The sequence below is a fragment of the Taudactylus pleione genome, unplaced genomic scaffold (assembly GCF_031769625.1).
Source record: "Taudactylus pleione unplaced genomic scaffold, aTauple2 ptg000114l, whole genome shotgun sequence".
Classification (NCBI taxonomy): Eukaryota; Metazoa; Chordata; class Amphibia; order Anura; family Myobatrachidae; genus Taudactylus; species Taudactylus pleione.
In genome coordinates this window covers 15,259,543-15,331,631 of record NW_028284516.1, presented here as the reverse complement: position 1 = coordinate 15,331,631, position 72,089 = coordinate 15,259,543, and the positions used below count along the sequence as shown (strand labels likewise).

At 46.6% G+C, this 72,089-nt stretch overlaps 1 protein-coding gene across 1 annotated transcript; it reads right to left on the bottom strand.

Annotated features, from left to right (window-relative positions):
- Positions 1–40,667: 40,667 nt before the first annotated feature.
- Positions 40,668–71,688, bottom strand: LY96 (lymphocyte antigen 96). The gene is made up of 5 exons (XM_088471555.1): positions 71,580–71,688; positions 58,227–58,313; positions 54,461–54,589; positions 45,295–45,350; positions 40,668–41,572 (listed from the first exon to the last, which is right to left on the bottom strand). The coding sequence occupies exons 1-5, from the start codon at positions 71,686–71,688 to the stop codon at positions 41,477–41,479; spliced, it is 477 nt and encodes a 158-aa protein (XP_088327681.1). The 3' UTR covers positions 40,668–41,476.
- Between the last annotated feature and the right edge of the window lie 401 nt (positions 71,689–72,089).

Genomic DNA, 72,089 nt, shown 5'->3' with positions numbered 1-72,089 from the left:
TCATCAAGAAGGTAAAACAGAAGATAGCACAGATATCTCTTACTTACCTTCCTCTTGCGGACTGGCCCGCTGTCCCCATACACTAGAATGGGGACAGAATTCATCAAGCTCCGAGCAACTCGTTCCACCCCTGTCCGGCTCCTTCCGCCGGACGTCCGGGCTCTTGTGCGCATGCGTGACCTGTTGGTCACACATGCGCACTAGTGTAACTGCTCCTTAAAGGAGCAGTGAAAAGTTCCATGGAGACAGATGATTTTCGGATCAGCTGTCTCTAAGCCAGGAATGATGAATCGCTCCGGCACTCGTGGTGAGATGAAATGTTAATTATCGGGGTCCGTTCGGACCCCGATAATTAACATAATGAATAGACCCCTATGTCTTTCAGGTATTGCTAGTGAACTTATGTTATACAACCGGGCACCTGAAATCAGATACTTTTTCAAAACAGCTGGGTATGTAAGGTTTACTGTGGCCCAGGGGACACTATGTCTACCCGTCTAAGAAGAACGTAATAGATTTAGCAGTTATTACTAAAGAGAAAAATTGCACACGATAATAAACATTTGGCAACATGCAAGAAGAGGCCAATGGAAATATTCCTTTACTGTCCACTGTAATGAATAGAATAGCAGAAGGTTTGGATGAGCCTGGAGTGGCTTAAATCAGAAGGCTGGTGGGCTGTCTTGAGTGGTGATCACATGCACTTTGTTGAACCTATTAGACATCAGGGGGTGTGGTCTGTTTAGAATCTATTAATGCCCTGGCTTGCAGGCTTTGGGCCGCTTTCCTGAAGAAAATTTCCCGTTCTCCCTTCCCTATTGCCTTGTTTGTTATTAGCTATTGCGTTTGGCGTGAAAGTATGGCTTATCATCAGCCCGGGTACAGTCGGTGTGTTGGGTGCACTCACCTTCTAGAAATGGTGGGGAAATACTGTACCACATTTATAGGGGCAGTATGTCCATCTTTGGATTGGATAGTGATAGTCGAAGGTTTGAGTTTAGTACCCTAGTGATTTGGTTTGGCATTCACTGGGCAGATAACACCCACAATGCAGTTTTTTTGTTGCTTAAAGATGCCTACACACATAGCGATGTGCTCACGATCCGGCCTGAGGCACGATTTCCCCTGAACTCTCCCCAGGCAGCTCGCCGGCAGTCGTGGTCACGATTTGGAGTAAAAAATGTCAAATCTGACTTAAGATCTATCGTTCATCCAATGCATTGTGTCCCAGATTGGCAAATCTGCCCTACAGCACGGCAGATCTGAGGATGCGATGTACGACGAGCGGGGACGCGCATCGGCATCGTGAGTAGAAACTCACGATTTGGGCATATTTTACACTATTTGTCGTCATGATTCGTCGAAATCGGGCAAATCGTGTGAAAAATCGCCATGTGTGTAGGCACCTTAAGTTTGCATTGTTGGGCTGCACTGTTTAGAAGCTGTCCATTCTTGCCACAATACAGTTTTTAAAATACAATTTTTTACATAAATAGCCAACCTTTTTGAATTCCAATTACTGTCTCCATGTGTAGATAAGTTTGTTATATATGATGGTCACACACTAAAGGCACATCTCAGCCGTTACTAGGTTTATACAGTACCACTACCTTCAGAAATCAGGACTATTGATGCTTAATCCGTATTTCTGAAAATATCTTTGATGTTTTATTCCTGAGGAAATAATTTTTGTTCTACTTTTCTCCACTATAATAAAATGTTAGATTTATGGTCCAATTTTTTTATTTTCTTAAGATTTATCAAACGAAAACCCTATGTCAGGCCAGTGTTGTAATACTTTTATATCCCCTGGCCCACCAGATACCTCAACATACCTATGACTGCCCCATGGTGAAGCAAAGATTTCACTTGCTGTCTGAAGTACAGTATTAAGTACAGAGGGGTGCAGGGGGACCCCTCGCTGAAGAACCAGTCCCTATTTGGGTCCTGACAGATGCATCTATTCTGTCTTTTTTTTTCTTTAAAGGCACCTTCTGTAATGGCTTAGAGCCAACATTAACTTTTCAGGAGGTTGCTATGCACCGGGCTCGTTCTGAGCCAGGACACTGTCTGATTGCTTGTGCTGTGGCAGTCTATGATTGGCTGCACAGTGGCAATGTGTTTCTGTCTGATTGGCTGCCTCCTACAAATAGTACAAAATAACAAAAGGTTAAGTACAAAAAAAGCTTGTCTGGTTTTATATTGACACGCTACAATAAAAATATGTTTGTTTGTTTTTCAAAAGTACACAATAATTAAAAAACAAATAACTATACCAAACTAAGCAACTACATCTGTATTATCTACAACACTTGTGGCCTATTTTTTCATGTTTATCTGTCAAAAAGCTGGCTACGCTACTGATTAAGTGGGTTACTCACTTGCTGTGGACACTGACCAACTCGGGAGACTTGGCGGGCACGTAAAGCAGTGGTGAAAATCATTAATGTTTCTCCCCACTTGGCCACATAGTAGAAGTAGCAAATACAGGTTCCTAGAGCAACTGGAATAAATAAGGGCAACCTGCAGACAACTGGGGCAGATATGATTGGAAGCTCCTGTTAGAGGAGGGCTGCATTGTACAATAATGTCCAATGAATTGGGGAGATGTTCTTGGTGAATATGCGGTAAGAGGATTTATCATGGGGCGAGTTGGCTTGGAGTGACTTGTGTATTCTCATCCATAAGTAAACTAAAACAATATGACAATATTTGTGGTGTAAAAGTTAATAGGGTCATTAAGACGATTATCTTCTGACCACACTAATGGAGATACGTTCAGTATCCCGGCAGAGGGGATGCCGGCGCTTAGAATACTGGCGCCTAAATTCCGGGCGCCAGCATCTCAACCGACGGCATCCTGAAGTAAGTAGCGGGGTTGGGAGGAGAGTTAGGTTTAGGTGTCGGTATCCTAACCCTGTCGGGATGCCGGCATCAGGGTTTTGACTGCTGGGATCCCGAGAACCAGCATACCATACCCATCCCCACTAATCAGTGTTAGCTAAAGCATTATGACTGCTGGGATCCAGAGTAAATGACTTCATCCATGTGCATTGCCATATTGGGCAGTGATCCTATTGCACGAATCCCCGGACACAGTGGCACGATTACCGATGGGATGACCAGCTTCACTTCAAAGTTACATGAAGGTATGTATGTAATAACCGCGTGTATTTACTTACTGATAATATTCCTGGGTTGATCATTAAATAGGTTTATTAAGAGTGTATATACTTTGACAGGTGTGGCACTGTCCTGATCCAGGGACTGACTTCCCTTTTTAAACATAAGACATGTTACAATGTTGTAATTTTCCAGCTCGTTACAAATGACATATTATAGCTGACAAAATGTACTCTTCAAGTAAACATATAGTATAGTGTGAGAAAGGGGGACTATGTTCCTGCCTTACCCTTCATCAAAAACGTATTTGACTTTAACAAAGTCATCCTTAATTATTTAATCACAGCCAGCCAAGTAAAAATGTATAAAGCATTTCGTATGATTAAGCAAATGACGAGTCCAAACTCCAAAGATATTATCTGTAATTACTGTTAATAAATGTCTACTCAGTGTATAGATAATCCAGTACAGTGGAAGGATAACCTGAAGCTACATATCCTACACTGGGAATAGGTTAAAAATTAGTGGACTTAGGGCCTGATTCAGCAAGGATCGCATCTGCAATTACGCACGCAATCGGCCAAATGTTGCATCCTGCGTAAGCAGTGCGCGTGTGCGAACCAGCCACTGCGATCACAGTGACTACGCAGACCCATCGCAGAGTGATTGATAGGAAGTACCGTTTGGGGGTGGTGACAGGGGGGGTTGGCGAAATGCAGGCGTGCCAGTGCGTTTGAACGCCATTGCAGGAGCGTGCATTAATTAGCCACTGTGATGCCATATGCAGCTTGGCCTTTCACTGCGTGTAATGAGGCTAGCTATTCCTGAGTAAGATCAGACCTTGTGTATGTGTCCGCGAGGCTCCGACTGTACTCGATGTTACCAGTGGTTTCGCAGACTTGCAAAGTATTATGGATGTGTGTAAGGTAAGGTGGCGTCCTTATGTTGTGTTGCGACGGCATAGCGATCATAGAGGATTAGCATATCTTCGCAGTGAGACTGCGTGCGTAATCGCTATTGCAATCACAGTTGCGATCCGTACTGAATCAGGCCCTTACTGAAGAAAATTAGATAGGGTCCATGGAATTCTACTGTTAAGATATCAGTAATAGAACTCCAGAAATAATAATGTTTTGAAGATAAGCCCCTCTCATTCCAGGTTAAGGTTTCCTTTACACACTCCACTCCAGACGCAGCAGCCTGGAATACAGTGGAGTTGGAACTGCAGTTGTACTATTTGGGTGGAACATCTCTTAACTTTCAATTGTAGAATTGATTAGAAAATTAGAGTTAAGTTATCTAAAAATACAGAGGATTGACTGAAACTAGAGACAAGTGAGCAGAGAGGCAGAACAGGCCATTTTACAGAGCTGCACACTTCCTGCTTTATGCCTTTTGTGTTCTGCTTTACTTCACTAGTTCAAAGAATGGCAGTCAGTACTGTATTTCACACTTTACAGCATCTCTAGTCTGTAAATAGAGCTGGGACGTCACCTGAGTCCCTATATACCGCTGTATCGATCAATTGGGGTTAAGGTAGAGGTTTGAGTGGAAAAAAATTATAGGAAAATTCCAGGTGGAACATCTATTCTGCAGTATAAACATGCGTATAAAGGGCCTGATTCAGATACAGACGCAATGGCGGTTATGGCACCACATCGAGTGATTGTTTGCCATTGCGCATGCGTATAAGCTGCACTGCGTGAGAGCAGCGATCGCATTGCGATTACGGACGCACAGAGGATTTCATCGCAAAGTGAGTGACAGGCAGACAGAGTTTGGGGGAGGTTACTGGGGTGGTCAGAAAAAAAACAGCAGGCGTGTCTGACCATTTAAATGCCGTTACATGGGCGTTCATAAATTAGCCCTTGCAATCTCCTACGCAGCATGAGAGCTTTCTGCGTGTCAGGAGAGCCGCCAAGTTTGCAGCTGATCAGACCAGCCGCGAGGGTAAGATGGCGGCTCGATGTGCGTTGATGTTACCAATATTTATGCAGCTAAGTGACGTCGTACGCATATGAGAAGGCAGCGGTGGGCGTTCTTATGCTCGGGTGATCTTCGGAAGTATTAGCATATTTTCGCAGCTGCGATCACATTAGCGTCCATCTAAGAATCAGGCCCTGAGCTTTTAAATATGTCCATTTAAATATCCACACAATTCACCATGTCCAGGATCTGCCTCATGTCTCTCTCCCATGTTACTTAATGCAGACCTTACTATAAATCACAAGTAGTTGACAGATTGTTGAGGTCAGCACTTTAGTGCAGTGGTTCCCAAACTGGGTACCGTGGAACATTTGCAGGGGTGCCACGGATTGGTGTTTCAGAACCAAATCAAATTATTTGTGGTCAATGTGATAGGCAAGACCAGTGATAGTGGCTGCCAAACAATAAAATATGTGGGCAAACAGAAGCGCAAACCTGTCCACCACCACATGACTGACCCTAATGATGACATATAAGCACAATTTACTTACTTTATAGTTTTGCTGAATTTCTGAATAAAAACCTTTTGGCCCAGGGACACGTGAAAAAAATGCTGATACACAGGGCGCTGTGATTCAAGGGGATGCAGTCAAGAAGCCAGCGGTCGAAATGCTGACTGCCGGCTTCCTGACTGTCAAATCCCAGCAGGGGACTAATGACAGGCATCGAAATCTCGACGCCTGTCATTATACCTACACTCCGGGAGCCTGACGACCGGCATACCGAATGAAGGTAAACCGGGCACCGGGTGCGGACAGCCGCAGGGGGGGAAGGTTAGGTTAGAGGCCCCTGGGGGGGACTTAGGGATAGGCACCCCCCAGGAGGGTTAGGCTAAGGGAAGGGAGGGTTAGAGCTAGGCACCCCCAGGGGGAGGTTAGGGTTAGGCACCCCCCCCTGAGGGTTAGGTGTAGGCTGCGGGACGGGGGGTGTAGATTTAGGCACCTACGGGGGAAGGTTAGGGTTAGGCACTAGGGGGGGAGGTTAGGGTTAGGCACCCCTAAGGGAGGGTTAGGGGGGGGAAGGGTTAGGGATAGTTAGAAACTTACCTTAGTCGGGATCCTGCTGTTCTGCTTTCCGGCGTCGGTATAACATCTGCCGGGCTAACATCCTGCGGTACTTCATACCGATTCTGATTCAAGATAGTTTGAGAATTTGCAAAGGCATAACATCAGGAAATACTATAGTGTGTGCCAGTGTGGAGCAAGTCACACAGACTCTGCAATGTCACTTTTCTTTTTTAGTAAATTGATAGAAAGAGATATTGGTACAGGTGACAAAATGGCCATAGTCTGTAGGCGATATGTACTTTTTAGGCTGTAAAGTGTTCATTTCCAACATATCTATTTTGCATTTGAATTATACAGTATTAATAAATGATTTATCATTGCTTCCACCCATGCTTCTTTTGTAAAACATACTGTAAGAGTGAGAGAGGGGGCGAAGGATAGAGATTGTCACATTAATTCTATATACAAGTCTCACAATCACCTCTTTTAGAGCAGTTACACAGGTCTGCAATTTCCATCAGTGTATCGTACTGTGTAGCGCATGGTTTCAAGTTTAGATTCACAAAATGGAAAAAGGGAGATTTAAACAATTTGTCTGAGCGACCGTTTTTGTCCATTTTCCACTGTTTGGAAACAAATGGCTGATTGTCATTTGCTCCATTACAGTACTGGATTTACTTTCAGATAAGGTGTATGGCCAGCTTTACTAAAGGTCCCTATCTGATCAGACTGTGGCTACTCTCCTAGGGGTAAATTTACTAAGCTTCGTGTTATGCCTGTGTTTGTCCGAGATTAAACATGGGTAGGAACGATCAGACATGGGGGTTTTTTGCTAAAAGAAATTCGGGAATACACTAAGCTCCCGTGTTTGTCCAATGGTGTATCTGATCGTTCCTACGTGTGTGTAATCCCCATTTTTCCCTAGCCTAACACTCCCGAACAAGAAGGCAGCACAGTAAAGAAAGGATTAAAAAAAATCCCTAAAGCAGAACCAGCCCCGGGCTCCTGAGCCAGTCCTGTTTCTATAAATACATGGGAGAAAACATGTAGGTTTCCCAGTATTTCATGAACCAGCACTGGGCTCCCGTGATTGCAATCGCTGACAAACACGGAACTTAGTAAATTTACCCTCTAGTAACCAAAAGTACTATAAAATAAAAAGGATTATTATTGATACATAATGACCAAAAATGTATTTTAATATTAGAGGGCCTATTCATCATCACTTTTTACAAAAGCAGGTGAAAACTAACATTTTCTTCTTCCGGGTCCATAAGGCTCCACAGGGAGACAATGGAGTGTAGGTGGTACTTGGAGAACTAGACACCAATAGCAAAGCTCTTTCTGTCCCAGGATGCTCAGGTCCTTCCCCCTATACCCTGCCCACAGCCTGAGAACAACTCAGTTTCGTTGGTGTTCGTCAGGAGCTGGATCACCGTTAGAACAGTATGGCTGCTATTAAGCAGCCCAAGCTTTATTTTTATGATTTACTTTTATTTTCATTTTTACTACAGTGCAGCAGCGCTAGACAGTCCTCTGGATGTCTGCACTGCTGCTCCAACACCCCTCCGCGGCACTGTGACACCAGCCCTCAGATAAGCTACTCACAGCGGTACTCCGGGGGTACCTAGCTAGCAGGGCTAAATCTACGTGGACCGTACTAGTTCCATCAGGAAATCTGACTCCCTCTTCATCCTATATGGATTCCACAAGAAGGGATGGCCAGCTAACAAACAGACTCTGGCCAGATGGCTTCGCATGACTATCTCCCAGGCTTACACGCAGACTGGCCTTCCTGTGCCGGCTACAGTATCTGCTCATTCTACTCGCACTGTGGGTCCCTCGTGGGCAGCCTGCCGTGGCGCTTCTGCCGAACAACTATGCAAGACAGCCACGTGGTCTTCTGTCCACACCTTTCTTAGGTTCTATGCCTTTGATACATTTGCCTCTCAGAATGCTTCCTTCGAGCACCGGGTTCTCCTCTCAGTTCAGGAGTGTCCCCACCCTTGAACAACTGCTTTGGGACATCCCCATTGTCTCCCTTTTGGAGCTCTATGGACCCTGAAGAAGAAAAGGAGAGTTATGGTTAAACTTACCCTTGTTAGCGCTCTTTCGTCAAAGTCCATAGGGTCCACAGGGCACCCGCCCTGAAGCACATGGCTTATATGGGTTTCTTCTCCTGGTCACTTGTTTCCTTCTCTGTGTGAGAGTGTGATTCCTCAGTGTATCAGTCTTCCTTCTCTCCTATCCTGCTCCTGACTTTTGTTAACAAAACTGAGTTGCCCTCAGGCTGTGGGTGGGGTATAGGGGAAGGACCGGAGCATCCTGGGACAGGAAAAAGCTGGACCCTATGGACTTCAAAGAAAGAGAGTTCACAAGGGTAAGTTTTACCATAACTCTCCTCTTCACATACTTTCGTAAACAAGCATTTTTTTCGGAACTTGATGGTGTTACTGAATGCCATCCTGAGAAGGCGTTCAGCCCCTGATAATCTTTACAGGCTGCCATGTAAACAGAGAGAGAATATTTACATGCCAGCCACAGCAGAGGGATCTATTAATATCCCTCGCTGCTGTGTCTGCACTGCAGAGCCCCAGAGCTCCACTAACATGTTCTCTTGATCAGGGCCGGATTAAATCTCACATGGGCCTGGAGCTGAAAATGTTCAAGGGCCTATACTGAGAAGGGAAGGAGCTGGTATCGGTGCTGTGTGGGTGTGGTCAGAATCACCTTGGTGGGTACAACCCCTACACTATGAACACAATGTCTCCCCAACTACATAGAAATAGAAAAATGTAATTTTGGTTTTTTTGGGGGGGAACTAGAAAAACTATTTAAATACTTAAAATTTATGGACAGTTAGGCACCTGGTAATCATGCTGTCATGTTGATGGGCCTATTTTTATGTGGAGGCCTGGAGCTGGAGCTCCATCCGCCCCATTGTTAATCTGGCCCTGCCCTTGATTCACTGACAGCAGAAGACAGGTGACCTGGGAGTAGAGGTGGGGGTGGGGGGGTTACCCGCGATGCAGTGGGAAGGATAGGATGTTCGCGGGGTGGATGGGGGAATTGGACGCTCTGAAAAGCTGACTCCGCAAAAAGAGCAGCTTTTCGGAAGTGATACTTTTGTTAGTGAGGCATGATGAATGAGGCATGATGCCTCCAAAACATTTTTCAAACTTGCAGTGAGTTTAATTATGATAAAAATTATGTGATAATGAATAGGCCCCTAAATGTGCTATGTGAAAGTTGGTACGTATGGATTTTCAGAGTCGTCTGCAGGATGCCCTCTCCCCCAGTTGCTATTACTCTCGCTCACTCACAGCCAGCCTCCAGGACCATTAGAGGCTGAGCGGTGGGAGCAGCAATCTGACGTTACAACCAATCACTGGACAGTGAAATGAGGGAGGCGGGGCACCAGTGACAGGGCACAGATCATAATGTTTATGTAAAGGAGATAAGATGATAAGATGACTAAAGTGGGGGCAGGGTTAGTGCACACTCCAGAACTAGTGTGCAGCCTGGCTCCCGCAGCCACCTCCGCATGATGCCGCCTTCTCCGTATCTCTCTCATTGCTCCCTCCCTCCACAACTGTCACTGCCCTCCATAGCTCTCACTGCTGCCTTCCTCTATATCTCTCACTGCCATGCCATATCTTTTGACACCCCAAAATAGTTATCTCATTGCCCCCTCCCTCCATAGCTCTCACTGCCCCTCTATGGGGTCTATTTACTAAGCCTTGTATGGAGATAAAGTGAATGGCGATAAAGTACCAGCCAATCAACTCCTAACTGCCAATGTCACAGGCTGTGTTTGAAAAATGACAGTAGCTGGTTGGCTGGTACTTTATCTCCTTCCACTTTATCGCCATCCAAGGTTTAGTAAATAGACCCCTATATCTCTTACTGCCCCTATAGCTCTCTCATTGCCAAATTCCTCCAGATCTCTCTGCCCATTCCCTCCATAACTAATTGCACCCTCCAACGCTGTTTCATTGCCGCCTCCCTGCATATATCCTTGATTGCCCCTACATAGATCTTTCATTACCCCATAAATAGCTTTTTCATTAGCAGTTCCCTCTATATCTCACTGCCACACCACAGCTCACACTGCCCCCATCACAAGTGACTCTTCCCCCCTGCAGCTCGCTGCCTCCTACTACTACTCACACTGCCCCACAGCTCACTGCAACCCACACCGCTCCCATTACACCTCACACCGCTCCCCACACTGCTCCCCTTATTTCTCACAGTGCTCCCCTCACACATCAAACTACTCCCCTCATACCTCACACTGCTCCCCTCAAACCTCACACTGCTCCCTTCACACCTCACACTTCTCCCCCCCACTTCTCACAGTGTACCCCTCATGCCCCACACTGCACCCCTTACATGTCAATCCTTGGACTCTGCCTGGCCTCGCTGAAAGTGCATGTATCTGCTCTGTCTATTAAGTTCCAGAGCAGAATTGCTCCAATGCTGGATGTTCACACCTTCCTTCAGGGTGTCCTCTGTATTCAACCTCCCTTCATCCCTCCAGTGGCGCCGTGGGATTTGTCAGTGGTTCTCCAGGCCTTTCAGGGCCCTCCGTTTGAGCACCTGGAATCTGTGAACTGAAGTGGCTAACAGCAAAGACTTTCTTCTGGCTCTTGTGTCCGCCTGTAGGGTGTCAGATTTAGGGACAATTTCCTGCCGCTCCCTATTTCTGATCTTTCACCAGGACAGGGCTGTTCTTCAAACCGGTCCTGACTTCCTTCCTAAGGTTGTTTCTCATTTCCATATTAATGAGGAAATCGTAGTCCCAGCCTTCCAATCACCAGACCTCTCGGCAGATGAGGCCTCCATGGATGTGGTCCGTGCTCTCAGGATCTATGTGGACCATACAAGTTCTCTTCCTAAATCAGATTCCCTATTTGTCCTCTATGGATTCCACAAGAAGGGCTGGCAAGCTAACAAACAGACTCTGGCCAGATGGCTTCGCATAACTATCTCACAGGCTTACACACAAAATGGTGGAGCTGCTAATTCACAGGCCTTCCTGTGCTGGCTACCGTCTCTGCTCATTCCACTCGCTCTGTGGGACCCTCGTGGGCAACTGGCCGTGGCACCTCAGCTGAACAGATTTGTAAGGCGGCTACGTGGTCTTCTGTCCATATCTTTCTTAGGTTTTATGCCTCTGATACATTTACCTCTCAGGATGCAGGATACTCCTTTCAGCTCAGGAGTGTCCCCACCCATGAATACTGCTATGGGACATCCCCATGGTATCCCTGTGGATCCCTATTGACCCTGAAGAAGAAAGTGAGAGTTATGGTAAAACTTACCTTTGTTAACTCTCTTCTAAGTCCATAGGCTCCACAGGGAGCCCGCCCTGACGCCTCTGGCTTCTCTGGGTTGGATTTCCTGGTCACCAGTTTCCCGTCTCTTTGATGTGAGAGTGTGATTCTTCTGTGTACCAGTCTTCCTTCTCTCCTCTCCTCCTCTTGCCTTGGGCTTGTTAACAAACTGATTTGCCTCCGGGGCGGGGTTTAGGTGGGAGGGACCATTGCATCCTGACAGTTGAAAGCTTAACTATTTGGTGTCCGGTCCTTATCCACCACCCACACCCCTAGCAGGGTTTGGGGAGTATATAGCAGCATGAAGGCGTATAGGGGGAAAAAAGTGTATATGCATACAGAGTATGATAGTTTTAGCAATTAGGGAGCTGAATGTATATTTTGAATAAGATGGATGTACTGAGAGAGAAGGATGTTGGAACCCAATGGGATTGTTGCGATGACTGAATGGGAAAATTGCAGGCACTGAGGGGGATGTGTATGCCACATAACTGCTCAGACCTCAGTTGCATAGACTGCATGTGTGTATTCCAATGAGCACACAATTCTGCGAATTAGCAGCTCCACCATTTTGTGAGTGACAACAATCCACTCTGTGAGAGTTCTGAATCTGCAGTTAACCACAGGGAGTGATGGCATACCATATCTGTACTGCGCAAGGAACGCATCCTTAATGATCGGAATTTCATTGCTTTTTTGAGTTTGAGTGGACGAAATTTAGTAGGTTTTGTGAAATTTCAGCTCATGTCTAATGAAGCCTAAAGCTGCATACACACGGTGCGATCTGTTCCACCAGCGACTTGAAAGATATCTTTCAAAGATATCTTTCAGTGAAGTCATCCTGCCAAATCTCTGAACAGGCAAAGTTGACAATATCGTGCAAGTTGGTCTGCATGTACGGACGATCATAGATATCGTCATCGTTCATGCTGGAATGCGCATTGTTGGTCGTTCACTGCATAAAAATGAACAATATATCGTTGAACATTATCGTAATCGTTCATAGATATCATACCGTGTGTACGCACCTTTAATGGGACATGTGAAACTGTAAGGTTATTTGTCTATGGAATAAATAAATGGATGAACAGAACGTGGTTGTAGAGTATTCTGCCATCAGGAACTGAGAAACAGATATTCTGAATTTATCCTTTTCTGGTTAGAGCTATAATAGGTACAGTGCAGGAATAATAAATTATAGTAGTACATTACAGTAGTAATGTGCAAATCCCAAAAACATAGCAGCTCTACTTTGTAACTTACTTGGCAGACATGCACTTCACTGTTCTAGAGATGACAACTGCCATCTGGTGGTCAAATAGTAAAATGGCATGAATACACACAAGGAACAGGTAAATACAACTTCCTTTTATCGTTGACATTCAAACAATGTGTGTGTAAAGAATTATATAAGTGTGTGTGTGTGTGTTATAAATTGTATAAAACAGAAACCGTCTTCATCAATATCCTCATCAAATAACTGTTACTAATTCTGTTTATTCTGTCTTTTTGGTTGCCATATTATTAGTATTAGGTCTCTTGTTGGATTATTGCTCATGTTCACCCTAATTTTTCTGATAATGTAATAGTGATGCTAATTGCTTCAATATATTAAAATATTAAAAGATTTTCTCAAGTAATGATACATTACATAACCTTTTGATCAAATGTAAACAAGGGAGAGTCTGCCATGAAGCGGTAAATACTTTGGACTAAACTTTCTATGCAGAGCTTTTCAACGCTGCTGTATCTTCAGCGGAGGCCAGCCGCTGGATTTAAATGGGCAATCGTATTCAATACAAAACTAGGTGTGTTTTTGTTTTGCATATAGTTGCCTCTTTAAATCCAGCAGCCGAAACAGCTGTAGACACTGTGGTTTTGAAAAGTGCCACATAGTAAATTTATCCCTTTGCCTCAGGTGGGACAATGACTGATGGGGGCATTTAGCTGTATTTAATGTATTACCAGCAAATAATACATATGGAAATGTTCTGACAATGTCACCCTCATAATGAATCCATGCTAACATCCACCTGTGTTCCAACCGACCGCATCTATGCGACCGCACTGCCCCCAGCCCTCCACTTACGATAGAAGCCGTAATCACCTGGAGATCCAACTGAGATCAAACAAATCTCTGCATACGGACAACTCTGTAACGCTGTCTACACGCCCATGGGTCGCTTCTGTGTGAGAATGCCCATTGCCACCCAGTAACACTCATTCAGGCCTATGTGAGAAGCAACCGAGATGCAGCTGACTTGGAACCACTTCCGTATACTGAAATGCGTGCGAGGGAGCTGTCGGGTTTTCTCGGCGGGGGGTGAGTCGCGGTAAAAAAGGGTCGTTGCACGGAGATGATGTGTATTTGGGGTCGGAGCATGGAAGTGTGACATTGCGATCGCGGCTCCGCCCCCTCTTCACAATGCCATTATTAATGGCATTGTGCGGCAAGGGGTGGGGCCACGATGATGCAATTCAGCGCGAATCGCGTCACCAGCCCCTCCACTGTCGGGATTTATACTGTGAGTGCAGTGGGGGGCGGAAGGGTCGCTGGGGCCCAGGAGGCTTGCCTGCCTTTCCGGGGGGCCCGGAGCGGCACCTGATTTTCTGTAGGCTCCAGGCTGAATCGGGAGGGTAGGCAAGTATGAATTTAGGCCAATAATATCTAGCACCCTCCTATCCAACAGTTGGGTAGACATATTTCAATTAGTCAAGCAAGATATATAATTTGGCATTTGAATGATCTTTTATTGACTAAAAAAAAATATAATAAAATAATAATAATAATAATTTGTAGATTTATTTTTTGCACAAATACGATTGACAGGCTAGAACCAAATTTAATATTGAGAGCGGGATGTACTAAGCATCGCATCGTGGATGTGGTATATCCCGCCATTTATCGGATACACACCTTTGAGAAGAGAGGATTTCTGGGTTTTTAACCCAGAAGTCCCTCTGCGCATGCATCATATAATGCTCGTGCCGAAGAGGGTGATGGGAGGGATCTGGTTGTATCCCTCTCCCAGCACAATGCAAAAAGAAGCCCATAGGCTTCTATTGGGCAGCACCATCTGCAGAGGGCGTTGCCCACCAGGTCCAAGCTCCGGAATGTATCGCATTGCCAGATTGGTACATATGGAAAATGCAGACAAAACTCTGAAAACTGTTTTTTTTCTGTGTTTTGACCACATTTCAGTCTTTATTGATCATATTTTAACTTTTAAGTGTTTATATTACATTGGTATTTTCCCATATAAAGTGCACATGTAGATGGTACAGGAGATACTCCATTGAAAGTGCTTCTTTTTTTTTAGGAGGTATAAAAGCTTGTGCCCCCCTTGCTAATAGGAGAAAACCCCCTAAAATGTACAATCTGCACCTGCTGAACTGCAATGTATATTCCAATCCTAGAGTTTGCATGTGGGTGTAATATTGTCAGTACCAGCAGTCATACACTCTGGGGTCTATTTATAAAGAATGAGAAATAGAATTGTTACTTTTCACTATATATCGCATCAGTTTGATATATAGCTCTGGTCAGTAACAATTCATGCGTCATTGAGCTGGACTTGTTGAGCTGGACCTGTGTGCGCGCCGGTGAAGCAGGAAGCGGCTACAGGGGGGAGGCGGGGAGACTGAGACGGCGAATGCGATGCAGCAGAAGTGGTTCTTTCATGAATCGCACTCAGGGCCAGATTAATAATGGGGCGGGTGGAGCTCCAGCTCCAGGCCTTCCCATCAAAATAGGCCCACAGGATCCGTTGTGCTGCTGTAGACAGGACATTTTTATTCGGTTGGCTGTATTTCCCCTTCGCGCTAGGGACCTGGAAGTGACGTGCAGTGAGGGTGGAAGTGCAGTTCCTGCCCATGACAGCCAGCTAAAGAAGTACTTTGTCCCCACTTGCACAACTTTGTTGTCCCCTCGCGGGCTCGTTGCGCTCGCCACGCTTCGGGCACGGTGACTCGCTACGCTCACCACATGGTTATATTCCCCCTCTATGCCCACTTGGATGGCAGGGAATGACGCTGGACACTGGCTGATGACGTCCTCTCGGTGAAGGGGGTTCAGACATTACCATTTTTATTCCCTGTTACAGCAACACATCCTGCCTACCAGCGCTGTCCAAAACCCTGCCCACTTAAACCCCACTGGACATCCACCTTCCTCCCTCGACGATTCAAATAGATAGCGGGATACTAGCCTTCCCTGTGCACTGTGCAGCCATCTCCGCGTCATGTGATGTCACACCATGTGACATCACATAGGTACCGCCGGCTGCCGCCCGTTGCGACCATTACCGAAAGCTGGCTATGCGGGGATATGCTCTCAGTAATGACAGCCCAGCCCGGTGATGTGAAGTGTACTGCAGCTGATCATCGGGGACGGGATGTCCTCCAACCTGAGCTTGAGTGGCTCTGAAAAAGGTGTGCTTTATCTGCAAGTGGCAGAGAATTTTTTGAATGTTATGTTCCAGGAGATATATACTACACTGCAGACTGTATCTAATGTCTATACATATATACACTTTCTCTGTAGAGTGTGTGTGTGTATATATATATATATATATATATATAAAATGTATGCATATATAATGTATGCATGTATATATAATATATATATATATATATATATATATATATATAGATATATATCTATAACATATACACAAACACACATATATATATATATAGTATATCACCCGTGTGAGTTCATGGCCGAGCATCTCCGGTTCCCGGCACCGACATGCTTAGATGGTGGCTTGCCATGAGGCCACATGTACTCATACAAATATTCATAGATTTATTATAATGATATTGGAGCCTGACAATATGCATGTCACACCTAACGCCAGGAATGAAGAGGACCAGGAACGAGGGGGGTAAGTATAATGGGATGGAGGGAATGGGAGGCAGGTCACCTTTGGGGGCGGAACGGCTTAGGTGACCTAGGTTTATATGTACTATATATATATATATATATACCAATCCAAACTGGTCCGGCACTACTCCAAACAAAGTTTTCTTTGCCTCCGTGCCCTCCGCAAAAATTCGTAGCAGACCCAATATTCAGCGGCACTGGAGGTCTTAACAGATCAAACTCTTTATTGTGTCACCAACGTTTCAGGGCTACTATGCCCTTTTGTCAAGGTATCAAAAGTAAAAAAGACAACAGTCTTAACTTTATAGCACCCGAGTGTGTCATTACTTCCCCGGAGTCGCCCGCGTCTGCACGCTGCAGGGCACGTCTCCCTCTGATGACGTGTTACCAGTCGACTGGCTGCTGCTCCCATGGTAACGGGATGCAGCCCGACTGTACCGCATCACTGGGGCATGCAAAAAACAATAATAAGTGCATAAAACCACCACCTTTAAAACACAGACTATTGCAACAATGTCTACATTAAATAATTACATTGCAATTAGAACTTCAATTTTGACAATGCTGCACACACTGTTAATCCATGCTGCCAAATAACTCCCAATAATGGGAATCCCATGATAGTCAGCATAAATTGAGAATGTGACTAGTTAAAAACAGAATATCTAGAAAATATCCTAAACCGAGACAAATAGACATATTGAGAGAACCAAGAACCCATTATACCATAAATAAGGGATACTCCCTATTGTTGCACTCTCTACAGGAATCATAGCGCATTCCAGCAAATTTTGTCATTGAGACCTCTAGGGATAATAGTGTTCAATTTCATGATCCATTTCGCTTCCATACATAATAGATGTCCAGCTCTGTCTCCTCTTCTCAATGTAAGTGGGATGTGGTCAATTATTTTATGTTGAAATTGTGCCAAGCTGTGGTGTCTTTCCGCATAATGCCTTGATACAGGTTGGTCCGTTGGATTGCCTGCCAATGCTGATCTTATGGCTGAGCGGTGCAGGGCCATTCTTTCCCGCATCATCCTCACTGTTTTCCCCACATAATAAAATCCGCATGGGCAGATTATAATATATATAATAAATGTGGAAGTACACATAAGAATTAGGGATGTGCGCCGGACCATTTTTGCCGGATTTGGATTCGGATTTGGTTCTAATTCGTCGTCCGGCTTTGGATTTGGATTTGGATTTGCCAAACTGCGGTGACTGGCTTTGGATTTGGATTTGGATTTTTTTACAAAAATTGACAAAAAAAGCTAAAATCACATAAATTGGTCTTTTTTTTCTTCCTAGAGTATTATTAACCTCAATAACATTAATTTCCAGTCAATTTAGACCATATCACAGCTTATAATATTGTTTTCAACATTATTGGCCAAAGGTTGCAGTGAGCTGACTGGTTACTAAGCGACAAAGCAGCGGCACAACGACACAGACACCACAGTATAAAGCACATCTATGACACATTGCCACACAGCAGTGGCAGAAATGAAAAGTAGTGCACCCACCCAGTGGGGTACGGCCAGCAGAGTCACAGTACTTGTTTACAAAGTGGGCTACGGCCCTAGGAGTCACAGTGCACAATCTTATTAGCATTACACCGCACATAGGGCCTGATTCACATTACACCATAAAGTAGTGTCTCTTATTTATGTTACGACACACAGTAGTGCCCCTTTTACACAATGCCCACAGTAGTGACCCTTTTACACAATGCCCACAGTAGCGGTGTCCCTTACACAATGTCCCCCAGCAGTGGTGCCCTCTATGCAGTCCCCTTAGTAGTAGGGTCCACTATGCAGTGCCCCCAGTAGAATGCCCCCCAGTAGTATGCCCCCCATTAGCAGGCCCCCCCAGTAGTATGCCCCCCATTAGCATGCCACCCAGCAGTATGCCCCCCATTAGCAGGCCCCCCCAGTAGTAGGCTGCCCCAGTAGTAGCCCCCCCTGTAGTATGGGCCCCCCCTGTAGTATGGCCCCCCCTGTAGTAGGCTGCCCCAGTAGCAGCCCCCCCCCAGTAGTAGTAAGCCCCCCAGTAGTATGGCCCCCCCCCAGTAGCAGGCCCCTCAGTAGTATGGTCCCCCCAGAAGCAGACCCCCCCCAGTAGTATAGCCCCCCCCAGTAGCAGGCCCCTCTGTAGTATGGCCCCCCCAGTAGTATAGCCCCCCCCAGTAGCAGACCCCCCCCAGTAGTATAGCCCCCCCCAGTAGCAGGCCCCTCTGTAGTATGGCCCCCCCAGTAGTATAGCCCCCCCAGTAGTGCAGATCCCCCCCAGTAGTATGGCCCCCCCAGTAGCAGACCCCCCCCCGTAGTATAGCCCCCCAGTAGCAGGCCCCTCTGTAGTATGGCCCCCCCAGTAGTATAGCCCCCCCCCAGTAGCAGACCCCCCCAGTAGTGCAGACCCCCCCCAGTAGTATAGCCCCCCCCAGTAGCAGGCCCCTCTGTAGTATGGCCCCCCCAGTAGTATAGCCCCCCCAGTAGCAGACCCCCCCCAGTAGTGCAGACCCCCCCCAGTAGTGCCCCCGGCCCTTGCACAAATAAAAAAATAAAAAATAAAAACTTACCTGTATCCCCGCTCCCGCGCAGTCCGCTCTGTCACACGCTGAGGAGGGAGCCGGAAGACAGAGCTCATGTGTGAGCTCCAGCCGGCTCCCTCCGTACAGCAGCCAATGAGAGTCTGTGTGACTCTCATTGGCTGCTGTGACAAACACACAGCTGCTGCTGGCGGCTGTGTGTCTGTGTCTGTGTAGGGCAGAGCGCTATCACTGCGCTCTGCCCTACACGCGAGGAGATCTGATGTCGGATTCTCTAGTGAGAATCCGACATCAGGCGGCCAACGTTCGGCCCCGAACGGGGATCCGAGTCAGGCGGTGAACACCCAAACAGGGTTCGGGTGGACTCGGATCCCCAATGTTCGGAGCGGTTCGGATTCCACAGAATCCGAACCGCTCATCTCTAAAACAAATAGAACAATTGTTTAATTGGGGCTAACATGTATCTTGCCCAATAAAAGCGAATGTTTAAGCCGTACGTATTCTGCGGGTAAACACAAACACGGACAAGACTAAAGTTTATTGCATTGTGTTGGAAAAAAAAAACAATTAAGCTAATTGATACATTGATTGGCATGATACGATTGAGGGAGGTAGGCAGAATAAACGAGCAGGTAATCGGAATCTGACAGGCCCACTTCCGGTTTGTACTTGTGCGTGCGTTCCCTTCAAGCCATTTCGGGGATGTACGCTCTCTATTTGGCACGCTCGTTAGTTAGAGGAGGGGTCTGTTGAGTTTGGGGCGGATTTTTAGCTGCGTACGAAAATACGAGCGAGTGCTTGAATTTAAATATTTTTTTACGTACGCCGAACGTACGTACGCCCACTTGCGTCCGTGTCTGAATCAGGGCCTTTATCTCCCCCACTATATAATGTAGAGAGATGGGGTTACCCGCCTAAACGCTAATGTCTGCTGATCACACTGGGGATCATTAATAAGCACCAGACAATGTTACCCCATGATATGGAAGGGCACGACGTGGGGGGCCCGGGCAAAATCTGCATAGCCTCCTAATGCCCAGAGGGATGGGCAGTCCTTCAGCCATGGGTCCCCAGAGGTTTCCTCCACAGGGAGTTTATCCTCTCCTGAGTGCTGAAGGATGATTCTTTGTTAGTCATGAGGCTTCCACCATCTTGTTTCTCTTATAGGACAAGTTTGTAAGAATTCCCTATTTTAAAATACAGAGAAAAAAAGTTGCATTTTACTTGTGATAATTACTATAAATAATTGTATTTTGTTTCAAATATATTTTGTTGTTGCCTTTTTTTTATACAATTCCCTGTAAAGGTGAGGAGACAGGAGGAGTAAGTGGGGAGGCTGATAGGGTGAAAGTTCAGCTTAGATAAAGCATAAGAGAAGCTGAGAGTTCTGTAACCTGAGAACCTAGAGATGCAGATAATAATACAAATGAGGAGGGATTATGGAGAAATTACGAGTATAGCCATACCTCGTTTTTCTGGGACTGTCCTACTGCGGGCCACAGTGTCACGCGGTAGGGGGGGAGTTGGGGAGAGCACACCAGCATAGCAGAGCAGTGGGTGTGCAGAAGGTGAATAGATGCCGTGCGATGCGCACAGCATCTATTCACTAGTGTAAGGAGAGCCTGGGGGCTGCCCAGCATCTCGGAGAGTGCTGGGCACGCCCCCCTATAGTGACATAAACAGGGTTTCAGCGAGGCTCCACCCTGTTTTCTAGATGCCCCGTCCCCTTTTTTTGAAGCCCTGCCCCCTTTTTGGACGCGCCCACCTACGGCTAGAAGGGTCCCTCTTCCCGACCTTCAAAAGTTGGGAGGTATGAAATAGATGGATGCCTCTAATGCAGGGCTCAACAAATCCCCAGGGCCAGGTCGCCATGGCAACCAGATTTAGCTGCCTGGCGACAAGATTTTGCAGGAAGGGAGGAAACAGTTCCTTGTCAGGCCCAGCAGAGATTTGTGGACGTGCCAGCCTGTTGTATTACGGCGGCCATTTAATGCACAGGAGTGCATGTGCTGAGTGTCCCCTGTGCTGACTACTCCTCCTCTCCATTAGTGGTGTGGCTGTGGGGGTTGGTTGCCCGGGGTTGGGGGGGCTCAGTTATGCTGTCCCGGGGTAAGGGGAGGGGGGGTCTGGGTCCTACATTTTAATCCTGTCTCCTAGATTTTAGAAAAATTTGTTAGCCCAGCTCTAATGTATTTGATCAAGAATTTGTAGGGAAACATTATATTTGTATCATAGGCGTCTTTATAATGGGTGCAAGGTGTGCGGGGCACACTGGCCCCTGGGTCCACAGGGCCCACACCACACACCCTGCACCCATAGGTAATTATACTTACCTTTCCACAGACTCCAGTGTGCTGCTCCACAGCATCATAGCGGCGCTACAGAGCAGCAAAAAATCACTGGGAAACAGTGGTCTGCACGTGAAGCCAGAATCTACTGTACTCAGTGCGCTGACATAGAGGAAGGGGCCCAAATGGAGGCTGCACAAGGGCCCCCTCCTCTCCTAAAATGCCCCTGAATTGTATGTGTGATACCCCATAAGGATCTAATTTATGTGGACTTTTATGTGCTGCCCTGTGCTGGGGAAAGTTCTGGATCCGCAGTGAGGAGGGACTCTAGGACCCAGGAGTAGCCAACTGTGAGCAGCACTACACAGCACAGGACTGAAAGTAAAACCAAGGAAGAGAGAGAGGAGCATGACAGGAGCTGTGGTGTGTGCTGGAGAGTGCTGTGACTGAGGGCACAGAGAGCAGGGATCAGCAACTGATTGGGGTAACTGTGAGGAGGAGACCCCTTCCATGTAAGGCAGCAGGACTAGAGAAGCTGATAGGACACAGATCTGTTGAAGCTGCTGCAGCCCAAAGGAGAGGAGAGAGTGTGCATGCTGCAAAGACAAGTGCTGGCATCTGCACAGGTACCCCAAGCATTACAGCACATGTCACGTGAGAAGCACCACAGTAAAGACTGAGGCCCTGATTCAGAGCCGGATGATCTGACAGAGCGCTCGCTCTGAATCAGGGTTGGTCTTTTTTTTTTTTTAGAACGGCCTCCTGGCCGCTTGCATAGCTGTGGGTGACCACCCACAGCTATAGCGAGCGGCCAGGAAGATGGTCGCGATGGTCAAGACCATCGCGAACAATCGGGCTTGCGACGAGACCCTTGTGGTAGGGTCTCGTTGCCGCAAGCCCCAGAGAGATTTCTGCTCTAACAGCCGAAATCTCTCCCACTGACATCACTCCTGATTCACATGGGAACGCCTCCGTTAGGGCAGCCACTCCCCCGGCCCGCCCACCAAAGGGGACGTGCTGTCACTAAACAACGACAGCAAGCCCCCTTTGGTACGAGACCCGGAGCGACGGAGTGCCCGTCGCTATCGGGGTCTCGTCCATGCGCACGATGGAGCCGGCTCCGTCGTGCGCATGCGCTCTGGGCCACCAGCGACCCGGTTGCGAGCGCTCATCGCTCGCGAGCGCTCATCGCTCGCGAGCGGGTCTGAATCAGGCCCTGAGATCAGTCAGCACATAGAAGTCTGTGATCTCAGGGCAGCCAGCATACTGCTGTACAGTGAGAGAAGCCTGCAGCAGGATATACAGCAGTAGTGTATAAGACAGAACTGTGCAGTGGCCCCACAGGCAGTGACGCCATGTTGGATACCAGTAATACAGTTCAGTGTCATCTATAAAGTTTGTGCACAAACGAAAGGCTGTACAGTGAATTCTGTGTACTCCCAGGGACATTGTGCTCTCTATTGAATTTATAGTTGAACCATTAGAGATTCTGCTAACTACAACTGCAACTTGGTATATTTAGTTTAATTACATCTAACACATAGAGGGAGCAGGTTGGCATTCATATTTTTAGCATGAGGTTTTATTAGAAGTATACAGTATGTATAGAGTGAACCTAAGCTTATTAATGTGATATCCTGTATGTGTACCTTTTACATTGCAACAATATTGCATGTTCTAATGTTCATTTAGAATTGTTCTAGTAGAATAGTGATCCAGAGGAATAAACCCCCATTTCTTTATATTGGTCTGGTTTCTGTGCTGGGTTCTGGGGGGTCTGCTGTCTCTCTGCTGTGATAGGAGGAGCCTGAAAGAGGAACGCACTGATCCACGCCCCAACCAGGTTCCAGAAGAAAAGCAGGTACGATCCACTAAGTGACATCCAACCAAATTGGGGATGTTACATATGTATGTAAGAGAGAATTGCAAGTGAATAATAACATCATATACAGGTGATAAACTCCTGATAAGTAGATCTGCTGCTACAGATTCAGGAATATGATCTAAAGGGCCCCATACATCAGCGATGGATTGGGCTAATACCCTGATCCCAGAGGCTGGGGTCGGGGCATCGGTGAAATCCAACATGTAGGATTTCCCTTATATGCCGATCATTAAATGCTGAATTACATATAATATGTGTATGAAGCCCACATAGATTACTGACACCTCAGGGGGATGTGATAACGTTGGGATGTGGTAAGGGCTCCAATCCTGTAACTAGGGTCAAGATTTTATAGGGACCTCAACAATGTATTTTTTTCCTTTTGTATTTATCTAATATAACTATTAAGGTATAAATGCATTCATAGATTCTTGTTACATTACTTTATGCAATTCCTATGACGGTGATACTAAGGCTGCTTGCCGAGCTCACTATTACTACACTTCCATTGTTCTGCTTCTCTCCCCCAGAATCTGTAATGCCTCCCAGTACTCTCCTGTCAGTATAACTGAGTATTGATAATCTCACTATACAGAAGTCTATGGGTGTGGGCTGATGGCAATGTGTGGGATATAAAGGTAGAAATGATGTCACTGAGGGGTGTGGCCAAGTCCAAAATAGACACAAAAAATATGACAGAGAGCAGGTAAAGGACTAGCAGACACAGCACCTTACGTTTTCTTACAGCCTGTGTCAGGGCCGTAGCATGGCAGAATTCTGCCTTGTGCTGTCCCCGTACCCGAACTTGTGCTGCCCGCTGGTACCAGATAGTGTCCTAATGACCCTCCTATTGGCTCCCATGCTGGACAAAATTAAGTGAGGAAAATCGGAAATGTTACAATCCCTTTAAATTGAAAATATTTAAGCTGTTTTTTAAGGTTTTAAAGGCTATCACATCCAAGTTGTATTATTTAATGCCATCACCCATAAAGCTGGCAGCATTGGAGTGTACCCACAGAAGAGTGAGACGCATGAGTGTATTACATGTCATATAACTGGCCAATATCCACTCACAAGACGCCTCATTACTCTTCTAAGCCTCACAGACAATTGCCTGATGCTATGATCCTGCTGTGAAGAACCTTTATATCACCTGTCTGTACTGGTGCATACCCACCAATGAGATCATTCCCTGTATATTAAGTCTGTGTTTAGTGACATTAATAAACATCTGTCTGATAAGGTCGGTAGGTACTTCATGTATACAGATGATATAGTTACGTTCCTAAATAAACCACTGCTGCTCAAGAGAGCAGACTTCTGGGAAATGCAACTTACACATAGTTGCCGACTTTCTGGCTGCTCCTTCCGGGAGGGAGCAGCCAGATCGGCAGGGTAGCGGGGGGCATGGCCGGAAAAGGGGGTGTGTCCGGACGGGTGCCTGACGTTTGGAGGCATCACGGGGGCGGGGTCATGCGATCGCGTCATTTTGGGCCCGCCCCCGCTACCACAATGCCAATAATGCAGTCAGTTGGCCCCGCCCCTATTTAAATATGCGCTTTTCGCAGCAGTTTACCGTACTTAATTACGCAAAACATCAGGCCTCGCTCCCCCATTGCCGCCCATCTGCTTCTCCTCCCCGGGCTTCTCAAGTATGTGATGTTTACATCTTGTGATAGTGGAGACCATAGAATTAATATATAAGATATATCTTTCATATATATTTCATCTTCCGTGTAGTATGGCCAATGTAGTATATCTGTGACAGACGTCTTTCACAGACATATTGTGTGTACACACTGCCAGAAGAATTATATATCTTTCATCAGCTGTATGAAAACTATATCGCCTAGTGTGTACCCAGCACAAAACATTTATTAAAAATACGTAAAGTATTAACTGGCCACACTGCAGCAGAGGGAATACATAATATTTACTCTCTATAATAGGGCTTGTGCCTCTCACACTCACACACTGTGCCTCTCACACTCACACACTATGCCTCTCACACTCACACACTATGCCACTCACACTTACACACTATGCCTCTCTCACACACATTGTGCCTCTCACAGTTACACTGTACCTCTCACACAGCACCTCTCACACTCACACACTGTGCCTCTCACAGTCACACTGTACCTCTCACACTCACACACTGTGCCTCTCACACTCACACACAGTGCCTCTCACAGTCACACTGTACCTCTCACACTCACACACAGCACCTCTCACACTCACAAACTGTGCCTTTCACAGTCACACTGTACCTCTCACACTCACACACAGCACCTCTCACACACTGTGCCTCTCACATTCACACACAGTGCCGCTCTCACACATACTGTGCCTCTCACAGTCACACTAACTCTCACACTCACACACAGCACCTCTCACACTCACACACTGTGTCTAGTAATGGCAGATGTTGCAGCCTTATATACAAATGTACTGCACAAAAAAGGAAATTAAGCAATAAAGTGGCATCTTGACAAGACGGATTATATAAGTGAAAAGAAAGATTTTATCATTAAAAGTATCGATTTTATTCTTAGTAACAATTATTTTTACTTTAATGGTGACTACTACATACAAATAAATGGAACCGCGTTGGGCATGAAATTCGCTCCCAGTTCCGCCAATTTGTTCATGGCGTATTGGGAGGAGGAACACATCGAAGAGAGGAAGAACAAAGGTTTGAAACGTTGGTATAGATACATAGACGATGTGATTTTTATTTGGGAGGACACCAGAGAGAATTTAGAGACATTTTTTACAGATATTAATAGAAACAATTTTAATGTCCATTTGCCTTTCCAAACAAGTCAAAGTGAGATCAACTTTTTGGATCTAACAATCTATGTAGAGAATAATAGATTAGAAACAAGAAGCTACAGTAAACCGACTGATGCCAACAACTTTATTTTGAATACTAGTGAACATCATAGGCAGGCCCGTCGAGAGCCAAGCCGGGCCCCAGTAAAAAGGGGGCGTGGCCTAATTGCGGGAGGCGTGGCCATGCCCCCTTAGGTTAAAAAAAAAGATTTGCCGCGCTGCGAAGCACCACTGTGCACTGGCGAGGGGGGCGCAGTGAGCCCCTTCAACCTGGCACATAGCCAGTGGGGGGACGCGATCAGCTTGATCGCTCCCCCCACAGGCATAGGAGACTGCTGTGGCTGCTTCTTAGCAGCCGCGAGCAGTCTCCCAGTGCAGCCCAGCACACAGCAGCATGTGCTGGGCTGCTGTGATGTAAGAGGTGGTGGTGAGTGGTGCCAGACCCGGGCCCCCGTCGGGCCCCTCCAGCAAGCCCGGGCCAGGGTAATTTGCACCCGCTCCCCCCCTCCCCCTCCTAGACGCCCCTGATCATAGGAGCTGGCTTAGAAGTGTTCCCAAGAGCCAGTTCCTAAGATTAAGACAGAATTGTAGTAAGAACGATATATGTGCCAAACAAATTTCGAATATGCAGAAAAGATTTCATGACAAAGGATACAATCAGGAAATATTGGAAAAATACAAACACGAAGTCTAAGTCTTGGAAAAAGACAGAGAAATCCTAATTCAAAAGAAAAAAGAAAATACAAAAAAAGATGAAGAGATACAATATGCTTTCATTGCCGAGTATACAGGATAAAAATATACAATCTATATTTCAAAAACATTGGCATCTCCTTTCGAAACATCCGACTCTTAAAAAAATTCATGCCTATGCCACCACGTTTCATTACAGAAAGGCGCCCAATTTAAAAAGATACTAACTCAAAGTGCCTTAGCATCAGAACCAGCACATCCAGTGAGAAACAAAGGCTTTCTTAGATGCGGAAAGCTTGTAAAGAAGTAAAAACAGGGAATTATATTATATGGAGTGCAGTTACCATTTAGTTTACATTGGAAGGATGAGCCGAGTATTAAAAACCAGGCTAGGAGAGCACCGATGCAACATTAAAAAAGGTGTCACTACACATTCCTTTTCAAATAATTTCAAAGAGGTGCATAATTGTTCCACTAAAGACATCATGTGCTTTATGGCCATAGAAAAGGTAAGGAACACGTGTAAAAATAGAGATTTGGAAACACGTTTAGCAAAAAGAGAGATTAACTGGATCTTCACGTTAAAAACGGTAGCACCTAGAGGTTTAAATTTAGACTTCAAGCTAAAATGGTTCCTCTAAGAGTCTAAAGTTCAAGAAAAATACTCAGGATCTTTTTACTTGTATATTTAAATTATATACATTTTTTTTAGTGTACTTTTATGGCTTCCATTAAGTCACCATTGTATGTTTATGTAAATTATCTAAACCTATATGCTTTTTTGAACATTGCATTTTATATCCATATTTAATAACATATTTAATACATGTCTTAATAAGATGAATCACCCCGTTTTAAAGGGGTTTCATTTATTGATTTTTAGGACCTTTTAGTAATTATTTATATATATTTCTGATGTGCATTTCCCTTTTTGTTTTGTTTTTTAAATATACCTGAAGGAAAATACAATATAATGGCTTATATAATCTGTAGGTTGATTGACACCTATCCATATAAAAAAGGATGTTTAAGACCTCATCGTTTGAATTGCTCTTATTTAAGATAGCCGCTAGACCGGAAGTGAATGCGTTCCAGGTTGCGGTGCATAGGAGGGAAGTGTGAGGACGTCCCGTGGTGGGTCCCCAATACTCTGACTGCAGGAGGTAATGGTGGAGTGCCGATTTGAGAACAGATGGATATGTGTGTGCACCAGGATTTATCTCTGTGGAGATCCGCACTAAACACCGACTGGAAGTACGGTTGACGCACTTCTGATGGCTGCCAAACCGGGAGTGAATGCGTTCCAGGATGCGGTGCACAGGGGGAAGTGTGAGGACATTCCAATGTGGGTCCCCGGCACTCTGGACTGCAGGAAGAAGGAGTGGTGGAGTGCCAATTTGAGGACAGGTGGATATGCATGTGCATCAGGATTTGCCTCCGAGGAGTTCTGCACTAACGCCGACCAGAAGTAGTGATGACGCACTTCTGGTGCGGCAAAAATTTTATATAAACTTTTAAAGAATGTTTGTGCCACTTTTTAAGTTAGCACCGAGTATGATCGAATAATGGGAAGATGGATTAATTGTATGTACACAATTGAGAGAGGTTTTCACAGTTATTCGTATATATTATGAAACCAATTACCTTTTTGACCCGGATGGAATACACAGGCAAGGTACAAAAGCCTTGCCAGAAGAACAGAGTCACACTGTGAACCTCCCGAAATGCGTTGGTTGGAGTGTGACTATATTAAGGGATTGAAAAAAGGACTCCAGACTTTCTCTTCAGACAGAAGGTGTCCCCATGAGGTTTCCAGAGACCTCCATCTTATAACGTCCACGGGCCCCTTTTATGAGGAAGATCTGGCCATTTCCCATCACATAACCTGTTATAGCATCAGGCTGAATTCTATGCATTACAGAAAAATTTGCACATTGAGGTTTTATTATTGAAATTTTATATTTTAGAAGAAATAAATTGTGTTAACTTTTATTACACTATGGTTTTATGTTTGATTTTATGTCTTACATGATTCATACGTACGGAAAGAAACAGACCAAAATTGTGATATAAAGATAAAGAATTAAGGGAAGTGTTCTTTATCTTCTTGTTTAAAGTTCATGACACTAGCACCGACTGGTTATTACATTGCTTTTCTCACACTCACACAATGTGCCTCTCACACTCACACACTGTGCCTCACACACAACGTGCCAATCACACTCACACACTGTGCCTCGCACACAATGTGCCTCTCACACACTGTGCCTCACAATGTGCCTCTCACACTCACACACTGTGCCTCTTTCGCACACGCTTATGATTTTTGAGTATAATGCATGCGTGCCAGTATTCTGCAGTGTGTATGTAAAGTGCAGTGTGTGTGTGTGTGAGGCACAGTGTGTGAGAGAGGCACGATGTGTGTGTGTGCGTGTTTAAGAGATGCACAGTATGTGTGAGAGGCACAATGTGTGAGGCATGGGTGTAACTATTTTTACCATGGGGTGGGACATAGGGGCCCTTACAAACTTTTGCTATGGGATCTTCAAATACCTAGTTACTCTCCTGCCTCCAGTGCCTGAGTATCAGTCGTGTTCTACATCAGGGGCAGAACTATGGGAGACAATGGAAGCGCCTGCCACCGGGCTCCAGCTCTGAAGGGGCACCTCCTCCATTGTCCACAACATATTCACCCCACTTAGGGCTGTAACTATGTACCCAGAGTGTACCGTCATGGCCGCCCAATACATGGCACCCCTTCCCGGCACCTGAGAAGCCACCATACACTAGTGGAGAGCTCCGTATCAGACCATCAGCTGCTGCCTTCGTCTATCTATAGCCTGTCTGCGTGCAGATTGCTACATTACAGTGTCAGCGGCTGCGACCGGGGGGGGGGGGGGGTTTGGGGGGGGACACACCAAACTATAAATTGCCTCCAGGCTTCTGGGGTGAATTTACACCACTGTTCTACATAGGTGCTCCCGCACCACAATTATTCTCTCCAGTATGGTTTTCTTCCAGTTTTGTTTAAATCTTGTTGTCTGGTTTGTCTCGATAGCAGCACATCCTTACCCACATTTCCATCCGCCGGGTTTCCAGGCAGAGCCCTCATACCGGCTAAGTACTGCTGTCACAGTGGGAACCAACAACACTATGCCGCACCCTGGGCTTTCACTGAGTAAAGTCCATATCCACTTGCGAGGCTTCCTGATGAAGTCTGGTCTTAGGCTCCACGCCAGGGTATTTGGTTGTGCCAATTCCACCTGTTGCAATTAGCTGCTGTGTGTGTGTTTGTGTACTGTGTTACACTTGCTGTCTGTTTTGAGCTCCAGGGTTATAGCAATATACTCGATGTATCTCACTGCATGCTACACACTGCTCCTACAGTGCCAACACTTCCGCACCTCTCATTGCACTCTACATGCTGATCCCACAGTGCCAACACATCCGTGACTCTCATTGCACTCTACATGCTGATCCCACAGTGTCAACACATCCGTGACTCTCATTGTACTCTACATGCTGATCCCACAGTGCCAACACATCCGTGACTCTCATTGTACTCTACATGCTGATCCCACAGTGCCAACACATCCGTGACTCTCATTGTACTCTACATGCTGATCCCACAGTGCCAACACATCCGTGACTCTCATTGTACTCTACATGCTGATCCCACAGTGCCAACACATCCGTGACTCTCATTGTACTCTACATGCTGATCCCACAGTGCCAACACATCCGTGACTCTCATTGTACTCTACATGCTGATCCCACAGTGCCAACACATCCGTGACTCTCATTGCACTCTACATGCTGATCCCACAGTGCCAACACATCCGTGACTCTCATTGTACTCTACATGCTGATCCCACAGTGCCAACACATCCGTGACTCTCATTGCACTCTACATGCTGATCCCACAGTGCCAACACATCCGTGACTCTCATAGTACTCTACACGTTGATCCCACAGTGCCAACACATCCGCGACTCTCATTGTACTCTACACGCTGATCCCACAGTGCCAACACATCCGTGACTCTCATTGCACTCTACATGCTGATCCCACAGTGCCAACACATCCGTGACTCTCATTGTACTCTACACGCTGATCCCACAGTGCCAACACATCCGTGACTCTCATTGCACTCTACATGCTGATCCCACAGTGCCAACACATCCGTGACTCTCATTGCACTCTACATGCTGATCCCACAGTGCCAACACATCCGTGACTCTCATTGTACTCTACACGCTGATCCCACAGTGCCAACACATCCGTGACTCTCATTGCACTCTACATGCTGATCCCACAGTGCCAACACATCCGTGACTCTCATTGCACTCTACACGTTGATCCCACAGTGCCAACACATCCGCGACTCTCATTGCACTCTATGGACCTCATTCAGAGGCAGTCGCCCGGGAGCGATCGGTCGCACCGAAAGTGATCACAAATATGCAAAACGAGCGTTCAATCACAATGCACATCGTAAGCGCGGAAACACCCACAACAATGAAAGCACACCTCCTATCTCTAAGGGCTAATTCAAAGTCGGTCGCAGGCGGCAACCTACGTCAGCGCGATTAACACCTGTTACATTGTTAATTGCCTACAGACATCGGTTGAGGCCGAAACCATCGCCTGCACTCGCAATGCTTAAGGTAGACCCTGGGCTACCCTTAGCTCTGCGAGCAGTAGCATCATTATTGCATCGAGATTATGTGTGTGATGACTCGCTCAGTAATATATGCACGACCTTAAAACGCCCTTTTTAAGGTCAACCATGCCTGTGTTTGCACCACCACACCCCCGTTCACAAGCACCTTCCCCTGTAACCATCCACAAATGGCACGAAATGTCAATCAGAGCTACGACCTCGTAGTAACTAGCGAGCAAGAGGATTGCGGTCGGAAAGACAGGGTTGCGCACTGCCATGTGTATGCATGCGCAGTTGATAAAAACATTGCTCGCTACGTCCAATCGCTCCGTGCGACCGCCTCTGAATGAGGTCCTATGTGCTGTTCCCACAGCGCCAGAACATATGTGTATCTCGTTACAAACAGTGCTAACACTGCCGTATACCCTATTGCACTCTACACGTTGTTCCAACAGTGCCAACACATCCAATAAAAATATGCATGACATAGCCTTTCTATTTCTTTTTATCATGATATTATGCTATTGTACACGTCTTGTTCCCTCTTGACTGCCATTCTATTTCACTCATCTAAGCTAGCTTTGTGTTACATTTTATAATTGCTAATTGTAGCACCTTATACAACTAACATTTCTAAATAAAGATTTGTATATATGAAAAAAAACACACAACACACAAATTCATGATACTATTGGTCATTTATTTTGGCATATATATAAATATATATATATATATATATATATATAGTACTGTGCAAAAGTCTTAGGCAGGTGTGGAAAAAATGCTGCAAAGTGAGAATGCTTTCAAAAGTAGAAGTGTTAGTATTTTGTTAATTGCTAAAAATAAACTATTAAGTGAATGAACAGAAGAGAAATCTAAATCAAATCAATATTTGGTGTGACCACCCTTTGCCTTCAAAACAGCATCAATTCTTCTAGGTACACTTGCACAAAGTCAGGGATTTTATAGGATTATAGTCAGGTGTATGATTAACCAATCCTACCAAACAGGTGATAATGATCATCATTTTCATATGTAGGTTGAAACACAGTCATTAACTGAAACAGAAACAGCTGTGTAGGAGGCTTAAAACTGGGTGAGGAACAGCCAAACTCTGCTACTTAGGTGAGGTTGTGGAAGACAGTTTCATGTCACAGTACATACACCATGGCAAGACTGAGTACAGGATCAAGACACAAGGTAGTTACAAGGTCTCTCCCAGGCAAAGATTTCAAAGCAGACTGGCATTTCAAGATGTGCTGTTCAAGCTCTTTTGAAGAAGCACAAAGAAACGGGCAATGTTGAGAACAGTAGACGCAATGGTCGGCCAAGGAAACTTAGTGAATCAGATGAAAGACACTTCATGCTTACTTCCCTTCAAAATCGGAAGATGTCCAGCAGTGCCATCAGCTCAGAACTGGCAGAAACCAGTGGGACCCAGGTACACCGATTTACTGTTCAGAGAAGTCTGGACAGAAGTGGTCTTCATGGAAGAATTGCGGCCAAAAAGCCATACCTTCAACGTGGAAACAAGGGCAAGCAACTGAACTATGCACAAAAACATAGGAACTGTGGTGCCGAAAAATGTCAGCAGGTGCTCTGGACTGATTAGTAACATTTTTAAATATTTGGCTGTAACAAAAGGCAATTTGTTCGCCCAAGGACTGGTACAATAATGAGTGTCTGCAGACAACAGTGAAGCATGGTGGAGGTTCTTTGCAAGTGTGAGGCTGCATTTCAGCAAATGGAGTGGTACTTACTCATCATGCAATACCATCAGGGAGGCATCTGATTGGCTCCAAATTTATTATGCAGCAGGAGAACGACCCCAAACATACAGCCAATGTCATTAAAGAACTATCTTCAGCATATAGAAGAGCAAGCAGTCCTGGAAGTGATGATATGGCCCCCACAGTGCCCTGATCTCATCATAATCAAGTCTGTCTGGGATTACATGAAGAGACAGAAGGATTTGAGCAAGCCTACACCCACAGAAGATCTGTGGTTAGTTCTCCAAGATGTTTGTAACAATCTCCCTACCGAATTCCTTCAAAAACTGTGTGCAAGTGTACCTAGAAGAATTGATGCTGTTTTGAAGACAAAGGGTGATCACACCAAATATTGATTTGATTTAGATTTCTCTTCTGTTCATTCACTTTGCATTTTGTTAATTGATAAAACTTAAACACTTCTATTTATATATATATATATATATATATATGTCAGGTGCATAAATATTGGGACATTGACAGAATTTTCATATTTTGGCCTCTATTCACCACCACAATGGCTTTGAAATGAAACAAACAAGATGTGCTTTAACTGCAGACTTTCAGATTTAATTTGAGGGTAATTACATCCAAATCACTTTTTAATACTTTGTTGCAAATCCTTTGCAGGCAATTACAGCCTGAAGTCTGGAACGCATAGACATCACCAGACGCTGGGTTTCATCCCTGGTGATGCTCTGCCAGGCCTCTACTGCAAATGTCTTCAGTTCCTGCTTGTTCTTGGGGCATTTTCCCTTCAGTTTTGTCTTCATCAAGTGAAATGCATGCTCAATCGGATTCAGGTCAGGGGATTGACTTGGCCATTGCATAACATTCCACTTTTTAGCCTTAAAAAACTCTTTGGTTGCTTTTGCAGTATGCTTCGGGTCATTGTCCATCTGCACTGTGAAGCGCCGTCCAATGAGTTCTGAAGCATTTAATTGAATATGAGCATATAATTTTGCCCGAAACACTTCAGAATTCATTCTGCAGCTTTTGTCAGCAGTCACATCATCAATAAATACAAGGGAACCAGTTCCATTGGCAGCCAAACATGCCCACACCATGCTTCACTGATGAGGTGGTATGTTTTGGATCATGACCAGTTCCTTTCCTTCTCCATACTCTTCTCTTCCCATCACTCTGGTACAAGTTGATCTTTGTCTCATCTGTCCATAAGATGTTCTTCCAGAACTGTAATGGCTTTTTAGATGTTGTTTGGCAAACTCTAATCTGGTCTTCCTGTTTTTGTGGCTCATCAATGGTTTACATCTTGTGGTGATCCCTCTATACTCACTCTTGTGAAGTCTTCTCTTGATTGTTGACTTTGACACATATACACCTACCTCCTGGAGAGTGTTCTTGATTTGGCCAACTGTTGTGAAGGGGTTTTTCTTCACCAGGGAAATAATTCTTCTGTCATCCACCACAGTTGTTTTCCGTGGTCTTCAGGGTCTTTTGGTGTTGCTGAGCTTTCTGGTGCGTTCTTTCTTTTTAAGAATGTTCCAAACAGTTGATTTGGCCACACCTAATGTTTTTGCTATCTCTCTGATGGGTTTGTTTTGATTTTTCAGCCTAATGATGGCTTGCTTCACTGATAGTGACAGCTCTTTGGATCTCATATTGAGAGTCGACAGCAACTGATTCCAAATGCAAATGTCACACCTAGAATCAACTCCAGACCTTTTACCTGCTTAATTGATAATGAAATAACGAGGGAATAGCCCACACCTGTCCATGAAATAGCTTTTGAGTTGATAGTCCCATTACTTTTGGGCCCTTAAAAAGTGAGAGGCACATATAGAAACCGTTGTAATTCCTACACCGTTCACCTGATTTGGATGTAATTACCCCCAAATTAAATCTGAAAGTCTGCAGCTAAAGCACATCTTGTTTGTTTCATTTCAAAGCCATTGCGGTGGTGAATAGAGGCCAAAATATGAAAATGATGTCAATGTCCCAATATTTATGCACCTGACTGTATATATATATATATATATATTAGGGGTGAGCGGGTTCGGATTTCTGAAATCCGAACCCCCCCCGAGCCCCCCCGATCCGAGTCCGATCCGAGTCAGGCTCGACTTTTCCCGCCTGACTCGGATCTGAAATCGAGGCAAAACGTCATCATCCCGCCTTCCGAGTCTCGCAGGTTTTGGATCCTATATAAGGTACCCGCGTCGGCGCCATTTTCTCACTCGGCTGTGGACAGTGAAGAGGGAGGGTGGGAGTTAGGGCTGTGTAGTGTAGTGTAGTGTAGTGTAGTGCTGCTGTTGTCCACTACTTCAAAGTCCATAGGGGCTGGCTGTGTTGTGCTGTGCTGCTGTTGTTAATAGGGGCTGTGTCCACTACTTCAAAGTCCATAGGGGCTGGCTGGACTGTGTTGTGCAGTCAGTTCTCCATAGGGGCTGTGTCCACTCCAAAGTCCTGTGCAGTGTCCCAGTCCTAAAGGAGTGCTGTAGTGTTGTCCAGGGGGTGCTCTGTCCATCAGGGGTGCTCCCCCCAAGTGCTAAAAAAATAATATATTTTCTGTGTTTGTGAATTGTGTGCACAGTAGCCGCACGTGCATCAACAAAGTAGTGCCAAGCGTGCGCCTGTGTCATAAGTAAAGGGCCGGCTGGCTTGACCGTTAAAGGGTGCTGTAACCCCCGAAAGTACACTCCAGTCCAAACCAAAAAAAAATTATTTTCTGTGTTTGTGAATTGTGTGCGCAGTAGCCGCACGTGCATCAACAAAGTAGTGCCAAGCGTGCGCCTGTGTCATAAGTAAAGGGCCGGCTGGCTTGACCGTTAAGGGTGCTGTAACCCCCGAAAGTACACTCCAGTCCAAACCAAAAAAAAAATTATTTTCTGTGTTTGTGAATTGTGTGCGCAGTAGCCGCACGTGCATCAACAAAGTAGTGCCAAGCGTGCGCCTGTGTCATAAGTAAAGGGCCGGCTGGCTTGACCGTTAAGGGTGCTGTAACCCCCGAAAGTACACTCCAGTCCAAACCAAAAAAAAAATTATTTTCTGTGTTTGTGAATTGTGTGCGCAGTAGCCGCACGTGCATCAACAAAGTAGTGCCAAGCGTGCACCTGTGTCATAAGTAAAGGGCCGGCTGGCTTGACCGTTAAGGGTGCTGTAACCCCCGAAAGTACACTCCAGTCCAAACCAAAAAAAAAATTATTTTCTGTGTTTGTGAATTGTGTGCGCAGTAGCCGCACGTGCATCAACAAAGTAGTGCCAAGCGTGCGCCTGTGTCATAAGTAAAGGGCCGGCTGGCTTGACCGTTAAGGGTGCTGTAACCCCCGAGAGTACACTCCAGTCCAAACCAAAAAAAAAATTATTTTCTGTGTTTGTGAATTGTGTGCGCAGTAGCCGCACGTGCATCAACAAAGTAGTGCCAAGCGTGCGCCTGTGTCATAAGTAAAGGGCCGGCTGGCTTGACCGTTAAGGGTGCTGTAACCCCCGAAAGTACACTCCAGTCCAAACCAAAAAAAAAATTATTTTCTGTGTTTGTGAATTGTGTGCGCAGTAGCCGCACGTGCATCAACAAAGTAGTGCCAAGCGTGCGCCTGTGTCATAAGTAAAGGGCCGGCTGGCTTGACCGTTAAGGGTGCTGTAACCCCCGAGAGTACACTCCAGTCCAAACCAAAAAAAAAATTATTTTCTGTGTTTGTGAATTGTGTGCGCAGTAGCCGCACGTGCATCAACAAAGTAGTGCCAAGCGTGCGCCTGTGTCATAAGTAAAGGGCCGGCTGGCTTGACCGTTAAAGGGTGCTGTAACCCCCAAAGTACACTCCAGTCCAAACCAAAAAAAAAATTATTTTCTGTGTTTAGCCGCACGTATATATCAAATCGATATAACATAAATGGAGGACCAAACTTTCTCCGATAAAAATAAAATAGAGAAAGATCAAGAACCACTTCCTCCTAGTGCTGAAGCTGCTGCCACTAGTCATGACATAGACGATAACATGCCATCAACGTCGTCTGCCAAGGCCGATGCCCAATGTCATAGTAGAGGGCACATACAATCCCAAATGGCAAAGTTCAGGAAAATGACCTTGAAAAAGACATTTAAATCAGCTGAAGAGAAACGTAAACTTGCCAATATGCCATTTACGACACGGAGTGGCAAGGAACGGCTAAGGTCGATCCCTAGTATGTTCATGACTAGTGGTTCAGCTTCACATGACGATGGAAGCCCTCCTCCCACTAAAAAAATCAAAAGAGTTAAGCTGGCAAAAGCACAGCGAAGAACTGTGCTTTCTAAGAAGATATCACAAATCCCAAGGAGAGTCCAAGTGTGGTGGTGGTTGCGATGCCTGACCTTCCCAGCACTGGACGGGAAGAGGTGGCTCTTTCCACCATTTGCACGCCCCCTGCAAGTGCTGAAAGGAGCACCCACAGTCCACTTGCTGATATGCAAATTGAAGATGTCACTGTTGAAGTACAACAGGATGAGGATACTGGTGTAGCTGGCGCTGAGGAGGAAGTTGGCGAGGAGGATTCTGATGGTGATGTGGTTTGTTTAAATCAGGCTCCGGGGGAGACAGTTGTTGTCCGTGGGATGAAAAAGCCCATCACGGTCATGCCTGGGCAGAAGACCAAACATTCCACCTCTTTGGTCTGGCAATATTTCTATCCAAATCCGGACAACAACTGTCTTGCCATATGTACCATATGTAAAGGTGAAATAAGTAGGGGTAGGGACGTCAACCACCTAGGAACATCCTCCCTTATACGGCACCTGCAGCGCGTTCATAAAAAGTTACTGTCAAGTTCAGAAACTTTGGCTAAGACCGTAAGCAGTCCAGGGACACCTAAATCCCGTTGTCCTGTTGTATCCAAGCGCCTGCAAACCACACCGTCAACTCCCTCCTCGTCAATTTCCTCCTTAGTCAGGATCGGAAGTAGTCCTGCAGGCCATGTCACTGGCATGACTGACTCTCCTATCCGGGATTCCTCTGGAGGATCCTGCATTGCTACGCCTACTGCTGCCGCTGCTGCTGTTGCTGCTGCTGGGAGTCGTTCATCATCCCAGAGAGGAAGTAGGAACACCACTACTTTTACTAAACAATTGACCCTCCAACAGTCCTTAGCGAGGAGGATGAAGTACGACAGCAGTCATCCTGAAGCAAAACGTATAACTGAGGCCTTGACTGCTATGTTGGTGTTAGACGTGCGTCCGGTATCCGCCATTAGTGCAGTGGGATTTAGACAATTGATGGAGGTAGTGTGTCCCCGGTTCCAAATCCCGTCTAGATTCCACTTCACTAGGCAGGCGATACCGAGACTGTACAGAAACGTCAGAAAAAGTGTCCTCAGTGTCCTGAAAAATGCCGTTGTACACAATGTCCACTTAACCACGGACATGTGGACAAGTGGAACAGGGCAGACTAAGGACTATATGACTGTGACAGCCCACTGGGTAGATGTATCACCTTACGCAGCAACAGCAGCAGCGTCACCAGTAGCAGCATCTCAGAAACGCCAGCTCGTTACAAGGCAGGCTACGCTGTGTATCACCGGTTTCAGTAAGAGGCACACCGCCGACAACCTCTTAGAGAAACTGAGGGAAATCATCGCCCAGTGGCTTACCCCACTTAGACTCTCCTGGGGATTTGTGATATCTGACAACGCCACCAATATTGTGCGGGCATTACATCTGGGCAAATTCCAGCACGTCCCATGTTTTGCTCACACAATAAACTTGGTGGTGCAGAATTTTCTGAAAAGCGACAGGGGCGTGCAGGAGACGCTTTGGGTGGCCCGAAAAATTTCTGGCCACTTTCGCCATTCAGCGACTGCGTGCCGAAGACTGGAGCGCCAGCAAACACTCTTGAACCTGCCCCGCCATCACCTGAAGCAAGAGGTTGTGACGCGGTGGAACTCAACCCTCTATATGCTTCAGAGGATGGAGGAGCAGCAAAAGGCCATACAAGCCTATACATCCACCTATGACATAGGCAAAGGAGGGGGTATGCACCTGACTCAAGCGCAGTGGAGAATGATTTCCGTGTTGTGCAAGGTTCTCCAGCCCTTCGAACTTGCCACACGTGAAGTCAGTTCAGACACAGCCAGCTTGAGTCAGGTCATTCCCCTCATCAGGCTTTTGCAGAAGCAGCTGGAGAAAAGTGAAGGAGGAGCTAAGACGGAGCGATTCCGCTCGGCATGTGGGACTTGTGGATGAAGCCCTTCATTCGCTTTGCCAGGATTCCAGGGTGGTCAATCTGTTGAAATCAGACCACTACATTTTGGCCACCGTGCTTGATCCTAGGTTTAAAGCCTATGTGGTGTCTCTCTTTCCGGCCGACACAAGCCTGCAGAGGTGCAAAGACCTGCTGGTGAACACACTGTCAGCTGAAGCGGAACGTGACACGTCAACGGCTCCTTCTTCATTTTCTCCCGCAACTGGGGCTGCCAGGAAAAAACTTAGGTATCCTAAGCAACCCGCTGGCGGTGATGCAGGGCAGGCAGGACCAAGTTTGGACATCTGGTCCGGACTGAAGGACCTGGCAACAATTTCTGACATGTCTACTGTCACTGCATATGATACTGTCACCATTGACAGAATGGTGGAGGATTACATCGGTGACAGCATCCAAGTAGGCATGTCAGACAGTCCATACCTGTACTGGCAGGAAAAAGAGGCAATTTGGAGGCCCCTGTACAAGCTGGCTCTATTTTACCTGAGTTGCCCCCCCTCCAGTGTGTACTCCGAAAGAGTGTTTAGTGCAGCCGGGAACCTTGTCAGCGAAAGGCGTAGGAGGTTGCTTCCACAGAATGTGGAGAAGATGATGTTCATCAAAATGAATTATCAGCTCTTCCAGGGAGACCAGCCTCCAGAAGGTACAGAGGGACCTGTGGTGGTGGATTCAAGTGGGGACGAGTTAATACTTTGTGAGGATGAGGATGTACACACTGAAGAGGGTGAGGAATCGGTGGATGAGGAGGATGAGGATGACATCTTGCCTCCGTAGAGCCAGTTTGTGCAGGGACACATTAATTGCCAGCTTGTTTTGTGGGGGCCCAAACGAACCAATCATTTCAGCCACAGTTGTGTGGCAGACCCTGGCGCTGAAATGATTGATTTGTTAAAGTGTGCATGTCCTGTTTATACAACATAAGGGTGGGTGGGAGGGCCCAAGGACAATTCTATCTTGCACTTCTTTTTTTTCTTTGCATTATGTACAGTTTGGGGCCTAGTTTTTCTAACTGCCATCCTGTCTGCCTCTGCAGTGTCACTCCTAGATGGGTCACGTGTTTGTGCCGCCCACTCGTGTCGCTTAGCATAGTCATCCAGCTACCTCGGTGCAACCTTTTGGACATGAAAACACTATTGTGAGGTGTGAGGTGTTCAGAATAGACTGGAAATGAGTGGAAATTAAGGTTATTGAGGTTAATAATAGCATAGGAGCAGAGAAACCAACAAATTCTGTGATTTTAGCTGTTTTTATGCTTTTTAAAAAAAAAATACAGATCCAAAACACAAAACCCAGAACCCAAAACACGGAAGGGTGGTTTTGGCAAAACCAATCCAGATCCAAAACACGAAGAAAGATCCAGATCCAAAACCAAAACACAAAACACGAAAAGTGGCCGGTGCACACCCCTAATATATATATATATATATATATATATATATACACTATGTAGACAAAAGTGATTAGACAATGACAGCAAATAGATCAACAAGATTTTATTGATGCCAGCACTTTGTAGGTCCACCATGTGCAGTGATTACTGTTGACATCCTTCTTGGCAAACTGTCCACAAGTTCCAGGAGAACAGCAGGTGGTATGTTTTGCCATTCCGCCTTAAGTACAGTGACCAACTGTGACACTGAAGAAGGTTGAGTCAACATAGAATGCACTCATCGCTCCAATTCATCCCAGATTTTCTCAATGGGGTTAAGATGTGAACTATGAGTTGGCCAGTCCACCCGGGTTACCGAATTTTCTGTATACCAGCCCAGCATTGCCCTGTAAACATGACAGATTACATTGTCGTCCTGATCAAAACATTTGTTGTTTCCGTAGACCTGCAAGTGCATGGGCCTCCCTACCAAGTGTTCTTGTAGAAATGTAGCGGCCATTTGGAACTTGTCTGCAATGATATGTATATTATGCATTTCGCTTGCGCAAAATTAATACCATACATATCATTGCAGACTACATAGTGTGTGTATATATATATATATATATATATATATATATGTTTTGCTGTTGATGGGGTCGTCTACTTGTATATGTCTTACTGTGGATGGGATCCATGTATCAAGGAAAAAAATTGAGGGGAAACCGTCACATTTCCTGTCTCCGAGCCCAAAAAAACCTGAATACTAGCGGCCAAATGTAATAGCCGGAGCCAGCATAATTCCGGAGAGAGAGTCATTAGATTTAAAGGGGCAATTAGTTTACAGGCAAAACCAGATTATTATTCAGAATTTTCTCCTTGGGTTAATGTACATATTAAGGGTTACTCTTAATATTCAAGGTGAAGTCCATACAAAAGAATATCTCTTCTTGCTGGCCCACCAATAAGTGCACCTTTATAACATATGTGCCCTGGAAAACAGAAAAGGATATAAAATAATTAATAAAGACAAGTAATATATGCTGAGTTACAAACACAATTAGTGCATTATACATTTTCTTGTTTATCATCCAGTTTCCACCGATATACACGGATGGTACCGACATACAGTAGGAATTACTTTGCAAGTTGGCGGAGCTACAGTGTGTGCAGGGTGCGCTATAATATGGAGCACAGAGGTGAGAGAAGCCTAGAACCAGTCAGGGCCGTAAAGAGGGTAGTGCAACCAGTGACATGGCACAGGGCACCGCAGGGCAGGGGGCGCTGTTTGGGCCTGTCAATTTTCCTGTTTATTATCATTCTCACTTGTAGCTTCCTCTTCTTTTATCCCCAGCATCTCCTAGCCTCCCCTATCTCTTCCCTGGCCCTTCTCCATGAGGCCATGGCCCTTTTTCAGATGCACTATCCCTATTTAAAAAAATGTGTGTGTGGGGGGGGGGGCACCAATGCTTTCTCTGGCACAGGGCACCAAAAAGTCTAGTTACAGCTCTGGAACCAGTAGAGTTGTACCCCCTTCAGATACTATTGTTCTTCTTACAACAGCATAGAGCAGTGACCTCCTCTTGCATCGCACAGTAACAGCACTGACTTGCCCTTTTGCCAGGCAAAACATTGTTCTGCCCAAAACCAGACATTTTTCCTAAGATGTACAGCATGTGCCAACATGGCAAAATGAACTCCTGATGTATCACAAATGTGGGATCTTTATCATTTCCTGTTATGCAGCACCGGTGTTTTTAACTGATCCCGTTACATGAATCCTCGTCAGTGGAAAAATGCTGTGATTGGCTGTGTCTGGGCTTTGCCAGCTGTACAGGTTAAAAATAAACTTTTGATTCTACAGGTTAGAGATTGGATGCTCATGAGGGAAAATGTAAAGGGCACTTTTTCTTCTAAGCAGAGCTATCAAAAAATAATAGTATTACAAACACTGCACTGAACAACAGAATCTCAAAGTAATCTCTCAACCTACCTAAGTCATTTTGTTGGAAATCCCAGTGCAGTATCTATTCGCGCTGCTAATATGAAACATAAGTACTATGGCCCAACTCCACGGATCATGTCCTATGCTGCAGGGGAATGATTTCATCAGGTGCAAAAGAAAGGTAGTTCATGGGTAGGACGGGGGAAGTGGGTATGGGTGTGGGGGGTAAAGAGAAATAACTGGAAGCCTTTCAGTATTCATTATTTCCAAATGATCTAGTTTATGGGGGGATACATAGGGCCTGATACAGAGTTGAAAGCTATCCACACACAATGCCAATGTTCAGGTGGTGGAGAAGTGATGGGCGTTACTGGGCAGTGTTAAGAGGTGGTTACAAGTGCACGCAGAAATGGGCCAGTCAGTGGGCGTACTATGGGAGCGTCTCAGGCTGCAAGTGGCTGCATTCACAGGCGCACAGCCGCAGGCATAGGAGGAGAAGCTGTGCCTGCCATAGGGCTGGTGCGATTTTCAATCATACAACCGATGGCGACGTATAAGGATGCACCGATTAATATTACAGCGTAAAATCCACAGAAACTGGACGGCAACACGCAAAAGAATTGTCTCGTGGGGGCTTATCTATAACTCTGTGCACTTATGAATTGTGCATAGGGAGAATGGAAGCCTGTTTCTGGCGAGTCTCTTGCTCTCAGGTTTTGGCTGATGTACGTGCGCTTGAAGACGCACAGATTCTCATCTGTCTGTTTCGAGTCTCACATTAGCAGAAGGTTCTGTGGCTTCATGCAAAAACAGTCAATTAGAGTCTGAAAATCTTCAATACGCACATTTGCGAATACATGATAAGCTACCCCCACTTCACAGCATTACTGCCTCTGGTAGTCCTAACTTTAAACAGCAAGAGGCCCTATAATGGGACAAATATTCATCTGATGGAAATCGAGAGCTAATTCACCAGGAAATATCCCAAAACCTTCAGCACTACAACAACACTGCAAAGACCAGGGGTTATGTTTACTAAATTGCGGGTTTTTAGAAGTGGAGATGTTGCCCATAGCAACCAATCAGATTCTACTTATCATTCATCTAGCACCTTCTAGAATATAATAGGTAGAATCTAATTGGTTGCTATGGGCAACATCTCCACTTCTAAAAACCCACACTTTAGTATATATACACCCACAGGACTCCCTGTGGTGGAGAGCGCATCATATATTTGCAAAGGTATACGTTCAGGTTCCCAACAGCGGGTATTCCGGCGTTCACAATGCCCATGCCGGAATCCGACACTTATCGGAATACCGGCGCCTGGATCCCATACCTCCCAACATGACCCTCTCCAGGAGGGACACAATGCTCTGGTCCTGGACTTCCCTGGTTAGAGGCGGGGCTGCAGCACAGTTCAAAATTCAAATAGGGGAGTCACACCAACTGTCATTTCACACACTGCCAAACATCACTGGCTGGTACTCACTGGCAGTTGGTGTGACTCCCCTATTTGAATTTTGGGCTGTACTGCAGCCCCGCCTCTGGAGCCTCCACCAATCATAAATTGCCAGGGAAGTCCCGGACCAGAGCATTGTGTCCCTCCTGGAGAGGGTCATGTTGGGAGGTATGGGATCCCGATCACTGGGATCCCGAAGGTAAGTACCGGTGTTAGGGAGAGAGTTAGAGTTTGGCACTAGGGGGAGGGTTAGGGGTAGGCACTAAGGGGGGAGGGATAGGTTTAGGGTGCGGGGAGGGGGAAGTTAGGTTTAGGCACTAAGGGAGAGGTTAGGTTTAGGCACCAGGGAGAGAGAGTTAGGGTTAGTATACTTACAGCCATCAAGATTATAACTTGGTCGGGATGCCGGTGTCGGGATTTGGACCACCAAGAACCCGACCCCCGGCATCCCGTACCCTACCCATTTGCAAATGTGTGTAACTAGGTTTCCTGTATTTCATGTAAAAATAACATCAGCTTTTATACTGGTTTACAGAAGTGTGGTTGGGGGAGATTTCTGTGTGTTTTTCTAGTACCCCGCGTACTGTCACTTATAAATTGTTTGAGCAATTTATCACATCTCCATTTTATGTCATTATTTGTCATTTGTCATTATTTGAAATATGTTACATAGACAATGGGCCTGATTCACTACAGTTCGCAACTGCGATTACACACGCAATCGGCCAATTGTTGTGATCTGCACATGCATATGCATCGCAGTGCTCGAACCAGTCACTGTGATTGGGACTGCAATCGCAGTTACTATGCAGACCCATTGCAGAGTGATTGACAGGAAGTGCCATTTGTGGGTGATGACGGGGGGGTGGTAGGCGGACGCAGGCGTGCCAGTGGGTTTGAATGCTGTTGCATGGGCGTGCATAAATTATCCACTGTGATGCCTTATGCAGCTTGTGTATTCATAACGTGCAATGAAGTTAGAAAATTCAGAGTAAGGTCTGACCTTGTGCAAGTGTGCGTGAGGCTGCGATTGTACTCGATGTTACCGATGGTTTTGCAGTCTTGCTAAGGATTACGGATGTGTGTATTAAGGTAAAGTGGGCGTCCTTGTGTAGTTCTGTGACGGCATAGCGATCGCAATGAATTAGCATACTATCGCAGTTGAACTGCGTGCGTAATAACTATTGCAATCGCAGTTGCGATCCGTAGTGAATCAGGCCCTAGACTCAGCTATAGGACGGTCCATAAATCACAATGCACAAACAAATACACTTCTACAATAAATAAACATAAAAAACACACAGTACCTTCACAAATGGCAGTTTAGAAAGACGTCTTTGATATGTACTAAAAACCAGTCTTTCTGTAGAAAAATAAATATGTAGTTAGTGAAAATGTTCAGTAACACAAAGGGTTAAATTCAGTATACAATTTACTGGAATAACATTTGCTGACCATCATTCATGAACATGGCAAATATACACTGATGTGCCGAAAGTCATGGTATAGATGCCTAGTATTGTGTAGGACCCTCTGTAGCTTGGTGTGGCACTGATTCCATAAGTGGACAGAAGACCTCTAGAGAAATGTTGACCCATGCCGTCTGGATAGTTTCCCACTGCTCCCTGGTATTTGCAGGTGCAGGATCTTAGGTGCAAATGAACCTTTTCACCATGTCCCACAAATGCTCAATTGTGTTCATATCGGGTGAACGTGGGGGCCGCACCATTCATCAGAACTTTCCAGAATACTCCTTAATATAATTTTGTATAACCTGGGACCGATGACACAATTATTCTGCTGGAATATTCTATCGTTGTGGAGGTACATGAAGGGCTGCAAATGGTCATCAAGCAATGCAATGTAGCAGTTACCAGTCAATGACGTGTTCAGGCGGACCAGTGAACCCAATCCATGCCACTTGAATACATCCCACACCATTATGAATGTGGATGTGATTTGAGCCAGTGTTGCTTGTGCTACCATGAACAATTCTGGTGAGACGTTACTGGTCACGATCGTTAAACACCTTTGATCAGTTGATGTGCTGCCCACGGTGGGTGGTCAGGGGCGTAGAGAGGCCGGCCGGGCCCGGATGAAGGCATAGCGGCGCTGCGCGCTGGTAAGCCCCTCAGCCTGTCGCAAAGCTGAGGGGGATGCGATCAGTGTGAGCCCCTCAGCCTGGCGCAAAGTCATGGGGTGGCACGAACAGCGTGATCGCTACCCCCCACAGGCATAGGAGACCGCTAGAGCAGTCTTCCACAGCAGCCCAGCACACAGCAGCGTGAGTTAGGCTGCTGTGATTTAAAAGGGAGGGGAAGCGGCGCCGGGCCCCTCCAGCAGCCCAGTTCCCAGGTAATTAATACCACCCCTCAGCATCCCAGTGGGTGGTAACGCCTTCCATGGGGTATTCCCGGTACACCCAGGACATGGTATATTGAGGAATGTTGCATGTCCTCCCAACTTCGGAAATAAATGTCCGATCCGTCGGGCACCGACTATTATGCCACATTTGAACTCTGATAATTCACATCGCCTTGCCATGAGCAGCCTAGCCGATGTAAAAACTGACTGCTGAGAAGTCAGATTACAACTGATGCAGGTTTCCAAAACGTCACAGTACGGTGATGCCACCTAGCATTACCTCTACATACTGTTATCCCATGACTTTTGGCATTTCAGTGTATATCCATATCTCTCATTAATCTTTAATAACAAAGCATCTCTTATTTATCTGTGATTGGCTATCTTTTGGTAGCTCATTAATAAAACTGTGCTAGACCATGAATCACCCAGTTTGTAACAAACATATACATTTGTTTTATACACTAGATTTATGGATTTTTTCTAGTCTTGTTTATGAAAAGGAGAGTTATGGTAAAACTTACCCTTGATAACTCTCTTTCTTCGAAGTCCATAGGGTCCACTGGGAGACAATGGGGTGTAGGTGGTACTTGGAGGACTGGACACCAACAGCAAAGCTTTTTCATATCCCAGGATGCTCTGGTCCTTGCCCCTATACCCCGCCCACAGCCTGAAGGCAAATCAGTTTTGTTAACAAGCCCAAGGCAGGAGCAGGATAGGAGAGAAGGAAGACTGGTACACTGAAGAATCACACTCTCACACAGAGAAGGAAACAAGTGACCAAGAGAAGAAACCCATAGAAGCCAGGTGCGTCAGGGCGGGTGCCCTGTGGACCCTATGGACTTCGAAGAAAGAGCGTTAACAAGGGTAAGTTTAACGATAACTCTCCTTTTCTTCTACAGGGTCCATAGGGCTCCACAGGGAGACAATGGGGATGTCCCAAAGCAGTTGTTCAAGGACGGGGAAACTGTAGCCAGCACAGGAAGGCCAGTCTGCGTGTAAGCCTGTGAGATAGCCATGCAAAGCCATGTGGCCGGAGTGTGTTTGTGGAATCCATATAAGACAAAGAGGAAGTCCGATTTCCTGATGGAACTAGTATGGTCCATGCAAATCTTCATAGCACGGTTCACATCCAAAGAGGCCTCACCTGCTGAGAGGTCTGGTGATTGAAAGGCCGGAACCACAATTTCTTCATTAAGGTGGAAATGGGAAACCACCTTGGGAAGGAAGCCAGGGCGTGTTGAGAGAACAGCCCTGTCTGGATGAAAGATTAGGAATGGGCATAGACAGGAAAGTGCCCCAAATTCCGATAGCATATGGGCAGATGCTATAGCCAGAAGAAACAGAGTCTTCGCAGTGAGCCATTTGACATCTACTGATTCCAGGGGTTCAAATGGAGATACTTGAAGTGCATGGAGAACCACTGACAAATCCCACGGAGCCACAGGGAGGACAATGGGAGGTTGCATATGGATAACACCTTGCAGGAAGGTGTGACCATCCGGTAGAGGAGAAATTCTGCACTGAAAACAGATTGATAGAGCAGAGACGTGTACTTTCAGAGAGGCTAGGCAGAGTCCAAGATCCAATTCAGCTCGAAGAAAGGCAAGGCCTCTAGAAACCCTAAAAACCTGAGGGTCATAGTTTCTAGTAGCACACCACTGGAAATATGTATGCCACACCCGGTGATAATCCTGGCAGAGGCTGGTTTACCTGCTCTGAGCATGGTCTGTACCATAGAGTTAGAGAACCCTTTAGACCTTAGGAGAGATTTCTCATGAGCCGAGGTTCGGATGTAGACAGGGACCGTGAGACAACAGCTCTGATCAAAGAAGAAGTTGGAGAGGAACGTCTATGGAGAGACTTTGCTGGACAGAGTACCAATGGCTTCTGGGCCAAGCCGGAGCCACCAAGAGGACAGTTCCCCCCTCTTACTTGAACTTCTGAAGAACCCGGGGCAGACTATAGGAGCAGACTGGAGGAAAGAGGTATGCCAAATGGAAGGTCCACCTCACAGATAATGCATCCGCATTGAAGGTGGACACCATGGATCCCAAGGTCTGCATTGCAGAGTGAATTGACACTCGGCGACGCTGGAGTAGCCTGCGCACTCGGTGCTGTAGTGCAGTGATTTTGTCTGCTGTCAGGAAGATTCTCTGAGTCTGAGAGTCCAGGAGGGCTCCCAGATGCACCATTCTTTGAGAAGGAGTCAGGGAAGACTTTTTCCAGTTGATCAGCCAACTGTGCATTTGTAGAAAGGCAATGGTTATTTGTAGATGGTGGTGAAGACTTTCTGGGGAGCTTGCTAAGAGCAAGAGATCGTCCAGGTATGGGAGCAACCTGATCCCTTGACAACGAAGATAGGCCGCCATAACTGCTACGATATTGGTAAAGGCCCGAGCTACCACGGAAGTAGCAGATGCCTTGGAAGCTAGGAGAGCAGTATCCAAAGCTGCTTCACCTAAATAGGAGGCTGCATCTCTAATGTGAGATATGTAGGACAGCTGTTCCCTCAAAAAATCAGAAGGATATGTATCTTCTAGGGTCTCTGCCCAACTCTCAATGGCTTTTGCCACCCAGGCTATAGCCTTGGCAGGATGAGTAATAGCTCCTGTGAGAGAATATATAGATTTCAGGCAAGCTTTAATCCTTCTATCCATGGTCTTCTTTAAGGAGGATGCAGTATGGATAGGTAAGGTAGCATTTTTAACTAAGCGTGTCATGTGGGAATCCACTGCAGGGGGATCTTCCCATTTAGTGCAATCAGTAGCTGGAAAGGGGTAAAAGGAAATTAATCGTTTAGGCAGCTGAAACCTTTTACTTGGCATATTCCATGCCTCACTCATAAGATCAGGTAGCTGATCAGAGTGAGGAAACTGGCAAAACTACCTTCTGTCGTTTAAATAATGGCTGTTTTGCCTTAGGAGTGGTTCTGCCTCTTCTACTTGAAGAATAGATTTTACAGCTTTCACAAGTGCAGGTATATTCAATTTAGAGGGGGTTTCCTTGTCTCCCGAGGGGGAGTCAGAGTGAGAGAAGTCTGCGTCTTCAGCCTCCCCAGATGATAATTCAGAATCTGATAGCTGGGTGGACTGGGAAGATAACACAGCACGCTTAGTAGGTTTACTAGGTAAGGGTCTCGCCTTTGCAGCATTTGTTGAAAGGCTGTAGAGGTATCCGCCAGACTCTGCACTGAGGTAGAAAGTATGTCTACCCATGGGGAAGGCAAAAGATTTGCAGGGATTACCTGTTGTGGCCATCCCATAGGGGGAGCCACCACAGAGACTGCTAGGTGGTCCGCAATTTTTGCCAACACCTGTGAAAAAGAAGCACAGGGGGGGACGTAGGGGCTGATGGGCCAGGTGCTGTATAACAAGATACAGAAAGACCATCTTGAATGAGATCCTTTGAAGCTAAGCCTGCTAATCAGGATTTACAAGATAGCAGAGTAGGAGCAGCAGGCTACTTGTTATTCTTGCCTTCTCCAGACATAGCTGCAAGATAATGTGGCACACGATCTGGCACAGTGCAGTGAGCAACCAAGACATATGTGCAATATGGCAAAGTGTAGTGCGCAACACCGATATAAAGTATGTGATAACTCTCACAAATATGGGGAGATATGATTTACAATCAACCCCCTATACCTCAGTATTCTATAGTTAGAATGAAAGAAAGAGAAAGGTATAAGCTGACAGTTGTGAAAAAAATAAACAGACAGCAGTGTTAGCACAAGTCAAGTCACATACAATGCAGAACATATTATATACTGACCTGAATACAGAAAAATGGCTGCCATGAGTCTCAGAGGGGGCGGAGGGTGAGGGAGGAGCAACTTAGAAGGAGGCAAGATGTAGTGGAATGGCGCCCTGAACCAGGGGAGGGGCCGCAGAGAGAGGGCCTTCTCCCTTATGCTGCCACCAATCACCGGGTCTGTGGCCTTAATCTGTGCCCTGCGCCAGTGCTTGTAATGCCCTGGTGGTCTAGTGGAGGACGAACCGGTGTCCACATCAGCTCCTCTGGTCTGTCTCCTGAGACCAGAGGCAAGACTGTGCATAGACGTGGGTCCCTGCAAGCGGAGATCCGCCTTACCTGTCCCCTTGGGTCCCGGCTGCAGTCTGGGGTCCGAGGAGCCCTGCTAGCTAGGTCCCCCAGGAGCCCTGCCGAATGTACCTAGTAGAGGGCTAGTGACGTGGCGCCGCGGAAGGGTGATGGAGCAGCAGTGCAGCCTTCCAAAGGACTGTCTAGTGCTGCTGCTCTGTAGTAAAAATAAATTAAAATAAAAGTAAATCATAAAAATAAAACTTGGGCTGCTTAATAGCAGCCCCACTGTCTAACGGTGATCCAGCTCCTGCCGAACACCAACAAAACTGATTAAACTTTTCTATCGTCAGATGACAGATGAACCATACTAAATAATCTTAAACTCTAACTCTAACTTAACTAAAATAAAGACATGAGACCAAAAGTGCCATTCAAAATTAATGGTCAGCTTTATTTTATTACAACAGAAAAATGGTGGCATAAGAAAGAACGGCAGCATATTGCGAACCAGTTGACTTAGGCAAATGATGTCACAAATTGCGAGGGCCAACTATCCCAATGTCAAAGGCAAATGTGAAATTCGCTTGCAATGGCCAACTATCCCTTTCTAGCAAAAGGGGAGGTATCCAACACCCATACCAATGCACTACTAAGGCCCCCTCAGGTGAGAGGCACCGCTGACCCCATTAGGGTGAAATCAGCCTAACCAATGCATTGAACCTGAGTGCACCCCCCATACTGCAGCAAGCTGGCTGCCAAGTTGCCGTTCTTCCCCTGTACGTCAATAAAGCTGACACAGACAAGACACAATAAGGGAAGGGAGGGTGGGAGATCAAAACAAAGAGGCAGGAATAATATACATCACTGACCTAAATCTCTCTAGACCCCTCCCTAAAGATGATGCACACCAATCAAACTGCTACCCGTGCTGTCCGTCAAACTGCAAACACAAACCCCTAACTATTAACACATTCTGTCCCTGACTTGAGGTTTTTGAGCCTTCAGTTTTAAGGCAAAACTTCAGTTATCTTTGCCTTCAGGCTGTGGACGGGCTATAGCAGACCCTCCAACATGACCCACTCCATTAGGTACAAAATGCTCTGATCCTGGACTTCCCACCTAATTTATGATTGCAGCCACCTGTGTTGAAACACCTGTTTTATCAATTACCTAGTTCCACACAGGTGGCTGCTATCATAAATTAGGTGAGAAGTCCAGAAGCAGAGCATTTTCTACCTGGTGGAAGGGGTCATGTTGGAGGGTAGGCTATAGAGGGAAGGACCGAAGCATCCTGGGATACGAAAAAGCTTTGATGTTGGTGTCCAGTCCTCCAAGTACCACCTACACCCCATTGTCTCCCTGTGGAGCTCTATGGACCCTCAAGAAAATAGCATTTAAAGGATCACTAAACCTAAAATATAAGTTGCTTTGTATAACAATGCTACTAATAACTTAACAAATATATGTAAACCATTTCTAATTAGGAGCTTTAAGGAGGTGGTGCAGTAATTTGTGGTAGCAGACTCCACTGGGAGTATCAGGGAGGCTGGTCTACTCTTCCCGGAATTCTTGAGTCTCCCAGACATTCCTGGAGTGTAAGCAATTAAGAGGTCTATTTACTAAGCAGTGTTAGGAGACAGAGGGCCTGATTCTGACCCGCTCGCGAGCGCTGAGCGCTCACAAGCGGGTCGATGGTGCCCTAGTGCGCATGCGTACGACGGAGGGAGCTCCGTCGTGCGCAAGCGCGGAACCCGAATAGCGACGGCCAAGCCGTCGCTATGGGTCTCGCACCAAAGAGGGCATGCTGTCGATGTTGATTGACAGCACGCCCCCTTTGGTGGGCATGCCGGAGGCGTTCCCATGGGAACGCCTACCGTCTGGGGCCGGCCCCACTGACATCACTTGTGATGTCAGTGGGAGTGCTTTTGGCTCTGATAGAGCCAAAAGCACTCCTGGGCTTGCGGCAGCGAGACCCTACCGCAGGGTCTCGTCGCAAGCCCGATGGTCGCGATGGTCTTGACCATCGCGACCATCTTTTTGGCCGCTCGGATAAGCTGTGGGTGGTCACCCACAGCTATGCGAGCGGCCAGGAGGCCGCTCCAATAAGAGGTAGGAGGGCCCTGATTCAGAGCGAGCGCTCTTATCAGAGCGTCCGGCTCTGAATCAGGCCCAGAGTCAAAAGTGATAGGGTGCCAGCCAATCAGCTCCCAACTGTCATTTTTCAAACACAGCCTGTGAGATGACAGTTGGGAGCTGATTGGCTGGCACCTTATCACTTTCTTATCACTTTTCACTCTGTCTCCTAACACTGCTTATAAGTGAAACCGAACTTGAATTCTCTGATAACGTATTTACATTTGCTATGCAGCTGTGGGGCAGCACGGTGGTTAGTATTGCTGCCTCACAACACCTAGGTCATGAGTTCGATTCTAACCAGGACCCTGTGTGGAATTCATATATTTTCCCCATGTTTGTGAGCATTTCATCAAGGCAATCTGCTTCCCCCCTCCATACTCCAGAAAACATACTGGTAGATGAATTGGCTGTTGTAGAAAAAAAAATTATTCTAATGTGTGCGTGCCCATGTGACAGGGACTACAGATTGTAAGCTACACTGGGGCAGGGACTGTTGCCAATTACTAAATATTCTCTGGAAAGCGTTGCAGACTGTGTTATTGACAAGAATCGCTAGGCTACAGGGAATAGCGGAAAAGAACGCAGGCATGTCGCGACCGTTTTGGGAATGTGTCACATCTTGTGCCTGCAATCCCGTATGCAGTAAACATGGCTGCGGCGGCTCAGTACAGATGGACCATTCTGCGCAACCGGGTTCCGGTCTAAAGATCTACAGTAAAAAGGTAGACAATGTCTAGATAGACACCAGATGTTAGACAGGCTATAGGTCGACAGGGACAGAAAGTCAACATGGACAAAAGGTTGACACATTAAATGTCGACATGTAAGAAAGTTAACAGGTACAAATGGTCGACGTGGTCAAAGGTCGATGTGAAAATGGTCGACACGTGATTTTGTTTGTTTATTAAGGGTTATGTTTAGGCACTTACCGGAGGGTTAGGGTTAAGCACTTACCCCCAACAGTTAGGGTTAGGCACTTACCCCAATGGTTAGGGTTAGGCACCAGGGGGGAGGGTTAGGCACTTACCGAAGTGTTAGGGTTAGGCACTAGAAGAGACGGTTATAGTCAGGCACCTACCCCGACGGTTAGGCACCAGGAGTGAGGGTTATGGTTAGGCACCAGGAGTGAGGGTTATGGTTAGGCACCAGGAATGAGGGTTATGCACCTAACAGTAACCATTGGGGTAAGTGCCTAACCCTAACAAAAAAAAATAAAAAAATCATGCGTCGACCATTTTCATGTCGACCATATGCACGTCTACCCTTTGACAATGCAGGCTTTCTTACATGTCGACCTTTTGTCCCTGTCAATCTTTTGTCCCTGTCGACCTATTGCCTGTCTAACATCTGCTGTCTATCTAGCCCTTTTTACTGTAGATCTTTCAATCCACATCCGCGCGACCATAGGGTTACTCAGGAGGCCAATTATCAAAGGATCTGCGACCGCTGGTGCATCTTTTTATGCAGATGCTAGGCATTGCAAAGCCGCTGGTGGGGGACCGTATACATTCCTCAGCGCCTGTGACATTTGCATATTTTTGCATAGCGGATGCGTATACAGACGCAGCTGTGGAGGAATTAGCGTACATAGTCAACAGAGGTACCAATATGTAAAAATGCATTATCCCCATGTTAGCCAATTTTTGAAAACATAATTCAGGGATATTGTACAAGCCACACCTAGGCACTGTGCCAAAGGATTGTGTGCCGTGCTCCAGCCGAGGTATGTGTTTAGTGCCACCTATGGGCATATCTAGTGTCACCCAGGGGCATGTGCATCACCACCTGGTAGAATCTGTGTCCCGGAGGCGGCACATGCACAGTCGGGGACCATCCGCTCGCAAGCGGGTCTGAATCAGGCCATTAATTCTTAAGTCATTGCAGGAACTGATGTAATCGTTTCACATACCATTACAAAACATGCCTTACCTCCTTTTATACCTCCACAAAAATCAAATTCATCATCAACTCCAGAACATAATACATATGTAAAGTATGAGACTTTCATCGATTCTTTCCAGATTTCTACCTTGGCATGCACACGGTCCAAGTTTATTCCTGTGACAATGACATATTAACTTTACTCCACATAACATGAGGCAAATGGTAGAACACACCACAGGTTAAAAATAAAGTTTTAGTTTCATCCTATTTATTTAACTTTCAATAAGGAAAATGCACAGCTTCATCACCAGAACATATTTTAGGTTGTAGAGCAATAAGGGCCCATGCAGGGGCGTAACTAGACCTAGGGGGCCCCATAGCAAAATTTTCACATGCCCCCCCCCTAGGTCCACTCCCCATCCGCTCCCCCTCCACCAGGACGCCGGGAACCCATCTTTATAGACTCAGGCCCCAACGTCACAGTAAGGATGGCCCTCGACTGGATCCGTAATCATCGATGGTTTATGGGCCATATGGTTTCCCTCCATCAATGGAAGAACATAACCGAATAGTTTTTTTTTTTTTTTACAAGGTACCGGGATACAGAGCATAGCTCCACTCCCCCGACACACGCGAAGCCATGCCCGTGGTTCTGATTGGCCCACGGGCCAGTCAGTCATAGAACAGGGATGACCATTGGTTGGTGAAGCCATCGATGGTCATCCATTGCAAAGCTGGTTACCATCGATGGCCACTTTCTATTTTGCCATCGATGGTAAAACATACTGATGATCATCACGTCACAGGCTACAGCCACGGCCGGGATGCCTGCCGCTAGGCCACACCCCCTGTGCAGTCTGCTTCCCCCTCCCCTCCAGTGATTGATGGATGATGCAATTCGCACTGAAAGCAGCTGCTCGTTATGACCACACATTGACAACTACCGAATACCCTCATATGTTGTAGTAGCAAAACATTTTACTAAATACACTGATGTGCTGTATATTTATGATTAATAATGTCCCAAATGTTATATAGGAATATTCAGTAATAAATCTATGGAATGTTTCTCCAAGGCTTTTATCAAATAGAAGTGCTCAATAGGACTGAATGTAAAATACCTGCTAATTCAATATACCTTAAGCACCTGCCAGTAGCTATCAAATCCATATAGTACTCAGCAATTAATTTCCTTATGTGCACTTCAAGATATCTGTATTTCTGGCATGTACATCGTAACAGTCATCATGCTTCTGCACACAGGGCCTGATGTAGACCCGGTCGCAAGCGCTGAGCGCTCGCAACCGAGTCGATGGTGGCCCACAGCGCATGCGCACGACAGAGCCGGGTCCGTCGTGCGCATAAGCGAGACCCGGGTAGCGACGGGCAATCCGCCGCTCCGGGTCTCGCACCAAAGGGGGCAAGCTGTTGATGTTGAGTGACAGCTCGCCCCCTTTGGTGGACAGGCCTGGGGGTGGCTGCCCAAACGGAGGCGTTCCTATGAGAACGCCTGCCGTTTGGAGGCGGCCCCACTGACATCACAAGCCGAAAGGTCTCTGGGGCTTGCGATGAATGTGACCCTACCACAAGGGTCTCGTCGCAAGCCCGATGGTCGCGATGGTCTTGACCATCGCGTCCATCATCATGGCCGCTCGCTATAGCTGTACAGCCAAGAGGCTGCTCAAAAAAAAAAAAAGCCCGGCCCTGATTCAGAGCGAGCGCTCTGTCAGAGCGAGTGGCTCTGAATCAGGCCCACTGTCCAAAATGTCTCTCAAAGGGCAGGACATCACTTGTCGCATTTTGAATGTGATGCATCTCTCCACTGATCACAGCGTTTAGTAACGCCGTATGCATAAGGATTTGAGATTAAAACCACAAAGGAAAGCTTCTCTGATAAGAGCTGTGCTCTGTGGTGTTTATGACCCGGGTGTTCTTCTGCACATGTGCGGCAATCTGCCAGCACATGCACGAGCTGCTGCTTCTTCTCACTCCTGAGACTGGATGCCACTGTCTGCTGCACGGGAGAAGCCGACCAGTGTGAGGTAAGTGACTGCACAGCACACTGAGGTCACACACACTCACCCACACACTAGGCGCAGACGGCTGGGGAAATGGCGCGGCCACCATTTTCCCAGCGATGTCCTCACAGTGCATGCGCAAAATGCTGGAAAAATTACCGCGGTGCCCATTTTCCGGCGTTTTCAGCAGTGCTGAGAGATCCTACGCGTGACCTCGGAGCAGTAAGTTTTAAATAATATGGGTGCAGGGTATGCACCTGGACCTGGGGGCCCGTGTGCACCGCACACCCTGCACCCATTATAGATACGCTCCTGACTGACAGGCATGACAGCACTCTCACCCAGTCTGCAGACGTCGGAGGAAGTGCCTTCAGCATGCCATGGATGCAGAAGAGAGAACATTGCTGCCAGAATGTGAGTATCTTTTGGACTAATGAAACTAAGTGCAAATTCCCAATTGCTTAATTAGTCATTAGGTGGAGAGCCGCAGGAGTCCCAGAGCATTTCCCGACCATAAATAATATGGATTTTAGAAAAAATTGGTCATGCTCTGGGGCTGTGAGAAAAAAATCCTGCAACCTAATCGAATAGCAAAAATCCAGCACCTGCGGGGGAAAGCCTGCAGGTGCGGAATTTTTGCTATTCTTACACCTAATTTAATATGCCCCTTGTTGTGGTTCTCCAAAGTTAAAAAGTTGTCTGGTGGGATCCACAGGGAGGGAAAATTACAAGCAGCAGGTAATAAGATGTAATATGTTCCCCTTTCTTCCTACTCAACAAGTCACTAGGACCTGGAGCGCAGCATGGGCTGCAGGAGTAGCTGTGTTCAGATGGAGAGCAGACGGGGTAGGACCAATAAGTCCCATAGTAGGGGGGGCAAGACTGTAGCTGACTTCCCCGTTCTCAGAGCCTGATTCAGACCCGCTCGCGAGCGCTCGCAAGCGGGTCGATGTTGCCCAAGTGCGCATGCGCACGACGTAAGCGGCTCCATCGTGCACATGCGCGAGACCCGAATAACGACGGCCAAGCCAAAAGCACTCCAGGGCTTGCGGCAGACGAGACCCTACCACAAGGGTCTCGTCGCAAGCCCGATGGTCGCGATGGTCTTGACCATCACGACCATCATTTTGGCCGCTCGCTATAGCTGTGGGTGATCACCCACAGCTATGCGAGCGGCCAGGAGGCCGCTCCAAAAAGTAAGAGGGACAACCCTAATTCAGAGCGAGCGCTCTGTCAGAGCGAGCGCTCTGTCAGAGCGTCCGGCTCTGAATCAGGGCCTCAGTCCCCAATCAGCGGCTGGCTTGCATGTGGCAAATGGATCGGTACAGACTGAGCTGACCACTGTCGGAAGAGGGAAGGGAGAGCCAGGAATGAGGACAAGAAGGTCCGCCAGCTTGTGATATAAATTGCGGCACTTAGGCATGAAGAATTCCAATACCAGGATCTGTGCGGGCACTCTACTTGCAGGTAAAATTACTGACCGGCGGGGGGCGTATCACCTATGCGTTTCAACGCCCACTTGGCGTCTTTGTCAAGGTGAGGAAGTCTACCTGCAAGAGGAGTGTACTTGTGAAGCCTGGGACTATTGATTCAGTGGGTATGTTATTATTTGCTTTTCATTTCCAAGTCTTATTACTCGCATGTGAATTATTATTATAGAGAGAATAACAGTCATCCTTGGGCTTGGTGTTAAAAACTCTGGCTTAATAGATATAAGCCCACATTCTGACATCTGTCATTTTAAAAAGGACGCCATAGCCATTATTCACAACATAAAAAAATAAAAGGCTTACTTGGGATCATTATCAGAGAAAAATTCATGTGTCCGTTCTTGTTGAAAATACAAGGCTCTATTGTTATCACTGGGTGGTTACTTTCATCTGAAAGATAAATCAACAGAAAACAATAAAATCATACAATAGGGGTATGCACCGGCCACTTTTCGTGTTTTGGTTTTGGATCTGGATCTTTCTTCGTGTTTTGGATCTGGATTAGTTTTGCCAAAACCACCCTTCCGTGTTTTGGATAGAGATGTGCGCCGACTAGGGGTGTGCACCGGCCACTTTTCGTGTTTTGGTTTTGGATCTGGATCTTTCTTCGTGTTTTGGATCTGGATTGGTTTTGCCAAAACCACCCTTCCGTGTTTTGGGTTCTGGGTTTTGTGTTTTGGATCTGTATTTTTTTGAAAAAAAGCATAAAAACAGCTAAAATCACAGAATTGTGGGTTTTTCTGCTCCTATGCTATTATTAACCTCAATAACCTTAATTTCCACTCATTTCCAGTCTATTCTGAACACCTCACACCTCACAATAGTGTTTTTATGTCCAAAAGGTTGCACCGAGGTAGCTGGATGACTATGCTAAGTGACACGAGTGGGCGGCACAAACACGTGCCCCATCTAGGAGTGATACTGCAGTGGCAGACAGGATGGCAGTTTGAAAAACTAGGCCCCAAACTGTACATAATGCAAAGAAAAAAAAGAGGTGCAAGATGGAATTGTCCTTGGGCCTTCCCACCCTTATGTTGTATAAACAGGACATGCACACTTTAACAAACCAATCATTTCAGCGCCAGGGTCTGCCACACAACTGTGGCTGAAATGATTGGTTCGTTTGGGCCCCCACAAAACAAGCTGGCAATTAATCTGTCCCTGCACAAACTGGCTCTACGGAGGCAAGATCCTGACTAAGGAGGAAATTGACGAGGAGGGAGTTGACGGTGTGGTTTGCAGGCGCTTGGATACAACTGGACAATGGGATGTAGGTGTCCTTGGACTGCTTACGGTCTTAGCCAAAGTTTCTGAACTTGACAGTAACTTTTTATGAACGCGCTGCAGGTGTCGTATAAGGGAGGATGTTCCTAGGTGGTTAACGTCCCTACCCCTACTTATTTCACCTTTACATATGGTACATATGGCAAGACAGTTGTTGTCCGGATTTGGATAGAAATATTGCCAGACCAAAGAGGTGGAATGTTTGGTCTTCTGCCCAGGCATGACCGTGATGGGCTTTTTCATCCCACGGACAACAACTGTCTCCCCCGGAGCCTGATTTAAACAAACCACATCACCATCAGAATCCTCCTCGCCAACTTCCTCCTCAGCGCCAGCTACACCAGTATCCTCATCCTGTTGTACTTCAACAGTGACATCTTCAATTTGCATATCAGCAAGTGGACTGTGGGTGCTCCTTTCAGCACTTGCAGAGGGCGTGCAAATGGTGGAAAGAGCCACCTCTTCCCGTCCAGTGCTGGGAAGGTCAGGCATCGCAACCGCCACCACACTTGGACTCTCCTTGGGGATTTGTGATATCTTCTTAGAACGCACAGTTCTTCGCTGTGCTTTTGCCAGCTTAACTAGTTTGATTTTTTTAGCGGGAGGAGGGCTTCCATCGTCATGTGAAGCTGAACCACTAGTCATGAACATAGGGAAAGACCTTAGCCGTTCCTTGACACTCCGTGTCGTAAATGGCTTATTGGCAAGTTTACGTTTCTCTTCAGATGATTTAAATGTTTTTTTCAAGGTCATTTTCCTGAACTTTGTCATTTGGGATTGTATGTGCCCTCTACTATGACATTGGGCATTGGCCTTGGCAGACGACGTTGATGGCATGTTATCGTCTATGTCATGACTAGTGGCAGCAGCTTCAGCACTAGGAGGAAGTGGTTCTTGATCTTACCCTATTTTATTTTTATCGGAAAAAGTTTGGTCCTCCATTTATGTTATATTGATATATACGTGCGGCTAAGGCGCACACAAACACAGAAAATCATTTTTTATTTTTTTTGGAGACTAGTGCACTTTGTGAGTTACACCACCCTTTAAGAAATGAGCCAGCCGGCTCTTTACTTATGGGACACAGGCGCACGCTTGGCGCTGCTCCTTTGTTGATGCACGTGCAGCTACAGTGCACACAATTCACAAAGACAGAAAAAAAAGAAGAATTTTTTATTCTTTGTGGAGCGCACTTTGAGGGTTACACCACCCTTTAACAGACAGACGCATGCTTGGCGCTGCTGCTTTGAGGATGCAGGTGCAGCTACAGCCCACACAATTCACAAAGACAGAAAAAAAAGGAGAATTTTTTATTTTTGTGGCGTGCACTTTGAGGGTTACACCACCCTTTAACGGACAAGCCAGCTGCCCTTTACTTATGGGACACAAGCGCACGCTTGGCACTGCTCCTTTGTTGATGCACGTGTAGCCACAGTGCACACAATTCACAAACACAAAAAAATATATTTTTTTATTTTTTTGGAGTGCACTTTGGGGGTTACAGCACCCTTTAACGGTCAAGCCAGCCGGCCCTTTACTTATGACACAGGCGCACGCTTGGCGCTACTTTGTTGATGCACGTGCGGCTACTGCGCACACAATTCACAAACACAAAAAAATATATATTTTTATTTTTTTTGGAGTGCACTTTGGGGGTTACAGCACCCTTTAACGGTCAAGCCAGCCGGCCCTTTACCTATGACACAGGCGCACGCTTGGCGCTACTTTGTTGATGCACGTGCAGCTACTGCGCACACAATTCACAAACACAAAAAATATATTTTTTAATTTTTTTTGGAGTGCACTTTGGGGGTTACAGCACCCTTTAACGGTCAAGCCAGCCGGCCCTTTACCTATGACACAGGCGCACGCTTGGCGCTACTTTGTTGATGCACGTGCAGCTACTGCGCACACAATTCACAAACACAAAAAATATATTTTTTAATTTTTTTTGGAGTGCACTTTGGGGGTTACAGCACCCTTTAACGGTCAAGCCAGCCGGCCCTTTACCTATGACACAGGCGCACGCTTGGCGCTACTTTGTTGATGCACGTGCAGCTACTGCGCACACAATTCACAAACACAAAAAATATTTTTTTTTATTTTTTTTGGAGTGCACTTTGGGGGTTACAGCACCCTTTAACGGACAAGCCAGCCAGCCCTTTACTTATGGGACACAGGCGCACGCTTGGCGCTGCTCCTTTGTTGATGCACGTGCAGCCACAATGCATACAATTCACAAACACAGAAAATATTTTTTTATTTGGTTTGGAGTGCACTTTGGGGGTTACAGCACCCTTTAATGGTCAAGCCAGCCGGCCCTTTACTTATGACACAAGCGCACGCTTGGCGCTACTTTGTTGATGCACGTGCGGCTACTGCGCACACAATTCACAAACACAGAAAAAATATTTATTTTTTTTGCACTTGGGGGGAGCACCCCTGATGGACAGAGCACCCCCTGGACAACACTACAGCACCCCTTTAGAACTGGGACACTGCACAGGACTTTGGAGTGGACACAGCCCCTATGGACAACTGACTGCACAACACAGCCCAGCCAACCCCTATGGACTTTGGAGGAGTGGACACAGCCCCTATGGACAACAGCAGCACAGCACAACACAGTCCAGCCACCCTTTATGGAATTTGGAGGAGTGAACACAGCCCCTATGGACAACAGCCGCACAGCACAACACAGCCAGTCCCTATGGACTTTGGAGGAGTGGACACAGCCCCTATGGACAACAGCAGCACAGCGCAGCACAGCACAACACCACTGCACTACACAGCCCAGCCAGTCCTAACTCCCACCCTCCCTCTTCACTGTCCACAGCCGAGTGAGAAAATGGCGCCGACGCGGGAACCTTATATAGAATCCAAAACCCGCCAAACCCAGAAGGCGGGATGATGACGTTTTGCCTCGATTTCAGATCCGAGTCAGGCGGGAAAAGTCGAGCCTGACTCGGATCTGCCACGGATCGGGGGGCTCGGGGGGGTTTGGATTTCCGAAATCCGAACCCGCTCACCCCTAGCGCCGACCCCCGTGTTTTGGTTTTGGATCTGGATCTCCCCGGGTTTTGGATCTGAATCTGGTTTTGGATTTTTTTCCTTGGTGTTTTGTTCTTAGGTTTTGGATCTGTATTTTTTCCAAAAAATTATATAAACAGCTAAAACCAAATAGTTTGGGCCTGTTTTTGTTCCTACAGTATTATTTACCTTTATAACAATAATTTTCAGGCTTTTCTAGGCATTTTTAACCACCTCACTAATCACAATACTGATTTCACCATTTTACAGCTATATAGGCCAAAGGCTGCAGCGAGCTGGATGGCTAAAGTAAGCAACAGAGCAGCGGCACAAACGCACGGCAGTTTAAAAAAATATAGGACATCTATGAAACATTGCCACACAGCAGTGGCAGACAGGATGATAGGCTAAGCCAGTGACACCAATTTGGGACTGATTCTGTTCAACCTTCTACCCGGACCTATCAGTGGGGAAACGGAGGACCTTTGATCCGGAGCTCTGGACTTCCTATTCCCTGCACCATCTCAAGGAGGGTAATCGTGTTGTATGGGACCACGGTGATACACCAGTGGGATGTGATATGCTTTTATATTGCTGTTTTACATGTGAGTGCAGTACCGGTTCTAGGTGCGGGCTAACAGGGCCGTCGCCCGGAGCGCCAGCCCCTAGAGGGCGCCGCTGAGTGCCCTCCTCATCAGTGAGCTGTGGAGGAACCGGCCTTTGCCGCTCTCCACCCGCCGGCGCCACAGCTCTCACATGTGTTTGCCGCTCCCAGCCCGTCGGCAGGGCCGTTTCTAGGGGCGGGCGACTGACCATGACCAGTTGCAGTGATCGCAAAATACGCGGCGCGCTACAGGCAGCATGGCAGGACTCCAACTTTAAAAATTACAGGGTCCTGTAGCAGGACGTGCTGTAAGCGTCTCCCTCACCAATTATCACAGCTGCAGTGACATTGCAGCCAATCGCCACCTTCCCTCCTCTCCTCCTGGGTGTCACATGACACTGACAAGAAGGGCCCTTGCTCTCCGCTCTATCCGCTCGGCGCTCACATTAGCCGCGCTGACACTCTGGAGTCCGGACACCGGCTAAGACCTCCTTCACTCCACCCTGCCTGGCTGTCATGTGTCTAGAGAGGCCCTGCTTCTCTGCCCTCTATGCCAACTGAGACTTCTGTCCCCTCTGGTCTCACATGGTGGTAGTGGCCCTGGTGGTCCGCTCCCATCTGCCGCACTCTGGACTATGCACTGGGCATGGAACAAGCAGAGATGTGCTTCACCAGCAGGTAACTGCACCTCCGCGGGGGGAATAGCTGATGTGTGTGTTTTTTCATGTAGTAGCCTATATGTGTGTTTTTTATAAAGGGCATTACATGTGTGTGGAATAATGTATTAGAAAGGGAATTACATGTGTGGGGCATAATGTATTAGGGCATTACTGCGTGTGGCATAATGTATTATAATGGGCATTACATGTGTGCGGCTTAATGTGTTAGGGTCAAATAGGGGTGTTGCACAAGGACACGTCCCCTCCCCAATCATCCATGCCCCCTTTCCAGAAGCCGACTGTAAATCTTTTTTTTTTTTTTTCGGGCTTGCGCAAGTGGGAACTTCCGCCTTGAGCTCCACAATGTCTAGAAACGGCCCTGTGTGAGTGAGATATTGTAATAAAATCTTTGTGATTATTTACTTGACAATATTGCACTACGTATTTTCCTGGTCTCTTTTTCATGAGGGAAAATACAGTCCATCCCCATAGGTCGTTAAGGGCCAAGAAATAGGAGTGGACACTTCTATCCATAAAAATAAATAATTCTGGTAAGTGAAAATTCAACATCTCTCCCCCTTGGTTGTGATGTGCTTGAATTTGTTCATTCACATGTGAGTGAGATACATTTGTTCACCCTTTTTGTCATTAGACAATACTATACTATGTGCTGTAATTTTTTTCTGTTTTTGAGGAAACCACAAAGTTTCCACGAGTGAATAGAAAGGTGTACAGAACTCTTAAGGAAAAGTGAGGCGGCTCATATACACACATATTCCTACTATCTGTTTAAAAAGTAAGGACTATTTGTTTTTGGACTTATGGATATTGTGGCGTCTATTTACTAAGCAGTGTTCGGCAGCCAGGTCGGTGTAGCAGGGGGGCGGGGCCTGTATAGAGGGGCGTGGCCTGACACTTTACCAGTGTTTAGGGCGGGACTGGGGGCGGGGCCACGCGAAAGCGTCATTTAGGCCCCGCCCCCCACAACAAAATGCCGATATTTCCGGCATTGCTATGCGGGGAGTGGGGTTATGATGACGCGATTCAGCGTGAATCGCGTCATCAGCCCCTCCGCAGCGGGGGTTTAGCATTACATTGCGGGGGGGACTGGAAAAGTCGGGAGGCCTGCCTATTTTTCCGGGGGGCCGGGAGTGGCACCCGATTTTCGGGAGGCTCCCGGCCAAATCGGGAGAGTAGGCATGTATGGTGTTAGGAGACAGAGTGAAAAGTGATAAGGTGCCAGCCAATCAGCTTCTAACTGCCATCTCACAGGCTGTGTTTGAAAAATGACAGTTGGGAGCTGATTGGCTGGCACCTTATCTCTTTGTCTCCTAACACTGCTTAGTAAATAGACCCTTTAAAGTGGAAAGCGCCACTGTGGTTAATTTTTTTTATTATTTGTATCTATAGGGGGTGTCAGGCTGATTTTCCCTAAAATGACAGCACTTTTCGCTGACTCTGAAAAGCGGCGATGACGGCGAAAAGTCCGGCAACTGACTTTTTGCTCCTAATTGAATACGGGCCATTGTGTCTCTTTGACAATTGATGCATGCAATATGTTTCTATTTTAAAAGACCAACTGCTTGCAGGGATATTTCTAAGTCTTAAAATACAACAACTACAATTGCTTTTTACGATAACTAATTGTAAATATAAAATATCTTTATATCTACAAAATACCACATATGGAAAATACTTGAGTACTGTGCGGACATGTGCATTTATTGTCTGCTTAATATATCTGTACTAACTATAACTCCCAGCTCACTTATTGTTGGATATTATAGATTTCCTGCTAATTTCCTTTGACCTTTGAGAACATAAGTATTTAATAACTGTATATCATATGTAAATACCAATCTCTGCACAACTGTGTTAAGCCGGACATCCACTAGGCGATATTAATGAGCGATTGCACGATTATGACATCATAATCGTGCAATCGCTCATTAATCGTGCACTATAATGTCGGAAATGACTAGCAATGCGCACTCCCACTGGTCATTTCCGACATCAATCATCGCCCAAACATGCCGGTCATTCTAATGACAGATTGGCCATGTTCGGGGATGAGGGAGGGAGCCTACACTGAACGACTAATCATTCAGTGTAGGCACTGCAGGGGATGGGGAACGACGGAACGATTACGATGTTGTAATCGTACTGTCTTCCCCTAGTCGCCTAGTAGATGTGCGCCTTAAGGTAGGTAATACTGCTAATAAACAGGTGATTGTAATCCTAATATCTAAAAGAACATTATTTAAGAATAAGGTTGCATGATAAACCAGAATAATCTAAATGATATGAGCGTCAATTGCCTTGGTCCATAATAAATAGGGTCAGTTACTTTATTCTCAATATCATATTCATATGTTGGTAACCTGATAAATTGTTCAGTACAATTCTAATAATATAAGTAGTTACTGAATTGAGATACAGTTGTAGTAACAATGAATTGATACATCCCCCTATAACTATCTGCGAGTGCATTCATCAATAATACCCCTTTTACACCGGAGCTAAAACCCGGCTTATTGCAGGGTTATCCCGGGCAGCTCCTTGGTGTAAAAGGGGTGAGGGTTGGATCACCGGGTCGAGTGACCCGGCAATCCAACCCAGGTAAATAGCAGGGTTTAACATGGGCGTAGCCCGTGAAACCCTGCTGTGTGTACGGCGTACTCTGGGTCATGATGACCTGCAGTGCGCCGCAAGCCGGCCAATTGGTCCGGCTTCAGTGGCACTTGGAGATGACGTCATCTCCAAGCGTCCACTTTCACGCCGGAAAAGTCGGGTCTATGCAGACCCGACTGCGGTGTGAGCGGCGCCGACTCGGGAATATCCCAAGTTGGCGTCGGCTAAATTCCGGGTCTGATCCGAATAGGAACCCTGTTCCAACTCCGGGTCAGACCCGGAATTTTGGTGGAAAAGGGGTATAAGAGGGAACACCCTCATCCCACAATAAAAGGCAATATTTACCTACAATATTATAGCATATAAAATTGAGAGCGAGACGACACCAGAAATCAAAATCTGTTTATTTCACAAATTTGCAAATTTTATTACTTCATGTTATCTTTAATATGAATTATTGCTTTTAATATTTCACGGGTAAGGTACACAATTTGAATTAACTTCTATAGTGCACCTAACAAAGAGACAATCCTTTTTCTTCTTTTTTTCTTTGTATACCCTGGTGCCTAACCCTAACCGTTGGGGTACGTGCCTAACTCTAACCGTCTCTACTAGTGCCTAATTATAACCGTCCCTTCTAGAGCCTAACTCGAACCCTCCAATAAGTTCCTAACCCTAAAAAAAAGTGTCGACCATTTTTATGTCGACCATTCCAATGTTGACTGTATGGCCATGTCGGCCTTTCGTACCTGTCGGTCTTCATGTTGACTTTTTATGTGTCGACCTTTTGTCCCTGTTGACCTATTGCTTGTCTATCGGTTGGTGCCTACCTATACACTGTTGACCCTTTTACTGTAGATCTATTAATTGGAACTCATCAAACACTATCATGTATCCAAAAAGAACGCCCTTCCCACGTCCCAAGGAAACTCCAGTTGATGTGAAACTAGGGAGGCCAATCCCGGGCCGTTTTTTCATCTCGGGATTGAAAAAAACTCAATTCCCGGGATTGGCCTGGTTTTTAAAAAAAAATGTCCACTGCCCAGCCCCCACAGTGACTTACCGGGTGGCGATGTCGGCAGGGAAACTTCAGCATGGCCATGTAGTGAGGTGGTTGGGCGGGCGCTCCAGCCAGTGCACGGCTGCGCAGCGTGACCTCTGTCCTCAGGTCACGCTGCGCAATGCGCACAGCCAGGGGAAGGGGGAGCCGGGCAGCGTCAGAGCACTCTGCTGGAGGTGCTCAGTGCTGCCAGGCATTTAAAAAAAAAAATTTATGGCCAATGCCGGGATCGGAATTCAATCCTGGCCATTTTTAGGACAAAATCCCGGGATTGGCCTCCCTATGTGAAACTACAAACCCCAGCATAGGCGGTATGCTAGGATTTGTAGTTCTATAGTAGCCCAAGGACAACAGGTTGTATAATATTGGTCTGCTTCTGACTGTATTCATTTGCTCCCCCATTATGTTTTACTAAAAATGTTCTACCCACAGGTAACGCCCTATAAGCTTGAGTGCTGCTTTACATTGCCTGGTCACTCTGGTGAGCTCTGTGTATTGGGGACAGTGAGTCATATGGTGACTGTGTATTGGGGACAGTGAGTGATATAGAGGGCTGTGTATTGGGGACAGTGAGTGATATGGGAACCTTTACACTGGGAAAAGTGAGTTATAGGGGAGGCTGAGTATGGGGGACAGTGAGTGACATGGAGGCTCTGTGTTGGGGACAGTGAGTGATACAGTAGGTGGACCTGTATAATGGGAAGAATGAGTGATATGGTAGCTTGTGTATGGGGGACAGTGAGTGATATGGAGAGATGTGTATTGGGGACAATGAGTGATATGGAGGGATGTGTATTGGGGACTGTGAGTGACATGGAGGGATGTGTATTGGGGACAGTGAGTGATATGGAGGGATGTGTATTGGGGCAGGGAGAAATATGGTGGCTGTATATTAGGGACAGTGGGTGATAGGAAGACCTGTACACTGGGAAGAGTGAGTGATATGGTGGCTGTATATCGGGAGAGGGAGTGATATGGAGGGCTGTGAATAGGGGACAGCGAGCGATATGGAGGGCTGTGTATAGAGGACAGTGGCCCTGATTCAGAGCCGGACGCTCTGACAGAGTGCTTGCTCTGAATCAGGGCCGGCCTTCTGTTTTTTTAGAGCAGCCTCCTGGCCGCTCGCATAGCTGTGGGTAACCACCCTCAGCTATAGCGAGTGGCCAGGAAGATAGTCGCGATGGTCAAGAGACCATCGCGACCATCGTGCTTCCGACAAGACCCTTGTGGTAGGGTCTCGTTGCCGCAAGCCCTAGAGTGCTTTCGGCTCAAACAGAGCCGAAAGCACTCCCACTGACATCACTTGTGATGTCAGTGGGGCCGGCCCCAGACGGTAGGCGTTCCCATGGGAATGCCTCTGTCTGGCCAGCCACGCCCCCGGCCCGCCCACCAAAGGGGGCGTGCTGTCACTCAACATCGACAGCACGCCCCCTTTGGTACGAGACCCGGAGCGGGCGGGTCTGAATCAGGCCCAGTGAGTGATAGGAGGACCTACATACTACGAAGAATGAGTGATATGGGAGGCTGTGCATTGGGGATAATGAGTGATATGGAATTGATATGATTTACCGCCGGACCCATGCCCGGCGGTTGGAATCCCGACAGCGGCATCCCGGCAGATGAGGAAATCCCAATAGTCCTAAGGTAAGTATTGACTAACCTATTTCTACCCCCTAACACTAACCCTCCCTTAAGGGTGCATAACCCTAACCTTCCCCCCCAGTGCCTAACCCTAATACCCCCTCTAAGTGCCTAAACCTAACCCCCCCTTCCCCTAGCATAAACCTAAGTCCCCCGAGGGGGTGCCTAACCCTAAGTACCCCTTGGGGGTGCCTAACGCTAACCCCTCCTTCCCCTAGCCTAAACCTAACCTCCTGGGCGGGTGCCTAACCCTAAGTCCCCCCCAGAAACCCTAAACCTAACCCTCCCCCCCCCCCCCCCCCTGCGCAGCTATCCATGCTCGGCGCTCGGCGTCCCTTCGATCGGGATGCCGGGGCGTCGGGCTCCCGGCTTATGTCTAATGACAGGCATCGGCATATCGATGCCTGTCTTTAGACCCTTGCCGGGATATGACAGTTAGGAAACTGGCTGTCGGGATTAGGTCCGCCGGCTTCCCGACTGCATACCAGTGATATGGAGGGATGTGAATTGGGGACAATGAGTGATATGGAGGGATGTGTATTGGGGGCAGGGAGAAATATGGTGGCTGTGTATTAGGGACAGTGAGTGATAGAAGGACCTGTACACTGGGAAGAGTGAGTGATATGGTGGCTGTATATTGGGAGAGGGAGTGATATGGAGGGCTGTGTATAGGGGACAGTGAGTGATGGGGGATCTACATACTGGGAAGAATGAGTGATATGGAGGGATGTGTATTGGGGACAGTGAGTGATATGGAGGGATGTGTATTGGGGACAGTGAGTGATATGGAGGGATGTGTATTGGGGACAATGAGTGATATGGAGGGATGTGTGTTGGGGACAGTGAGTGATATGGAGGGATGTGTATTGGGACAATGAGTGATATGGAGGGATGTGTATTGGGGACAATGAGTGATATGGAGGGATGTGTATGGGGGACAGTGAGTGATATGGAGGGATGTGTATGGGGGACAGTGAGTGATATGGAGGGATGTGTATTGGGGACAATGAGTGATATGGAGGGATGTGTATTGGGGACAGTGAGTGATATGGAGGGATGTGTATTAGGGACAATGGCCCTCATTCAGAGCCGTACGCTCTGAGCAGAGCGCACGCTCTGAATGAGGGCCGGGCTCCATTTTCATGGAGCATCCTCCTGGACGCTCGTATAGCTGTGGGTCACCACCCACAGGCTATACGAGCGTGCATTGTGATGGTCGCGATGGTCGAGACCATCGCGACCATCGAATTTGCGAGCCGGAGCCTGCGGTTGAGGTTTTCAACCGCAAGCTCCGGAGTGATTTTGGCTCTATCAGAGCCAAAATCACTCCCACTGACATCACTAGTGATGTCAGTGGGCCGGCTTCTGACGGGAGGCGTTCCCTTAGGAACGCCCCCGTCAGGGAGGCACGCCCCCGGCACGTCCACCAAAGGGGGCGTGCTGTCAATCAACATTGACAGCACGCCCCCTTTGATCGGACACAACGAGCGAAGGACTTTCCTTCGCTCGTCGCGTCTGGCGCATGCGCACGACGGAGCTCCCTCCGTCGTGCGCATGCTCAGTCCATAACATCGACCCACTTGCGAGCGGACAGCCGCTCGCGAGTGGGTCTGAATCAGGCCCAATGAGTGATATGGAGGGATGTGTATTGGGGACAATGAGTGAAGACAGGTACAGTGTATTGGGTAGAGTTCATGATGAGAGGGTCTGTGTATTGGGGAAAGTGAGTGAAGAGAAGTGTTGTGTATTTGGGAAAGTGTATCATATGGGGGCTGTTTATTGTTGAGCGTTAGTGGAGGGCTGTGTATTGTGGAAATTGAATGAACAGAGGGGTTGTATGTACTGCTAAGTTTCTTGACGAGCACAACATGGTATTATACTGTAACATAAAGGGGGTGATTCAGTGGTGGATGCAGCTGCAGTAGTTACTGCATCTTTAGCTAATGCGGCAGTCTATTGAGAACCCACTGGATGCGGCATAAATCCACCGATGTGTGTACAGAGATGCACTACAATGGCAGGCGCAAAATGTCCAAGTGACCATGGCCGCCAGTGTGACAGCAACTGCGTATTTAGATGCAGTCACTGTCACCGACATGCCCGCGACACGCCTGTGACTGTTAGTTACCACCAGTGGTGGCTCCAGAGGTGGGGCTACAGCGCAGTCAAAAATTCAAACAGGGGCACCACACCAGCTGAGAGTGAGTCCTGGCCGGTGATATTTGGCAGCATTTGGAGTCACCGCTGATTACCACCCAGAAACACTCATCGATATTACATGGGTCACCATGTAATTTCGATCTGTGTCTCCAGGCAGAAAACATAGGGATGCACGGCCAAAGATAAAACGTTGGGTACTTGCGCCCGATGCTTTACCTGCGTTCACCTCAAATCACCCCCAAAGTGTTTCTGGAACACAGGTGGAAGAGTTTTAAACAAGACATGCAAAATATAATAGTAGTAGCCACAATAAATAGTTAAGACATCATAATAGAGATTTATATAACTGTTTGCGTATATAACATTTTTCAGAATCAATCCTAAGGATTTCATACTGTTCCTAAAAGGCTATGGACATTATAGAGAAATTGGGGAATCATCTTCCAGTACAAGTATTTTGAACCAAATAGTTACTCAACCAAATTATTACCTGAAGTTACTCCTTAATTAAATAGAAAGGATGCAGGAAGCAGGAGTACGTTAAATATTCCTCTTATACAGCATACAGAACATGCATTGTTACTTACCGCATCGTATATAAACTATATTCAGCTTTGGTGTGTCACAGAGGATATGCTTTGTAATCGCTTCCACGGTCACACATCCCAGCAGCAACAGAAGGACAACTGTAATCATATTAGATAATATAAGACCCTAGCAAGGAGCAGCTGCTTCGCTCTGTAAGAAGGAAGAGGAACATGTGACAGTAGTTCCAGTTCCTCTTTTAGTGAACTTTCCTATTTGTTTAATATTTTGATTTAATATTGAGTCAGACTCGCAGAGACAGGTTACGTGATTGGGTGGATAATTTGATTTATACAGGGAAGGCATTTACAAACAAACAAAAGAAACCCGTAAACTCCCAAAATGTGTTTAAATGCTATAGAACATATATTTAAAGTCATGATCCTGGGCCTAATCTCAGCTGTAGTTCTGCTGATCCGCAGTTCTGATGTGAGCCCCTTTAGGTAAAGAGTAAATGTTCCTTTCTCAGGTCACTATCTCAATGACAACCATGCCGTGTTGTAGGAGGAGGT

Coding starts and splice junctions, on each gene's coding strand:
- LY96 (XM_088471555.1), bottom strand. CDS start 71,688: ATGATTACAGTTGTCCTTCTGTTGCTGCTGGGATGTGTGACCGTGGAA. Junction 54,590..58,226: donor TTCTCTGATAATGATCCCAA/GTAAGCCTTTTA, acceptor TCATTGTCACAG/GAATAAACTTGGACCGTGTG. Junction 45,351..54,460: donor TTGTGGAGGTATAAAAGGAG/GTAAGGCATGTT, acceptor ATTTTTCTACAG/AAAGACTGGTTTTTAGTACA.